The following is a 69,942-nucleotide window of genomic DNA, read 5'->3' as shown; positions in this document are numbered from 1 at the left end:
GTGGTCCTCTGGAGGGACTGGCAAAGACAGGATGTCGGCCCGGGAGTTCCCCGCCCTTTGAAGCCGGTTGCAGTCTGAGGGCTGATACAGCAGGGTCATGGGCTCCCCTCGGGGCTCACGTGGCAGAGGCCAGGCTAACAGTGCTCCGTGCCTCAGTGCTCCCACCTGCAGATGCGGCCAAGGCGTCCTGGGGGCCCGCTTGGTTGGGCCAGCCGGGTGGCTTGGGGCCTGGCTCTGATTACTGCACACAGAGCCGCCTCCGGGCCTGCGGAGAAGCCTCGGCTCTGAGTCCTGACGGAGGAGATAAAAATGATGAAATGTGTGTTCTCTGACACGGAAACCAGACTCCCGTGTTTGAGGTAATTGGAAAAAGCCCTTCCCGCTGTCCTCGGTGAGTGGGTTACAGACCTGCCCCCGGCCTCTGCCCAGCCCACCCCACCTTGGGCAGCCGCTGGGCTAAGCTGGGGTGCAGCCCCCCGGGAAAGCTAGGGAGCTTGGGGGACCGGGGTGGGGGTGCCGGCAGGGCCTGTGGTGGCTTCCAGGGGCCCCCCCGCCGGCCACAGATGTGCCTGCGTGAGCTGCGGGCTGCGGGCGTCCTCCAGCCGCGGGGGCAGTGCTCCCTGTCCTCAGACCTCGGCAGTGCAGGGGGGATGTCGGGTGAAATAGAGGTTAACGTTTTCATGAAACCAGCTGGATTTCCGTTGACTGGAGTGGGATGCCTGTGCTCCGGGCCGCGGCCCCGCCCCCGCACCTCACCTCACCTCCCGGGAGGCCGCTGCCCCCACCCCGCGGGCCCTTCCTCCTCTGATGAGTGAAGGACTCCCCAACGGTCACTTTACAGCCGCACTGTAGTCAGAGCAAGACACAAACCCCCAACTCCCCGTGGTGACAACTTTGCGTGTGTGCCTGTGTGCACGTGTGTGCATGTGTGTGCATGTGTGTGCACGTGTGTGCATGTGCATGTGTTTATCCGGGTGTATGCATGTGTGTTTGTATGTATGCACATGCGCGTTTGTATGTGCGTATGTATTTATCTAGGTGTATATGTGTGTGCTCTTGCCTGGAAAATCCATGGACGGAGGAGCCTGGTAGGCTGCAGGCCATGGGGTTGCTAAGAGTCGGATACAACTGAGTGACTTCACTTTCACTTCTCACTTTCATGCATTGGAGAAGGAAATGGCAACCCACTCCAGTGTTCTTGCCTGGAGAATCCCAGGGATGGGAAGCCTGGTGGGCTGCGGTCTATGGGGTCGCAGAGTCGGACACGACTGAAGTGACTTAGCAGCAGCAGCAGCAGGTGTGTGTGCATGTGTCTTTGTACGCGTGTATGTGCCTGTATGTGTTTTTGTCTGTGTGTATGCGTATGTGTTTGCATGTATGTATATGCTTGGTTTTGTGTGCATGCATGTGTTTGTACATGCATTTGTATCTGTGTATGTGTGTTGTGTGTATTGTGTTTTTGTATGTGTGCACGCATGTGTCTGTGTATTTATATATACATATATGCATGCACGTGCTTGCATGTGTGTGTACGTATGTGTGTCCACGTGTGTATGGCTATGCCTGTGTGTATATGTATGTGTGTTGTATTTTTGTATGTATATGCACGCGTGTAGTATATGTGTGTACACATGTGTATATATGTTCTTGTGTTATGTTTTGTATGTGTGCGTGTGCGTGTGTTTATGTGTGTGTGTGCACATATGTGTGTCTACATGTGTGTGTACGTGTGTGTGTGTCGTCTGGTGGATGAGCCCCCTGTCTTTGGGTCTCAGCCTGTTTCTGTGAACTCTCATCTCCCAGGAGACTCTGGGGTCTGGTATCTGGGGAATCCCTCCAAAAAGATTTATGGATCTTCTTCCCTGGCTGTTCCCTCACCCTAGCAGGCAGCTTGGTGGGGGTTAGATCTGATTCGGTCCAGGAGCTTGGTGAAGGGAGATCTGGGCTGGGGGCTGTAGTGCAGAGGCTGGATGGCACTTTGGACGGCATGAGCTTGCTGGTTACCAGAGCATGTGGCCCAAGGTGACCCCAGGGGTGAGATGCCCAGGAGGAGCTCTGAAGACAGTGAGCCCGGCCCTGGCTCTGTCCACAGACACGGCCACTTGCCTGGCACACGCTCCCTCAACTGAGCCTTCCTGGCTGGCAAGATGGGCTTCTTAACCCCATCTTGTGGGTGAGCGCTGCCCCGTCTCAGACCTACCCGGTCACATTGTGACAGCCGGCCTTGAGTCAGGGGTCTCCAGATCTGGCCTGGGTTCTCCAGGGTCTGGGGAGGAGCTTCGTCCCTGCTTAGTCCACTTAGTCTGGAGAGGCTCGGTCCACTCCCTCAGATGGTCTGGCAGGGGCCGGGTGGCTGTGACCAGTGGTGTGTGGACTCCTGGGCCAAAGAGGACACTGTGGTCCCCATGGCTGGGGGAGCCAGAGCTGTGGACGGCAGAGGCACCTCTTTCGTGGGCACCCTGGTCGTTGGATGACTCGGCCCTGGCCAGCCGGGTGCAGGTTTCACCTGGAGATGCTGAGGATTTGAGCCAGGCAGGTGAAAGGAGCAGGTCCAGGTGGGCTCCCTGGGCCCAGGAGTCCCGGCCAGCCCTCTGCCAAGGGGCACCATGGTGGGGGGACACCAGAGGTGGGCTGGGCCCCACAGAGCTGTTGGGACACAACGGAGGGGGGCTCCAGGAAGTGGGGGGACCCTGCAGATGGTGAAGCGGATGCCGGCCTGAACTCACCCTTCCTCAACCCCCATCCCCACCCCAGCCTGGGGTTGAGGAGAGGACACTGGGCTTAAGTGGCCTGACCTTGCTGCCTGACCTTGGGAGAGGCTCCCAGCCTTCCTGGACCAAGCAGGACTAAGGGTGGGGGTCTGGCTGCCTGCCCTGGCCGTGTTTCCTCCTGGGCCCTGAGCTCCATGGGCCATGTGGCTGGCAGGCAGGCTTGCTTCAGATCCTACCTCTGACCTGCATCCTGGGGAGTGGCTTATGCTCTCTGGAGCCTGAGGTTTCTCATCTGCAGATTGGGTTAAAAAGGCCCACAACACCAGGCCTTGGTGGTGAGCTGACATGATCACAGCAAAGCTCTGCACACCTCGTGGGCGACACAGGGCGCTCCTCTGCCTCTGCCTCTGGGATCCTGAGCTATTAGCTGAAATAACAAGGTGGCCGCCCACAAGGATGGGCTGAGCGCCCACAATAATTAACCGGGCGCCCACGAGGAAGCTCCCCGGCCCACGCTTGCTTGCAGCCCTCCTGCTGAGGCTTCACCCGCCTGCTGAGCCTCCGCGTGAATGCGTCTCTCCAGCTGCAGAGGACCCCCGGCGCCCAGATCCCATCGCCCGCCAGGAGCCCGCTTTTCCAGGGAGAGGCCGCTGTGCCTTTAAGAGGAAGCCCGTTAAGTTAAAGATACAACTTGTCCCTGGTGTGTGCGCCTGGCCTGCCTCGGCAAACACGCGATAAATTACCATTTCCCCGGCCGCCGGCCCCTCGGCTTCCAGACAACCGTGTCTTATTAACATTTACGTTGCATTTTGTGTGGCTAATGTTGTCTTAGAGAAATTAGGGGAGCGTATTAGTGTTTGATTTAGTGGCAGGAACCCTGGTGAGCATGATGCTTTTGTTCAGACATGCGGGGGATAGGGGATGGGGGTCCCTGGCTCCTTCAGGGACCAGGGAAAGGACCGTTAGCTTGGGCTCCTCAGGCCAGACCCAGGCAGGCCGCCCTGGCTGCTGGGGTCAGTGATCTGATGAGATGGCCCCCTGGAGGGCCTGGCACGACCCTGCCATGAGGAAAGGGCTGGCCGGTGAGCAGGTCCCCGGCTCCTGGCTAAGCACCCGCGTCTGCTGTGACTTGGCTGTAGGGCGGACCTGCAGATGGCTCCGCTCTCTGTCTCCGCTTGTCCACGTGCCTGCGTTATTAAGGGGGCCAGGCCAGGAAGCATGAAATTAGTTACGGTCCTGTGCGGACGTGTCCACACTGCCTGTGTGTCTCCTGTGTGCTGGGCACCAGGCCAAGAGAGGTGCATGAGACACAGTCCCGAGTCCCTGGGAACTCCCAGACTTCCGGGGCTGGGGGTGTACCCTGTGGGGCCTGAAGCTTGTGCGATTTGGTGGCAGCGGTGGAGTGTTTAAGGAATAAAACCAAAAATAAAGCTATCACGTCAGTTCCAGGGCCTTGCAAGAGCCTATGTGAGTGAAGGGTCTGCTCTGGGCCTCTTTGAGGGGCCGTCAGAGGGGGAGGGGCCTCCTCTGTCCTGGGATGAGACCTCTGGTTGGCAGGGACAGAAGCACTCACAGTGGGTGGGGCTAAAGTCCCTGGACCAGACCTGGGCTATGAAATCCAAGGGCGGCTGGAGCCCCTGGAATGGGACAGGCAGGAGGGGCGGGGCTTCTGGGGCCACTGGGACCCGAGCCCAAAGTCTGCAGGAAGCACCTGGCCCCTCGCCTCCCAGGCTGGGCTTCGGGTCTCTTCCTAATTTGCTCCAGGTTGTGGCAAACATGTGGCTGGAGGATTCTGGACGTCACACCTTACACCTTTGGTGTAGGAGAGAGACGGGCTTTTCTCTCCCAGCTCCAGTGATCCCAGTGAAGTGTTTTGCTTGTCCCAACTTCAATCAGGTGGCTCTCTCAGGGTTAATCAGCGGGGGCTGGGGTGGTAGGGCCACACCATACTAACAGCAGCTCTCGTAACAGCTGTGGGCGTGGAGAACTGGGAGTAGTTCCTAGAAAGGAGTACCGGGCTAAGAGTGACACCGGTCTCCTCTCTCACTAAGCTCAGAGGAGAGTGTGACTTAGATTTACCTGTAGGAATAACGGGCAGCTTCATAGCGGAGGGGGCATCTGGACAGGGTTGTGCAGTATCAATAGGAGTTCACTAGGCACAGCTGGAAGCTGAGGAGACCCGAGGAGTGGCACGGAGATTCGGAACTGATTGGGAAGAGCAAACTGTTCAACAAGACTGGAGCGTGGATCCTGAGCCACAACGATGGGGTGCAGGTTGGAGAGCCTGGGAAAGAAGCTGGGGGCTGGGCTGAGTGGCCTTGGACTTCAGCCTAGAGATGATGGAGTTCCAGAAGGACTTGAACGGGGTGACAAGATTAGATACTTCTCGTGGCACCGAGGGGGTGGATGGAAGGAGACAGGAGACTCAGAGAGGCGGAGGGTCATGCCCCAGGTGCACTCTAGCTGGAGGGGGCACCAGCATGCCTGGCCTCTGGTCCAGCCGTCGTGCCCCTGAGTCGGGACCTCTGGGTCCCTTCCCCACCCAGGCCAGTGGCCACAGGAGTCCCCCAGCGCTCCCAGAGCCTCACTCTGCTCTCCCAGGCTGCCGTGGTGCCAAGCTTGATGTCTGGCTGGCCGACAGTGACCACGGTTGGCTCTTCTGTGTGCGGGTGTGGTGCTGGGCGCTGTAGCTCACTTGAACCCCACCCTCTGGGCAGGCGCTGCTGTCAGTCCCTTTACAGATGAGTAGATGAACTCAGCTGAAGCCCCTGAGTCTGAGCTCTGACCACAGGCTGGCCCCAGGTGTCCCTAGCAGGGGGCCCCTGATCCTGGCTGCTGGCCAGCAGCCGGGTTCTTGTCCCAGGAGTTTGACCGTGAGCTGAGACCCACGGAGAGGGGTGGGAGGCGGGGTGGGGCCCGCACTGATGCTGAGAGTGGCGGGGAGCCCCAGCCACGGAGGGACAGCCAGGGGCCCCTTCCACGATGTGCAGCCACACGTGGAGTGGCTGTGAGGGGCGCTAGGGGGCCTGGGTAGGCAGGGGTGCTCGGGCGAGGGGCTGGACGCTCCTCCCAAGGGCCCACCCCCTGCCACCCTGCGCCCACAGGCCCCACTGACTGTGGCCGGCGCGAGGAGGGGCTGGGGCTGCCCAGCCCGGGTGCCCATGCTCCCTGCTCCCTGCCCGCCTTCCCACCCAGCGGGCGTGGACAGCGGCTCCTGCTGGCCTGCTGGACGGCATCTCCATTTAGACCGAAACGTGCCGAGCGGTGCTTCCTCGGTCAGTCCATGGGTGGGGCTGTAGGGGACACCGGGGGCCGCGGGGGGCCACCTGCGGGGCGTCAATGAGGCCTGGCTACAGGCTTCCCTGCTGCGTGCTGAACAGGAATGTCCACCCTGTCCCTTCTATGAGGGGGCCCCGTTCCCAGGCCCCCCCAACGCCGGCATGCTGTGGCTCCCCCATGCTCTCACCCATCTTTCCTGCCCAATCAACCTGCTAATCCCAAGCATTACCTAGTGGGGAGCTAACCGAGTTCTGCAGGGCGGGTGGCATAAATTACTGGGCGGCTGTGGCTCCGGCGGGGGCTGTGATTTATTTGCTTTGCGGCGATGTAGTCGCGGCCTTGGCTGTGCGCTGTTTACCGTGTTTGATCGGCTTCCAGCTTGCCTGTCTGGGAGTGTTTGTTGAGATGTTCTTTCGAGCCCGGGTGACTCCCGACACAGGTGGGCATCGATTGGCCTGGAGTCCTGCAGCTCTGCCTCCTCCCTGCCCCCCGCTTGCGACCACTGCCCGGGGCTTGCAGGGCGCATCTCCAGGTGTGGGGGCCTCGGAGGCAAATGGAGCTGCACACTGACCCTGCTGTGGGGCACACACTGGCTGGCAGGCTGCAAGTGCCTCGTGTGAATGCGGTGTGTGTGTGAATGTGTGTGTGGCTGTGGTGTGTGTGATTGTGGTGTGTGTGTGTGAATGCGGTGTGTGTGTGTGAATGCAGTGTGTGTGTGGATGTGGTGTGTGTGTGGCTGTGGTGTGTGTGGATGTGGTGTGTGTGATTGTGGTGTGTGTGTGTGAATGCGGTGTGTGTGTGAATGCGGTGTGTGTGTGGATGTGGCGTGTGTGTGGCTGTGGTGTGTGTGGGTGTGGTGTGTGTGGATGTCGTGTGTGTGACTGTCGTGTGTGTGTGTGAATGTCATGTGTGTGGTGTGTGTTTGTGGATGTGGTGTGTGTGAATGTGCTGTGTGTGTGATTGTGCTGTGTGCACCATGCTGGGACATGTGACGGCTTCGCGGAGACCACTGCAGTGTCAGAGGCGGGCGCACCAGTGGCCACTTATGGAGCAGTTATCGGGTCCCAGGCTTGGGCACAGACCCTTCGCCCAGCTCACTCCCTGAGGGTGCCCAGCCGCCTGAGGTTGGTGTCCCCGTCGGGACACCGAGGCGCAGGTGGCGGATGACTTGCCCTAGGGAGCCTGGGACTCCTGCCGCACCTTCTCTGTCTCTTCCGGTGAGAGGAGCGCGGTCCGATCTTGGGGACCCGCCCTCCCTTTCCTGCCCCTGTGTGTCTGTGCTGATGGAAACACTCGTTCCGAGGAGCTTAATGCGGTTTTTGTTCCTGGCCCAGAGAGATCCGATCACGGTAATTCTGTATTCACTTGCCTCTGTTTATCCCCCAAGCCCGGCCGGCACTGGGAAGCAGATTATCAGCGCCAGGCTTGATAAATTGGACTCAGGGCTGGAATGGAAGAGAAATCCTGTTTTATTATTGCAGACAAAGCTGGTGGGCAGGCAGCGTATGTTGTGTTGGCAGCCCCTCGGTGCTCAGAGCCTCAGAGCAATCAGGGCCTTTCAAGAGGCCCCCCACCTGCACGGGCGGCAGGGACCCCATTAGCCCGGCTGTGGTGGGGGAGGGGTGACAGAGTGTCAGTGGGACGGAGGGGGAAGAGCTGATCAATAATGGGTGATCGATTCGCATCTTTCCCCTCGATTTGACACGGAGCAGGGTGGAGATGAGGCTGTGGAGGGGTGTTGGTCTGATCGGGGCCAGCAGAAGCTCAGAGGGTCTTTCATGTGGTGGAGGGTGGGATGAGGGCTGACGCTGCTTTCTCAGGTGCCTGGTGAGTATCGATCGTATTAGAAATGATAATGAGCCAATTCTTCAGGGCTGGGAGGTCTTAACCATTTCACGGCTTGCTGGGCTGACCCAGGTGGATGCTGGAACCCTCCCTGGGTCTGCAGTTGATATTCTTCGTGTCCTGGGCCGTGGCCTGAGCCCACCCATGGTCCTGGAGATCTGGCCAGAAGGGCCAGGGCCCTGGGCTAGGAGCCTGGTGCCGATGGGCCGGGGTCAGACCCCACGGGGTTGAGCGAGCGCCCCGCGGGTCCCTGGCACTGGCGTGTCTCCCCAGCCCCTGTGAGGTGGGTGAGGGTGACTCTGCCTGTTGTTCCGAGGTCCCCAGCTGTTGAGTGGCTGGGCCTCTGCCTGCCTTTCTTCTCCAGCATGACGCTGCGTGTTGCACCTGCCACTCCCTCCCTCGTGGAGCGCTGACTTTCGTCGGTCACTTAATCCCTCTGAGGCCCACTCTGCTCATCTGTAAAGGGGGGCTGTGACAGACTGGCTGGGAGAATTCAGAGGACGGGGCGAGTGCTTTGTGCACCCTAGTCTCTACCATAAGGCCCGGCCTGAGCTCCGGGGTGGCCCCAGTTACGTGTCTGCCCACGTAGGTGAACACTTCATGTCGAGAAGTCTGCTCCTCCAAGGAGGGGAGAACTGCTGTGCACCTTTCCGAATGGTTCTGAGAACCAGATGAGTCGATGCTGGGCAAGTACCTAGCGTGCTATGTGCTCAGTCGTTAAGCCGTGTCCAACTCTTTGCTACCCCAGGGACTGTAGCCCACTATGCTTCTCTGTCCCTGCCATTTTCCAGGCAAGAATACTGGAGTGGGTTGCCGTTTCCTTCTCCAGGGGATCTTCCAGACCCAGGGGTCAAACCTCCATTTCCTGCATTGACAGGCAGGTTCTTAACCACTGAACTACCTGGGAAGCCCACCTAGCATGCAGCTGGTGCTTAATAAAAGAAGGCTTTCATCCTGCTTTTCACCATCAGCATTGTCACTGTCAACGTCATCATCAGCATCACTGCCGTCGTCACCATTATTAACACCACCACCGCCATCATCGCCATCACCACCATCATCATCATTCCCACCACCACCACCACCACCATCACCGAGGTCATCACCATCACCATCATCACTACCATAATCATCAGCCCCCCATCATCATCGATACCATCACCACCACCACCACCATCATCAACCCCCCCACCATCATCAATACCATCACCATCACCACCAACATCAATACCACCACCACCACCACTGTCATCACCACTGTCGTTGCTGTGCTCACTGTCCTTGTCGTCACGTCATCACTATCGTTGTTGTCATCATCTTGGAAGATAACGCGTTCCAAACAAAGAGGGTGGAGAAAGGAGGCATCGCTGGAGAGATGAGATAGGAGAAGGACGATACTAAGAAACGACCCTATGTCAAAGGAGTGGACGGGGCAGAGGGAGGAAGGAGTGGACAGGGGCAGAGGAGGAAGGAGTGGACAGGGGCAGAGGAGGAGCTGACAGGAGGAAGAGCGCCAGTCCCTGGAGCAATACACTTGCTTTTCTCCTCTCTGTTTTCTTCTCAGGGTTTTCTCTTTAGCATTGGTGTTCAGTGGTTTGACTACGACATGCTTGGTGGTGCGTGTGTTCACCCTGTTGGGAGTTTGCTGAAATTCTCGAAACTGTAACTGACATTTTCTTCAATAGTATTGAAAAGTGTTTTATACTTTCATAATACTTTTTAGGATATTTAACCATCCTATCTTCAAATATCTTTCCCGCCCTTTTCCCCTCTCCTTTCTTTTGAATTCCAGTTACACACACCTCTCAGGCCAGCTCAGCCTCTTGAAGCCCTGTTAAAAAACATGGGTGTTATTCCAGCTACACATGCCTCTCAGGCCAGCTCAGCCCCTTGCTGCTGCTGCTAAGTTGCTTCAGTCGTGTCCGACTCTGTGCGACCCCAGAGACGGCAGCCCACCAGGCTCCCCCATCCCTGGGATTCTCCAGGCAAGAACTCTGGAGTGGGTTGCCATTTCCTTCTCCAATGCATGAAAGTGAAAAGTGAAAGTGAAGTCGCTCAGTCGTGTCTGACTCTTTGAGACCCTATGGACTGCAGCCTACCAGGCTCCTCTGTCCGTGGAATTTTCCAGGCAAGACTACTGGAATGGGGTGCCATTGCCTTCTCCATCAGCCCCTTGAGGCCCTGTTAAAAAACATGGGTGTTATTTTTCGTCAGGTCTGGTGAAGCCACCAGATCGTGCATCACCAGTGAAGAGAGTTCATTCTTCACAGATCCCGGGAGAAGCGGTCACGCTGCTCTGTGGAGGGCCGGACGGGGACGCACCAGGGTTGGTCAGGAGAGAGAGGGCGAGGGGAAAACTGTGGGCCAAGAGCCTGTGCCGCTTCCACTGTCAGGGCAATGTCCAGGGAGCAGGCTTAGCAGCTATGCCATCCTGGGCATAGGGTTGTCCCTACTTGCCTGGCACCTGGCCTCATGTAGGGATGGTCAGGGCAGAAGGAGAATTGGCGAGAGTGTGATGTAACCCAGTGAAGAAAGCGCTTGGCAAGTGGGCTCAGACTGGCTTATTTGTCTATGAAAGATGTGCTGGAGCCATGTGGCGTCTCTAGGAATTGGCTGCCCTGGGCGGGGGTAAGGGTGGGGGGGTGTCTCTCCAGGGTCAGCAAAGCCCCACCTGTCAAAGCATCAGACTAGAAAGAGGTGCTTAATGCAGATACTCTGCACGTTCTAAAATTCTTCCATCTCCTTGTTCTTCAGATTGAATACTTTCTATTGATCCGCCTTTAATCTTCCTGACTCTTTTACAATCTCCAGTCTGTTGTTAAACTTATCCAGTGATCTTTAAAAAAACTCAGTGTTATATTTTTCGGCTCTCGAATGATTGTTCTTGTTTATAATTTCTGTTTTTCTACTGAGGTTCCACAACGAATTTCATAAGATTTTTTATTTAAACCCTGGACGTAGTTATCATATCTGTTTTAAAAGGCGTTTATCTCTTTGTTTGCATAATCAATTTTTTTTTATTACACACTGGACGTTGTAAGAGCCCCTCGAAGAGCCTTAGGCTTGGCGGCCAGGCGGTCACAGGAGGCCTGTCTGGAGATGGGGCGGCAACACCAAGCTCATGGGGAGACCTGGCAAGCTGGAGGCCAGACAGAAGCCGGGCTCAGGGGGCAGCGGGGCGTGCAGCAGGCATACAGAGAATGAAGCCACCCACCGGTCCTGAGGAGGACCACGCGCAGGGGGGCCCTGAGCTGGGCCTGAAGGCTGCAGGGTGAAGGGGGTGGTGAGTGGGGCAGCTTCCACCAGGCTGGGGGCTCCCGTGCAACTCTCAGCACAAGCCCCCCCCCCCCAACCCCCACTCCGAGCTGGCAGCCAGGCGTGCCCTCCCCCAGGAAGAGGATGAAAGACTCTGGGCTCCGGGGCAACCGCAGCGATCAGCTCCTTGTCAGACAAAGAAAGCGCTTCTTAATGTTCCGATTAATTATTGACCAGTGCGCGCGTGCCTGGCTGCTGCTTCCTGTCGGCCGACTCTGGGTCCCGCTGCTGCGGGCGCTGGCGGAGTGGTGGGACCCCCGGGGTGACGGTGACGCCTCATCACTCACCTTCTTGTAGGAGGCGAGCCCGGACAGACAGCGAGGGCGCCCGCCCTGGGGGCTGATGCTGCTCTGGTTCGGCAGGTCCGCACCGCAGCTGCCCCCGGACAGTGCCCGGTGGGCGGGCTGGCGGGGGTCGGGAGGTGGGACCCTCAGCACAGGCCCCGCGCCCCGAACGCCCCGAGGTGCCCCGGGCTGGGACCCGGAGCCACGACTGCGGCGGGTGATTTGCACCTTGAGTGAAGCAGAATAAGCAAATCACAGGGCAAAGTACATTCTTCTTGGCCTTTTATTCTTATTTTATTGTAAAATACAGCACTCATGCCGAAAGGTGCGTAAATCAGAAAGGTACCAAGGATGAGGAACTGAACGGCTGCTCCCCGCCCCCGCCCCCGGCGCCCCGCCCCCGCCCCCGCTCCGGCCCCGCCCCGCGAGCAGACCCCTCGCTGACCACGTGGCCATCACTAAGCCTTCTCCCTCTCTGGTCCCCACCCCAAAGCCAGCAGCCCTCCACAAGCTGGTTAAGCTGTCCCTGGTGGTGAATTTCATATAAACGGAATGAACCGTGATTTCCCCTTTGTTTCTTGTTCCTCCCCTGCCGTTCTGTCGTGACATCCAGCCGTTTTTACAATACTGCGTCTCCCCAGCTCAGTCCGGTGGTCTCTGACTCTGGGTGGAAGCCCCCGGGAAGCCTGGATCTCTACTGACTCCTTGCTCGGATACATCCCAGTCTCCTCCCTCATCCCACTGCTGAGGAAAGCTGTGGTGCTCCTGCGTGGCTTGCCCGACCAGTACCACTAAGGACATTCTTGCCCGTGTCCACTGGGGTGTGTTTTCTGCAGAGAAGAACTGCTGGGTCATAGGGCCAGCCAGTCTTCAACCCGTCTAGAGAATTCCAATCTGTGTTTTTTTTCTTTTACTTTATAGACTTTATTTTTGAGTAGTTTGAGGTTGACGGAAAAATCGAGCGGAAAGCCCAGAGGGTCCTTAGCGACACCCAGCACCTTGCTCTGGCCTGTGCGCTTGTCACGCTTGTTGAACCAGCGTTGGTGGATGGGCACTAGTGGGTGACCATCACTAGGGCCCGTGGCTCACATTAGGGTTCACCCTGTGTTGTACTTCCTGTGCTGTGGACGGACGTGTAGTGTCATAAATCTCTCACTGCAGCATCACCCAGCCTTGTTTCTTTGCCCTAAAATGCCCGCGCTCCACCCACTCCACTTCCCAAAGGGACTGCCCCCCAGACACTGCGGCCAGGGTCAATGGGGGCTCCTGATGTGAGTGCTTGGTATCGTCAGAACTCACAGTTTCTGCCCTTCCGCTGGACTGGCGGCGGAATCTGGGTGCTGTGATCCTGTTCTGGGTTTCCTTGACTGCTGATGGGCCCCGTTTAACGCTGTGTGGGTTTTCCCTTTTGCGAAACTCCTGTTGGAGTCTCTCCTCTGTTTTTAGACCCACACCATCTCTCTTTTTCTTGCTGACGCCTTTCACACATCTTCTGCACGAGGCTTCACGGGCTCATCTTCCCTGTTTCATGGGGGTCTTCGCTCTCATTCCAGGGGCCTCCTCCACCCAAACTTTCTAAGGTTATTTAATGTTGTTGAATTTATTAATCTTTCTTGTTGGTTAAAGCTTTTAGTGTCTTATTTAAAAATTCTTTCCCTGTTCAGGAGTTGTGATGCCATGACCCTGTATTATCCTCCCAAAGTTTGGCATTTCGTCTTTTCCACTTAGGCTCCCTTGGTGGCTCAGATGGTGAAGAATCCACCTGCAATGCAGGAGACCTGGGTTTAATCCCTGGGTTGGGAAGATCCCTTGGAGGAAGGAAATGGCAACCCACTCCAGTCTTCTTGCCTGGAGAATTCCATGGACAGAGGAGCCTGGTGGACTATAGTCCACGGAGTCACAAAGAGTTGGGCACAACAGAGCGACTAACACACATTTGGGTCTGGACATTTTTTTAATATAGTTTTTTTTAATGGATGAATTGTATTTATTTTTAATGTGTATTTATTTATTTATTCTTTGGCTATGCCACAGCATGTGGGATCTTAGTTCCTTGGCCAGGAATCGAACCCATGTCCTGTGCGGTGGGAGTGTGGCATCCCAACCACTGGGCCTCCAGGGAAGTCCCCTGGGTCTGTACACTTACTCAGGGTTGATTTTGTGCATAGTGTGGGGAGAGCCGCAAATTCATTTTTCCTCTGTTCTTGCAAAGACTGTCTGTTCATCCATGCTCTGGGGTCCACCTCGGTACTAGTCAGGTGTTGGTCAACTCCCAGGCCCGCATCTGGGGTCTCTGCGCTGCGCTGTCTGCTTCCCTGTCCTGGCATCACGTTGGTTAGGGCAGGCTCCCCGCGGCTCTCCTCCTCCTCCAGGGCCTCTGGGCTGGTCCAGGCGCTTAGTAATCCCATGGACCTTTTAGTCAGCTTGTCAACTCCCCAGCTCCAGTTTTGTTGGAATCTCACGGAACCAAAACGATCTGGGGAGAAGCGGCACCGTGGCTGTGTCGTGTCTTCCAGCATGTGAACGTGGCTGTCCGTTTGGTGTTCTCAGCCTCCTGTCGTATGACACTTAGCCTTCTTTACCGAAGCCGTGGGTAACCTTGTTAGGAATCCCGCTAGACGGCCAGCCTCCTCTGACGCTCTCGCGTCCCATTTCCACTTTGTCGGTGTCGCCGTGCTGCGTTCTGAGCAGGATCCGCAGGTGGACGGTCTCGCCTCCGCCGTGTAAAGTCTGCCACTGAGCCCGCGCCCCTGGCTTGCATCTGCAGGGACTTTTCAGATGTGCGCATTTTTCATCTGCAGGGACTTTTCAGATGTGCGCATTTTTCATCCGTTTTTCTGAATCTGCTCCGACGTGTGCTTTCGTTTTCAGTCTCCGCAGGGTTTGGTTTTTATCCTTCAGAGGATCATTCCTCCATATTTTGTGTTCGTGACCCCAGAACCCAGACTCTCTGCATGTGTTTCTCTTTTCTGTGTCTTTGCCGCTCCAGACCGTGGAGTTTTATTTACAGTGTGGGGAGGCTGTCCTCGTGTGCTAGAGACTGCTTCTGGAAGAGTCCTGGCAGGAGTCATCTGCACCCTAGAGGGAAGATTCTGCCTTTAGAGATGCTTTTGGCTTACTTTTCCCAGGTGCTGGGCAGGGCGCTCCATCTGTAACTATTCTAGGCAAAATCAAACCCCGATGTTTCCTGGGTGGGGACCTTATCACCAAGTGTGAGCCCAGGCCGGGCTGGCGTGCCTCGGGTGCCCTCGCCCGGAGCCAGGCCTTCGAACTGAGAGGGTGGGGGCTCTGTCAGTCGCTGCCTTCTAGCAGCTCCGGGGTCCTCTGCGCTGGTGTGTCTTTACTGCCTGGCTCTCCAGAAACGCAAGCCCAACGTGCAGCATCTGCTGACCCCCAGGATGTGAATATTCGCACTGCGGCTGATTTCAGGCCGCTGGCAGGCATCACACCTGATGCTGGCACCCACAGTCAGCTCCCGGCAGCGGGAGCGCCTTCTCCGGCTGCCTCCAGGGGCCCGTCAGCGGCCTTTTAAGCAAGAGCAGATCTGACATCCTTCCAGGCTTACCTTGCAGGCCCCCTGCCTCCTCTGAGTTTGGGGCTGGGGATACATTCCTCGTGGTCTGAGTTGTTTTTTTCTGCTTTAAACTACAACCACTCGTATCCAGCCGTTCTAGTTGTCAGGGCTGGTCCGGCTCACCTCGCCTGTTTTTACTGGAAGCAGACGCCCTCTCTTTTCTGTTTTCAGGATAATATCCGGTCACGGTGGGAGAAAGTGGAAAATGCAGGAGGAGGATGCAAAGCGCCCCGCAGGAGGCCGCTGTGGACCCTGTGGGGACTTTTTCTTCTGGCCCAGGGCCTGTGCTGTGTGCAGAGAGGGCCACCTTTGCACAGGGCAGGGCAAGGGCAGGACACAGACGATGCTGACCGCAGGGCTGGCCTTGGCAGAGCCTTCGGCCTCTCTGAGCCTCTGTCCCCTCAGCCGCCAAAGGGACCGTCCCCTGCTTTCCTCAGCTTGCAGAGATAAGCCAGGCCCCGCCTTGGTGTGGCCACTTGCTGCTCAGGGGACATCAGGGGACCAAAGGCTTCCTGCGGGCAAAGCAGATGCGAGCATGGGGTTGTCAGCGGCCGCAGGGACCAGCCTGGCCACCTGGCTGGCAGGGATCAGGCCAGCTGTTGTGCTCTGTGGAATCCTGGGTTTACGGGGAGCCTGAGCCTCAGAAACGCCCAGGAATGCGTTCTTGGCAGCCCAGGAATCGGAAAATGTGTCTCCCAGGACTGCATTCCTTCCCTGGAGCACAGCTGCCCGGCTCGTGTTTTCACCCTTGAGCCATAATTAGTCCTTGTCCCCGACCCCGAATTCCTGGCCGGCCCCAAAATACACTGAGGCTGCTCCTCATGGCAGCCTGTCCCTCCTGCCCTCCTGTGGGCCCGGCAGGTGGCAGAGGGGCCCGGCATGCACAAGGGAGGGCTGGGGAGGGGTCCCACAGACGCTGCGGGGGCTGGAGATCTGCCGACCGAGGCGGTGGGGCAGGCGCTCGGGGCTGGGATGGAGTGGGTGACCGGTGGCCCTCACTCAGCGCGGGAGGTGAGCACACCACCGGGGCAGGGGAACATGCTCCGGTACTCCCACCCAGGACGGCTGCCAGGGCCTGGGGCAGAGGAGGCCACGGGAAACATTATCCACCCCCCCCCACCCCTGGACCGGTCAGCTGTCTTCCTCCTGAGCTGGGGGGCGGGAGGGAGCAGGAGATGGGGGTGGAGGGACCCACAGGGGTCCCTGGCACACACAGGCTTGCCCGCTGCCAGCAGGTGAGGGCTCTGGCCAGCACCAGGCTCTGCCAATTCCCTGCTGTCCACACTCACCCTCCCCTTGGTGGGCAGAGGCCAGAAAGATAGGGGATGTGCCCCCTGAGCCTCTGCCCTTCCTGGCCTGGCTGGGCTCTGTCCCCAACAGCTGCCCCAGTGTCCCTGTCCCCTCTGCTCCCGGAGGAGGTGACCGGGCCTGCAGGTTTAAGCCCCTTGGCCCAGACCTGGGTCTCCACAGAGGCTGGGGTGGGGGTCAGGGCAGGTAATCACCCCCTCCCTCCTGTGCCTGAGCAATGAATGGCTGGAGCCTGGCCCGAGCCCTGGCCCAGGTCCGGCCCGGGCGTGTTACCCTGCTCAGCAGTGTGAGCACCCCAGGCTCTTGGCATCTGACCAGCCACGTGGTGAGTGCTGACCCTGGACGGAGAGATGAAAGGAAAAGCCTACTTCGGGGGGAGACCGAGGCTCTGGGGGTCAGTGAGTGGGGCTCGGGCTCCTGGCTGGGCCCCCAGCGCCTCTGAGGTCACAGGTCATGGGAGCAGCAGGACACATAGGGCACCAGGCCCCCTTTTGTCCTTGTCGGCCTCGCTGTCGAGGGCAAGGGGCCCTGGTCCCGCCAGGAGGGGCGGGCTATGAGCAGATCCCCAGGCCGTGGAGGCCTCCGCAGGGAGCCCATGCGGGACCGACCCGAGGCTCACGCCCTGGGGCAGTTGCAGGCCCTCGGATCCCTCCGGACACCGGAGTAGATGGTTGAACGCGATGGCTCGCAGTGTCAACACGCCAGCAGGATGTCTCAGCCAGTCTGGGGGGGCCCCGGGGGTGGGGACACAGTGAAGGCGCGTCCCTGCCTGCGCGCCTCTCCCAGGCTGGCTGCTGGCCTGGATTTGCTGCTGGGACCTCAACCTGGGCCAGGACTTTATCCTAAGGCAGAGGCACCCCTGATCACAGCCGTGAGCCGGCTCAGAGGCCGCTGGGGCCGGCATGGGAAGCAGATGGGATGGCGCGTGTGGGAGAACGCCTAGTACGGTCCCCTCCTCCAGGGGACCTGCCTTCTGCCTTCCCGCGCCTGTGCCTGCTAGGGGGCTCCCGGGACACGGGAAACCGCCCAGGGGGAGCCCGCCTGGCTCTCTGCAGTGTGCGGGGTGCCGGCCCGGCCAGAATCAGGAGGCTGGCACTCCGCAGGGCCCCAGCTGTGCGTGAGTGTGTGTGTGTGTGTGACCCAGGAGGGGCCAGGGCTTTGAGGGTCCATTCCTCTCTGGGACCCTGCTGAGCAGGAATTTGGATGAGCTGTGGCCCCACTGGGGAGCAGTGGTGGGGGGCTCTGGGAGCCCAGAGGACCTGGGAGGGGGCTGTTCTGGCCCCTGCAGTCGCCCTGAGGAAGGCTGGGGGCTCCGGGACACAGAGCTGAGGGTGGAGAACGGGAGGCCCTTGAGGAGCTGACGGGCAGCACCATGCTGGGATGGGTGGGTGAGAGGCCACAGTGGCCCCGCTGTGGCCGGGGCTGGACGCGTGGATGGTTCCCCCCGGGGGCGCTGCTGGGCGGGGCAGCAGGGTTCCTGGGAGCTTCTTTGGCCATCTCTGGGCACCTCGCGGGGTCCGTCTCCCCAGGGCCCCTCCTGGCCGGGCAGCCGGGTGGGGCAGCGGGATGGGCTGGACCCTGTAGGGCACGGTGCCTCCAGAAGCTCCAGCTTCAGCCCCAGGACTCCTCCGAGCTGCCACCCGCCCTCCCAGCCCTCCCGACCAGGGTCTGAAGGGAGAGCGAATTGCTGCAGCCTGGTCTGTGGGTAATCTGCTCCTTTGTGGAAGTGCTGTGGCTCTTAAAAGCCCCGGTGAATGCCCTTAAGGGAACGCGACAACGCTGACGGGGAAAATCGATAGCCCCGTTCTCCTCCCAGGTCTGCGTTTGCGCAAGCGCGTGCGGCGCGGGGCAGTGTGGATGTCCCGGAAGTCTTCCGCTCAGTCCGCCGCTGGACGCAGCTCGGCCCGCGGGCTGGACGCAGCTCGGCCCGCGGGCTGGAGGGTCGGTCCCACGGAGCGCGCCGAGGCCCAGGGGACAGCGGGCCTGGGGTGCCCTTCCCTGCGGCCCCTGGTTGGGGCAGACCCGGGGGCGCCCGTCCCTCTGCCCACTTAGGTTCTTTCTGCTCTGTGATAACGCCCTCCCCCGATGGATGAGAAAACCAGCTGGAAGCTCAGGTGAGGCTGGGTCCTCCTGGCCAACGTGGGGTGGGCATGGGGGCTGGGGGCTGATCTGGCCACCCTGCGGGGACTCCTGCCTTCCGGGGGGACGTGGGCCCAGCTCGCCCACCCCAACCTCACCACCCCAACCTTGTGAGTGGAGGGACTCTGAGGAGAAGCTGTTAAAATCTCAAACTGCCTTCTCATCAGCTCCCAAGTGATAATCAGACTAAATGGTGATCTAAGTTTTCTAAGAGCAAATTAAATATACATAAAAGCAGACTTAGATGATTTATAAAGTTTCTGAAGCAGAAGAGAATCAGTTATGTGCTCGAGAGTTGTTTCAGGGAATTTGTGCTGTGGGCCACCCCCCACCCCCGCCGCCGTCAGGCGGAAGGAGATGGGGGGCAGCCCTTCCTCCTCCTCCCTTCAGCTCGGTGGTCCCTTGCCTGGGGATGTGCTTCGTTGGGGGTGCTTTGTCTGCCCTCTGGACAGCGGCGCCTGGAGACAGCGGAGAAGGTCCTGGCCTCCGGGGCTTCTGCCCTGCCTCCAGGGTGCTCCGGGAGTGATGGACAGCTGAGAGGAGCCAGGGAGGGTGTGTGCTTCCTCCTGCGGGGCTGATGCTGTAGCTGCCAGGCGAAGGCCCCAGGCCCGAGACATCTCTAGGACCCCGGTGCCAAGCCCCCGGGGCTCTGCTGTTGCACGCACGTTTCAGTGGGGGGACCGAGGCTCAGCGGTGGGAAGGGACCTGCTCCCGTGGGAGACCAGTAAGACAGGGACCGGCCCAGCGCCGGGGCCCACCTCCTCTCCCCAGGCCTCCAGGGCTTAGGGAGCCACTTGCTAAGGGGCCGGTGAGCTGGGCATGGGGGAGCAGGGTGTGAGGTGTCTGGAACCTGCAGGGGAGTGGCCGGGGGGTAAGGCCTGGAGCGGGTCACAGGGTAGGGGCAGTGAGGGGGGGTATGAAGCAGTGGGCCTGGTGGGGGCACGGGTTCCCTGCCTGCACAGTGGGTCCTGGGTGACGCTGTCTGTAGTGGCCTCTCAGGCCAGGAGACCGAGGGCTGGGCTGACCCGAGGGCTTGTCTGCAGGGGCTGCTGAGGACACCTGCGGCCATGGCGAACCTGAGATGGGCCAGAGGGGAGTGTCGTGGGGCAGGTGACGGCACTGGCGAAGGTGGGGGACGGAATGGTGGAGGGGCAAGGGGGCCAGGATGGGGGAGGGGGCAAGGGGGCAAGGGTGGGGGAGTGGCTGGGGGAGGCCCCATCAGTGGGCAGAGGGGACTCCATGCTGGGTGAAGGTTAGACCGGGTGTCCTGACGTCGGTGGGCAGAGGGTACCCTGCTCTGGGGGAAGGTTAGACCCGGTGTCCTGACATCGGTAGGCAGAGAGGACCCTGCTCTGGGTGAGAGTTAGACCGGGTGTCCCGAGGGGCCTGCCGGCCGTGACTGTCACTTGGCAGCTCATCCGTCCGTCCACCACCTGTCACGAGCCATCACTCATCGTCCCTCCACCATCCGTCTGTCCATCCATTCACCCACCCACCTTTCCCTTTTCTCCTTCAGTCCTTCTCCCCTTTTCCTGCTTTTCCCCAAGTTCACTACAGCCTCTGCGAATATTCTCCCCACTCTGACGGGGGATGGCGTGTCTGTAGCTGAGAAGCCCCCTCCTCATGCCTCATCTCACCACCCAGAACAGCTGGCCCCCGGCCCTGCAGGCTCAGGCCTGCTGACTCCTGGCATGAGAGCTGGGCTGCGGGCAGAGGCTCTCCCCAGCCCCCTTGAGGTCTTGCCGAGGGAGGCAGGCAGCCCCTGTCCAACCCTGACTGGCCCCTTAGCTGCTGGGTTGGCCTGGTGGCTCACGTCGGAGAGCCGAGATGCGGCCAGGGCCGTGATGAAACCCCGCTGGCAAGGGCGGCCCTGCTCACGGCTCCGTGGGTGGCTAGCAGGCGGGTGGGCTGCAGCCGGGGCCTTCCTGGCTTCCCCTTGGAATGCTGGTCCCTGAGGTCGAGGGTGATGTGCGCACGAGCTCCCGGGGACCTTGGGGTCGGTTCTCAGGACCCGCTTAGGACCAGAAGTGCCTTTTAGAGCCAGTTCTGGGCCCAAGTGGCCCCCGAGGCTCAGTCAGAGCTCAGGATTCATGGGTAGCACAGACCCCCGGCCCCCGCGAGAGCTGCTGCTCCCGCTCTGGGCTGAGCCCAGAGCCCCGAGCAGGGGCCTCCGGAGACCACCGATCCCTCCCATAGTGTTGCAGCAGAGCAGGGAGGCCGGCTGAACGATCACCTCTGGGGGACAGGCTCATGGCACACAAGCAGGTTCCCGCCCTGGGCCCCCATTCTTCCCCCTGAGCCCTGCAGACCTGCTCAGGAGGGCTGGTGTGTGCTCAGTCACCTGTCCCGTCTGCCTGTTTGCGACTCCCTGGACTGTAGCCCGCCAGGATCCTCTGTCCATGGGATTCTCCAGGCAAGAATACTGGAGTGGGTTGCCATTTCCTCCTCCAGGGGATCTTCCCTACCCAGGGATCAAACGAACTCTTGTCTCCTGTATTGCAGGTGGATTCTTTACCACTGAGCTCCCACTTCAGAGGGGCCGGGGGGGGGGATGTCAAACATCAGCTGTCAAAGGAAGATGTTCAGGGGTCCCTCTACCAGCTGCTAACTGGGAGAACTGGCAAAATGGGGCACTTCCCTGAGCCTCAGTTTTTCCACTCAAAAACTGGGCACAGTTGGGTTACTGGGAGGAGGCAGCCTGGCTGTCTGGAGTAGGTCCGGCATAGAGCGCCTGTGGGCAGTATCCTCTCCTCTCCCACAGCTGGGCCCCCGAAGCCTACTGCTTCTGTGCATCCAGCCTCCCCACAGCCTCAGCTGGCCCCCTTCCCCCACTCAGGCCAGGCCCTTTGCTGCCAACAAACCTGGTGGGCACCCCCATCTCTCCGTAGGCCCGGCTGCGGTGGATGCCCTGGGGTCCGGCCCCACTCTGATTGAGGGTGGCGGAGCAGGCTGCCCCATTGGCTTCTACTGGGGCCTCACCCTAGGGCTGCAGACTCAGAGTCTGCAGGGCTCTGGAGCCGGACAGGGTGGGTGGTGGCGGGGAGCTGGGACCTCTCAGAGGGCGAGCCAGCCATCGCTGGGCACCAGCTGATGCCTCCATGATGGCCCCTGCAGCTGGAGCTTCCAATATTTCCAGAAAGCCAGAAATCTGGGCTTTGATCTGAAATCTGTTTATAAATGTCAACCATGAGCGAATGTGTGTAAACCCAGTGCAATGGAGATGGATACGTAAGGAAACACAGGAGGGGTTGAGGTTGGAGCCCAGGATGGGGGGAAGGGGAGGGGGTGGTGGGAAGCTTACAGGGCTGCCTGGAGATGGAAGGGCGTTCGGCACCTTCGCTCCCAGCAGAGCTGTGAGTGTGTGAGCCTGAGCAACGGTGTGTCTAAGTCCTTGTTAACACCCTGCCCTGCCCTTCCGACTTGTGGTTCAGGGGCCCTGCAGGAATCAGCTGTGTCCTGTCTGTGGAGCGGCCACCATGGAGGAGCGTGGCCAGGCCCCCTCAAGTTCACCCGGCGTGCTGTGGGGGCCGGGGGCTCCCAGGGGGAGGTCTGCAGGGCTGTTAGGGTCACCAAGCCTGGGCAGGGGCTCCAGATGCCGGCTCCACGCATCCAATTTCAGACTTAATCCTGGCAGTCCCCCGGGACCGAGGGAACCGTGATCATCAGCGTTGGGGAGTGGACGGCAGCCCCTGGTGTGTGTCTGCTCATCACGCTGCCGGCTTAGAAGGCTGGGGCCTCGCGGGACTCTGAACAGCCCTCCAAAGAGGTGGCAGGGGGTGGGGCCAATGCGTGCTGTCTCTTTCTGCGGGATACACTTGGATGCCCGGGTGTGCTGGTGGAGGGGTGTGTGTCCATGTGTGTTTCTGAAGGCGTGTCTGTGCCCGTTTCTGTGTGTGTGTCACGAGAGTTGATGCCTTTGCAGAGTTGTCAGCAGAGGGCAGGGTGCATGGAGGCCAGCCCAAGGTCTTGGCAACTTCAGCCTGACATGGGCGAGAGTGGAGATTGGCCTGGGAGGCCTGGGAGAGGGTCCAGAGGGTTGGAGCTGAGGGATCCCTGGGCACGGAAGCCCTCCTCATTGGTGTGGGTGGGGAAACTGAGGCAGAGTCAGAGGCTGGGAGACAGGAGGAGGAGGGGCGTGATGAGAGCCAGGATGGGTGGAGGGGACTACGGGCCTGGCTTACCTTCCTATAAAAAGCCACGAAACCTGCCCAAGCCAGCCGTGGAGGAGAGGGCTCCGGGCTGGGGCGCTCCTGGCGCCCCACCCGCACCACCTCAGTGCCCGCCCCGCCTCTAAGATATGGGTGCTCAGCACACTATTAGCCCCAGGCAGCTGCCGTTCCCCGCTCAATCTGCTAAATTTATGCTTCTGGGAAGACGCACACCCTCAGCCAGAGCTGAGTGGGATTCATACGAAGGTGGGAGAAAGCCCGCTTCCTTCACGTCAACGTGTCAGAGGCTGAGAGCATCAGCTTCGCCCTCTCTGACAGCTCGGTCCCCAGACGCCCAGCCTGGCTGTGCCCGAGACTCCGTATGGCCGGAGACCGCCTGGGCTGTAGGCAGCCCCTGCCTTTACGATAGCGTGAAGTGAGCACAGCGCCATCGCTCTCATCTCAGTGCACGACTGCGCAGTGGCCGTCTGAGGACGTTCACAGCGCTGTGTACCTGTCACACCATCTGCACCTGCATCTTCGTCGTCTCCAGCAACTCCGCCCCTTAACCGCTAACCCCTCCCCTCCCCCAGCCCCCGCCCTCACCCTTCTCCTTTTTGTCTCCGTGAAACTGACTGCTCTTGGTACTTCATTTGCGCGTGACTGCGGAACTATATCGTGTCCTCCCTTCTGCGACAGGCCTGACTTGGCGTCGCGTCATCCAGGTTTCTCCTCGTTGGAGCAGGTGTCAGAGCCTCGCTCCTTATTATGGCTCGATCCTGTTCCACTGTATGGATGGACCACAGTTTGCTTATCGATTTACCCAGCCACGGACACTTGGGTTGCTTCCGCTTTTGGCTGTTGTGAGTGACGAACGTGGGTGTGTGAACACTGGTGCCAGTCTGTGCCCTCTTTTGAGTGGTCACCCAGGAGCGGAGAGGCTGGTAATTCTGTGCTCACCCTTCTGGGGAAGCGCCACGCCGGTTCACAGCCCCGCCCACAGCCGGTTCACAGCCCCGCCCACAGCCGGTTCACAGCCCCGCCCACAGCCGGTTCACAGCCCCGCCCGCAGTGCACAGGCTTCCGTTGCTCCACAACCTGGCCAGCCCTGGTTGTTTTCTCTTTCTCTGGTAGTGGCCAAACTAGTGGGTGTGCGGCGACGTCTCAGTGTGCTTTAGACTCGCGTTTCCCTGATGGCTGGTGATGCTGAGCGTCCTCTCCTGGGCTCGTTGGCCACCACTGGGGAAATGTCTATTCAAACGCTTTGCCCATTTTTGCACTGGGACCTGCAATCTTTTTGAAGCCTGTCTCCCTAAGTCACAGAGGTTAACACTGCTGCCAGGCTGGGTCTCGATGGTCTGAATTTGAACTGTGGGAGCCCGGAGCCCGTCATGCTGGAGGACTCTGGGGTGGGGGCTCTGGGAGGCTGAGAGGATGAGGACAGGAATCCTCTCGGGGGGACAGTGCCAGGAGATGGGGTGCTGAATGATGGTAGAGCCCCCCGATTGCAGGTGCTGGGGGCGCAGTATGGGCAGAGGAATCTCCTGATGGAAGAGAGTGAGGACCCAGGGTGTACATGCTGAGTGGGGGCCTTTGGGGACAGTCTTCCTGGTGCTGGCTTATTCTCCTGCCAGGCCGGGGGCTTATGTCACATTTGTCCTGCCAACTGTTCACTCAGCAAACACTCCTGGGCACTGTGTGCCAGGGCATGTGGTGCCCAGTGGTAACCAGGCAACTGGGTTTCTCTCCTGACACAGCCCACAGTTCTTTTTTAAAAAAACTTCTTATTTTATTTTAAAAAATCTTTTGGCCATGCCACACAGCATGTGGGATCTTAGTTCCTTGAACAGAGATCGAACCCATGCCTCCTACATTAGGGGCAGGAGTCTTAACCACTGGACCACCAGGGGAGTCCCAGGGCACAGTTTTGAGCTGTGCCACCCAATTTTTGTGAGTACTCAGTTCAGTTCAGTTCAGTCGCTCACTCCTGTCCGACTCTGCGACCGCATGAATCGCAGCACTCCAGTCCTCCCTGCCTATCACCAACTCCTGGAGTTCACTCAAACTCATGTCCATCAAGTCGGTGATGCCATCCAGTCATTTCATCCTCTGTCGTCCCCTTCTCCTCCTGCCCCCAATGCCTTCCAGCATCAGGGTGTTTTCCAATGAGTCAACTCTTCGCATGAGGTGGCCAAAGTACTGGAGTTTCAGCTTCAGCATCAGTCCCTCCAATGAACACCTAGGACTGATCTCCTTCAGGATGGACTGGTTGGATCTCCTTGCAGTCCAAGGGACTCTCAAGAGTCTTCTCCAACACCATAGTTCAAAAGTATCAATTCTTTGGCGCTCAGGTTTCTTCACAGTCCAACTCTCACATCCATACATGACCACTGGAAAAACCATAGCCTTGTCTAAACGGACCTTTGTTGGCAAAGTAATGTCTCTGCTTTTGAATATGCTACCTAGATTGCTCATAACTTTCCTTCCAAGGAGTAAGCATCTTTTAATTTCATGGCTGCAGTCATCATCTGCAGTGATTTTGGGCCCCCCCAAAATAAAGTCTGCCACTGTTTCCACTGTTTCCCCACCTGTTTGCCATGAAGTGATGGGACCAGATGCCATGATCTTCGTTTTCTGAATGTTGAGCTTTAAGCCAACTTTTTCATTCTCCACTTTCACTGTCATCAAGAGGCTTTTTAGTTCCTCTTCACTTTCTGCCATAAGGGTGGTGTCATCTGCATATCTGAGGTTATTGATATTTCTCTCGGCAATCTTGATTCCAGCTTGTGCTTCTTCCAGTCCAGCGTTTCTCATGATGTACTCTGCATACAAGTTAAATAAGCAGGGTGGCAATATACCACCTTGATGTACTCCTTTTCCTATTTGGAACCAGTCTGTTGTTCCATGTCCAGTTCTAACTGTTGCTTCCTGACCTGCATATAGCTTTCTCAAGAGGCAGGTCAGGTGGTCTGGTATTCCCAGCTCTTTCAGAATTTTCCACAGTTGATTGTGATCCACACAGTCAAAGGCTTTGGCATAGTCAATAAAGCAGAAATAGATGTTTTTCTGGAAGTCTCTTGCTTTTTTGATGATCCAGCGGATGTTGGCAATTTGATCTCTGGTTCCTCTGCCTTTTCTAAAACTAACTTGAATATCTGGAAGTTCATGGTTCGCGTATTGCTGAAGCCTGGCTTGGAGAATTTTGAGCATTACTTTACTAACGTGTGAGATGCGTGCAATTGTGCGGTAGTTTGAGCATTCTTTGGCATTGCCTTTCTTTGGGGTTGGAATGAAAACTGCCCTTTTCCAGTCCTGTGGCCACTGCTGAGTTTTCCAAATTTGCTGACATATTGAGTGCAGCACTTTCACAGCATCATCTTTCAGGATTTGAAATAGCTCAACTGGAATTCCATCACCTCCACTAGCTTTGTTCATAGTGATGCTTTCTAAGGCCCACTTGACTTCACATTCCAGGATGTCTGGCTCTAGGTGAGTGATCACACCATCATGATTATCTGTGTTGTGAAGATCTTTTTTGTACAGTTCTTCTGTGTATTCTTGCCATCTCTTCTTAATATCTTCTGCTTCTGTTAGGTCCATACCATTTCTGTCCTTTATCAAGCCCATCTTTGCATGAAATGTTCCCTTGGTATCTCTAATTTTCTTGAAGAGATCTCTAGTCTTTCCCATTCTGTTGTTTTCCTCTATTTCTTTGCATTGATCGCCGAGGAAGGCTTTCTTATCTCTTCTTGCTATTTTTTGGAACTCTGCATTCAGATGCTTATATCTTTCCTTTTCTCCTTTGCTTTTTGCTTCTCTTCTTTTCACAGCTATTTGTAAGGCCTCCTCAGCCAGCCATTTTGCTTTTTTGTATTTCTTTTCCATGGGGATGGTCTTGATCCCTGTCTCCTGTACAATGTCACGAACCTCAGTCCATAGTTCATCAGGCACTCTGTCTATCAGATCTAGTCCCTTAAATCTATTTCTCACTTCCACTGTATAATCATAAGGGATTTGATTTAGGTCATACCTGAATGGTCTAGGTATTTGCTCCAAAGGTAGTCAAATAAGATCTCGCTAGCTTAGTTCTCTGGACAAGGCAATGGCACCCCACTCCAGTACTCTTGCCTGGAAAATCCCATGGGTGGAGGAGCCTGGTAGGCTGCAGTCCATGGGGTTGCTAAGAGTCGGACACGACTGAGCGACTTCACTTTCACTTTGAATGGTCTAGTGGTTTTCCCTACTTTCTTCAATTTAAGTCTGAATTTTGCAATAAGGAGTTCATGATCTGAGCCACAGTCAGCTCCCGGTCTTGTTTTTGCTGACTGTATAGAGCTTCTCCATCTTTGGCTGCAAAGAATATAATCAATCTGATTTCGGTGTTGACCATCTGGCGATGTCCATGTGTAGAGTCTTCTCTTGTGTTGTTGGAAAAGGGTGTTTGCTATGACCAGTGTGTTCTCTTGGAAAAACTCTATTAGCCTTTGCCCTGCTTCATTCTGTACTCCAAGGCCAAATTTGCCTGTTACTCCAGGTGCTTCTTGACTTCCCACTTTTGCATTCCAGTCCCCTATAATGAAAAGGACATATTTTTTTGGTGTTAATTCTAAAAGGTCTTGTAGGTCTTCATAGAACTGTTCAACTTCAGCTTCTTCAGCATTACTGATTGGATTACCATGATATTGAATGGTTTGCCTTGGAAACGAACAGAGATCATTTTGTTGTTTTTGAGATTGCATGCAAGTACTGCATTTCGGACTCCTTTGTTGACCATGATGGCTACTCCATTTCTTCTGAGGGATTCCTTCCCACAGTAGTAGATATAATGGTCATCTGAGTTAAATTCACCCATTCCAGTCCATTTCAGTTCACTGATTCCTAGAATGTCAATGTTCACTCTTGCCATCTCCTGTTTGACCACTTCCAGTTTGCCTTGATTCATGGACCTGACGTTCCAGATTCTTATGCAGTATTGCTCTTTGCAGCATCGGGCCTTGCTTCGATTGCCAGTCACATCCACAACTGGGTATTGCTTTTGTTTGGGCTCCATCCCTTTGTGAGTACTAGTCACTTCTAACTAATCCAATTCAAGGCAATAAAATAAAATGGGGCTTCTTCTAGCCAAGATGGAGTGCTATGGACCATATTCATCTTCCCACCTGACATAAGCTAGAAGTAGACAGAAATATATTTAAAAGCCCATTCTCAAGATGAGGGACATCAGGCAGTGGAGTAGGGTTAGAGGCTGAGAACCCTCCCTGAGTCGGGAGGGAGCGCTGACGTGGGCGACCCTCCCTGATTCTGGAGCAGGAGCTGATGCGGGAACCAGGGAGCTGAAAATGTGGGAGGAACGAGCAGCACACGGGAGCCCTGGGCTCGCAGAGGGCCCTGCTCAGGGCTCTGCTGACTCTGCTGAGGGTTTATCGGCACATGTGAGTCAGGGAAATGCTTGAGGTAGGAAAGGATTTGGGGTAATCCTGGTGTTCAGGGGTGGTGTCTGTCCCACAGTCATCTAGAAAAGTTCAGGACTCCTGGGCCTGAGGCAGAGGCCTTCCAAGGGCCTTATGTCTGCGGCCGGTGACCCAGACTTAAAGCCTGTTCCACTTCTGCCTAGAAAGCCTTTAAAGCAATGCCCCAAGGGATCGAACTCTTTCCACATCTCAGAAAGAGCTCAAGAACCCAGTAACCGACCAGGTAAAACTCACAATGTCTGGAATCCCATAAAAAACACAAACATGCACAGGAGTTGGAAAATGCAATGCAAAATGAGGAGATAAATCATCAAAACCAAACCAGCACTGACACAGATGTTAGGATGAGCAGAGAGAAGCGTTAAAACAGTTATTACAACTGGATTCCATATGTTCAAAGAGTTAAGCAGAGATATGGAAGATGTTAAAAAAACAACTCAGACCAAACTTCTAGAGATAAAAACTCCAGTGCCTAAAATTAAAAACTCAGGGTTTATAATTGATGATGGATTAGATATTTCAGGAGAAATGATTAGCAAAGTTGGAGATAAAACCATAGAAATTATCTGAATTGAAACATAGAAAAACATTAATTTAAAAATAAATAGAGTGTCAGTGAATATTGAGAAAGCTGCAAGTTGCTTAATATGCTTAATTAGAGTATCTGAAGGAGGGAGAGGGGTGGGACAGAAAAATACTGGAAGAAATAACGGCCAAATGTTTATCATGGATGAGGAAAATGTACATATCCAAGAAGCTCAAGGAAGTCCCAGCAGGAGAAACATAAAAAAAAACACACCAAAGTGCACCTCCATCAAATTGCTGAAAGGCAGTGATAAAGACAAAAATCTAAAAGCAGCCGGAAAGTAAAAGAGAAGATTCATACTGTGGGAGCAAAGTAAGGATGGCGGCGGATGGAAAATGCGGAGCAGATTGTGGAGCAACATCATCCAAGTCCTCAACAGAAAAGAATCAGTCAACGTAGAATTCTATACCCGGTACAATGTCTTTCTAAGACAAAGCAAAAAAAGGCAGCTACAAACATACAAAGGCTGAAAGGACTCACCAGAAGACCTGCGGTACAAGAAGTGGTAAAGGAGGTCCTTCATGGAGAAAGAAGATGGTACTGGGTGGGCATCTGGAGCCATATTCAGTGGTGGGAAGTACTGAAGCCAGCACTTTTATACGTAAACATGAGATGCATTATTACTGTTCAACTGCATTTAACAGGTAACTGTTTAAACAAAGATGGTCATAGTGCAACATGGAGTTTATGACACGTGCTAAGTCCCTTCAGTCGTGTCCGACTCTTTGCGACCCCATGGACTGTAGCCTGTCATGGGATCCTCTGTCCATGGGATTCTTCGGGCAAGAAGATTGGAGTGGGTTGCCATGCCCCCTCCTCTAGGGGATCTTCCCGACTCGGGGATCAATCCTGCATCTCTTGTGTCTCTTGAATTGGCAGGTAGGTTCTTTACCACTAGCACCACCTGGGAAGCCCATTCATGACCTACAATTAAGTAAAATGTATAAAACAGCAACATAAAGTTTTGAAGGGAATAAGTGAAAATCTTCTATTTTAACGTTATTATATTGTACATGAAGTGCTATAACATCGCTTGACGTGGACTGTGATAAGCTAAATATGCTTCCTATAAACGTTAAAACAATCAACAAGCTACACATCTAGGAACCATAGCTAATTAGCCAACAAAAAGATAAAATCATAAAACATATTGAATTAATCCCAATGAAGGCAGAAAAAAATGAAAAGGAGAAAAACAGATGGAACAAATAGAAAACAACAAGATAACGGACTTCAACCTACCAATAGAACATTAAATGTAAATGGTCTAAATAGCCCAAGCGAGATACAGATTGACAGATTGGGTAGAAAAGCAAGATCCAGCTATACTTTGTCTGTAAGAAACACACTTTAAATATAAAGATACAAATAAGTTAAAAGTAAAAGAATTGGAGGGGACAACCCTGGTGGTACAGGGGATAAGAGTCTGCTCTCCAAAACAGGGCACATGGTCTTGATCCCTGGTTTAGGAAGATGCCCCATGCCGTGGAGCAACCAGGCCCTTGTGCCATAACTGCCGAGCCTGCAGCCTCTGGCCCGTGAGAGCCGCAGTTACCGAGGCCACGTGCTGCAGTGAAAAGTAGCCCCCACTTTCTGTAGCTAGAGAAAGCCCGCACAAAGCAGTGAAGACCCAGCACGGCCAAAAGGTAAACTGAATAAATACTTAAAGAAAAGAATTGGAAAAAAAATCCTATGCTAACACTAATCACAAGACGTCTGTAGTGGCTGTATTAATGCCAGACAAGACAGCTTTCAGAGCACAGAATACTGCCGGGGATGAAGAAAAGTGTTTCGTGATGATAAAGGGGTCAATTCATGGAGAGGACGTAATAATCCTAGATGTTTATGCAACAAATAAGAGAGCTTCAAAATACACAGGGCAGAAACTAACAGAACCAAGAGGAGAATTAGAAAAAGTCCACAATTAAAGCCAGAATCGTAATATCTCTTTTTAAATAATTGTCACAAGTCAGTAATCAGTAAGGCTATCAAAGACTTAGAAGTCAGACTCAACTGACTTTCACGAAACCCTCGCCCCCGACAAGAGAATGGCCATGCGTTTCATGCACGTATGGAGCATTTACTAGGATGGATTGTATTCCAGGCCACAACACAAACTCCCAGAATATGAAAGGAACCAAGTCATAAAAAGTGTGTTGTCAGACTATAGTAGGATTAAATGAGAAATGGAGGATTTCTGGAAACCCCCAGATTTGGAAACTAACACATTTCTTAATAACCCATGGGCCAAAGAAGAAACCAGAAGGGAAGCTGAAAAGTATTTTGAACTGAATCAAAATGAAAACTGCAAATCCCACAGAAAATGTGTGGATTTGGCTAAGTCACTCCTCAGGGGGACATCATTTATAGCATCGAATGCCTATATTAGAAAGGAAAAAAGATTTCAAATCAATGACTTCAGTGTCCACCTTCAGAACCTAGAAAAACGGGAACAAATGAATCCCAAAGTAAGAAGCAGAAAAGCCGTAATAAAGATTAGAGTGAAAAATCAATGAACCAGTAAACAGAAAAACAATAAGAATCAGTGAAACCAAAGCTGGTTCTCCGAGAGGATCAATAACAGCAATAACCCGTTAGCTTGCCGGATCAAGAGAAAAAGGGGGAAAACAAATTACCAGTATCAGGAATGAAAGAGGTGACATCAGAACCGATTCCACTGATATAAAAAGCACAAGGAATGCTAGGAAGAACTTTATATCAATAAATTCAACTACTTGGCGACTTCCTTGGTGGCCCAGTGGTTAAGACTTCACTTTCCAATGTAGAGGGTGTGAGTTTGATCCCGGTCCAGAGCTAAGATCCCATGTGCCTCACAGCCGAAAAACCAAAACATGAAATAGAAGCAATGTTTCACGTAACCAGTAAAACCAAAGATAAAACCGATAAAACCAAAAAATTTATTGAATGTAACCAATTCAATGGTCCACATAAAAAAAAGTTTAAAAAAAATCAGTGACTTAAAGGAAATGTATAAAATGTGTAAAATTGTACATGAAGTGCTATGACATCGCTTAAGTGGACTGTGATCAGTTACATATGCTTCCTGTAAACCTTAAAACAATCGATAAACCACACATCAAGGAACCGTAGCTAATCAGCCGGCAAAAAGATAAAGAAAATGGACAGATTCCTTGAAAGACAAAAATTACCAGCGCAGGATGAAACAGATGGCCAGGTAGCCTTGTATCTATGAAAGAAATACAGTTTGTACTTAGACGCCTTCCTACCTGAAAGACCCAGGTGGCTTCCCTGAAGAATGCTACTATGCTTAAGGAAAAGACACCACCACCAACCAATAATGGTTAATAGCACGCAGCACCGGTCAGGATGCCCAGCCTGGTTAGCTGTCACAGGGACGAAGTTAGAACCATGGTGGTAGGTGCCCCCCGCCTATCAGAGCAGCAACACTGCAAGGCTGGCGAAACGAACAACAAGTAAAAAGACTGGCCGCGCCCCGGGTCCGAGAGGCGGGGGCGGGGCTGGGGCGCTCAGACCTGCTGCGGGCAACGTAAGGGGAGCGACCACCTTGGGGAGCAAGCTGACAGCTTCGTTTCAGATTAGTTTATGTATTTTAATTGGAGGCTAGTTACTTTACAATATAGTGGTGGTTTTTGCCATGCATTCACATGAATCAGCCATGGGTGTACATGTGTCCCCCATCCTGAACCCCCCTCCCCTCTCCCTCCCCACACCATCCCTCAGGGTGGTCCCAGAGCACCGGCTTTGAGTGCCCTGTTTCATGCATCAAACTTGGACTGGTCATCTATCTTACATATGGCAACGTACATGTTTCAATGCTATTCTCTCAAATCATCCCACCCTGGCTTTCTCCCAGAGTCCAAAAAGTCTGTTCTTTACATCTGTGTCTCTTTCGCTGTCTCGCATATAGGGTCGTCGTTACCATCTTTCTAAACTGCATATACATGCATTAATATACTGTGTTGTGTTTTTCTTTCTGACTGACTTCACTCTGTGTAATAGGCTCCAAGCTGACATCTTTTTAAACATTGTATGGACACCTGCTGTGTGATCCAGACGTTCCTCTGCGAGGGGAAGGGCCCACGTACATGGAGCTGGGCCTGGAGGTGCATCACGGCCTTAACAGCCCGGAGCCAACACAGCCCCGACGTCCATCAGCCGAGTGCACAGATGAGCCTGGCGTGTCCAAACGTGGACACCTCTCACTGAAAAACAGCACACTGCACATGAGTATCTGAATGCTGAATGAAGGAAGCAGATAAAATGTAAGTGATGAGTCTGCAAAGAATGCATAGAATGTTCCAGAAAGTGCAAACTTGAGAGTCCCTTGGACAGCAAGGAGATCAAACCAGTCAATCCTAAAGGAGACCAACCTTGAATACTCTTTGGAAGGACTGATAACGAAAGGACTGATTACTTTGGCCACTGATAACGAAAAGCCGACTCATTGGAAAAGCCCCTGATGCTGGGAAAGACTGAGGGCGGGAGGAGAAGGGGACGACAGAGGATGAGATGGTTGGATGGCATCACCAACTCAATGGACATGAGTTTGAGCAAACTTTGGGAGCTGGTGAAGGACAGGGAGGCCTGGTGTGCTGCAGTCCACGGGGTCACAAAGAGTCAGATGCGACTTAGCAACTAAACAGCGATTCTTAATGACAGAATACGGATCAGAACCGCCCGGCGGCTGAGGCCAGGCGCAGAGGGCGAGTGGGCTGGTGACCGCGCGGCTCCCAGTTGTCACGTGCTGGGCCTGGATGGTTTTGCTGTGCACACTCAGGTCAGGTCAGGTCAGTTCAGGCGCTCAGTCGTGTCCGACTCTTTGGACCCCATGGGCTGCAGCACGCCAGGCCTCCCTGTCCATCACCAACTCCCGGAGTCCACCCAAACCCATGTCCATCGAGTCAGTGATGCCATCCAACCATCTCATCCTCTGTCGTCCCCTTCTCCTCCTGCCCTCAATCTTTCCCAGCATCAGGGTCTTTTGAAATGAGTCAGCTCTTCGCATCAGGTGGCCAAAGCATTGGAGTTTCAGCTTCAGCATCAGCCCTTCCAGTGAACACCCAGGCCTGATTTCCCTTGGGATGCTCGGGTCAGTACCTCTCAAACTGTTGACCACAAACATGCATGGTTTACTCGTGTCGGTCTACAGCAATAAACCGACTAAATCAAGTACAGTCTTAAAATCCAGCCCTGTGGTTGGAACAGCCCCCTGTCCAGACCTCAGTGGCCCCGTCGGCCAGTGGCCCCACGCTGGACGGGGCGAGTGAGGAGTGCCTTGAGGAGATGTGTGGGAGACAGTGCCTTAGAGGGAGCGAGGCACGCTGAGCGGGCTGTGGCCAGTGGCTCCATTCCCCCATGGACGTGAACCACCTGGGGGACAGCTGTGGGGGTGACCAGGTCCTGGGGGCCCCTGGTTGGGGGCGGGCCCTTTCTCACCCAGTCAGGGCAGAGGTGTGGTGGCCGCCCTGCAGGGTGGTCCTGATGCCAGGTTCTCGTGGTGGTGGGGGGGGGCTCGGGGTGTGGGGGTGGGGGCAGGGATGCTGTCCAGGAGGGAGGCCTTGGTGAGCTCCGGTCGCGGGTGGGGGGCCTGTGTTGAGCGAGCAACAGCCTCAGTCCCACGGGCTGTCGCTGGTCCCTTGCTGCTTATCTTTGGGGAGTGGGGGATGGAGCGGCCCCACCGCTGCAGGTGGGGTTACAGGCAGTGGGGGCAGGTCTCCATGCCTCCCTGACCCTGGCCCAGCGGAGCTGCAGGCAGCACACAGGGGGCCCAGGTGGGTTCAAGCTCTGGGCAGAGCCCCCTGCTCTGAGCTCCTACCTTCTCCCTCCAGCCTGGGGATTCTGCCACTGATGGGGGGACCCCCGGCTGGGACTCTGGAGCCTGACTTCCTGCCTCCCACCACCATGTCCCTGAGTGGAGGGGCCGGTTCAGGGTCAGGTGCCAGCTCAGGGTGGCACAGTTTAGTCTCACGGCCCCCGCGTGGGGACAGTGAGGCTGGGAGCCAGCCTGAAGGTAGGGGCACAGCCAGCCCTGGGGGTGATGCTGCCCCCCAGGCCGGGGGGCGGGTGCCGGAGGCAGGGACAGTGCGGGGTGGGTGGTCAAGGCTTGTGCGTGGCTGGGCAGGCGGGGGCTGGTGGCGTCCACTCGGGCTGGCGCCTGGCCTTCACTCGTCCCACGCCTGGTAGCACTGGTGGCCTTTCCTTGCTTTGTCCCATCTGTCCCTCGGGTGAAATTGAGCAAACCCATAAAAGCCAAATGGACCTGATTGCAGAGGACGGTCCACGGCCCAGGTGCGCGTCGGGACTCGTGAAGCTGAGTTGATAAAAACGTAATAAGTTCCAGCGGAAGATGTATTTCATGACAGGTACGGCGGGGCCGTGGACTATGCCTACAATTAATTAACCTCCACGCCGTTCATTAAGCTCTGGTATTTATGAGCTTGGCACCACATGATCGGGCAAAGCCACGGGGCGGGGGGCGGGGGCAAGGGGGGCAGACCCGATGAGAACCAACGAGCGGACTGTCGGCCGAGGGGTCCCTGAGGCCGGCCCCCGGCACTGGCGTCTGCGGGGGGCTCGCCCGCTCCGGACCCGAGTGGCCACCGTGGAGCAGCCGCCGCTCCTCCCGGCTCATTCCTTGTGTGGTTGGAAATAATCGTGCTTGTGGTTTGCACAGAAACCCTGCCCCGCATTGATTTTTCAATTACGGCGGGAAGAAAACAAGCGAGACGGAAAGAGAGGGCCTAGCGCGGGTGGCCGCGGCGTTACAGCTGGTGACTCCCATGCAGGGAGCCCGGTGGGCCAGGGACCTTGAGCCGGTCAGCACCTCGGGGACTCTGAGCTACAGGTGCCCTCAGATGTCCCGGCCTGTCCACCCGAGGAAACGGATCCTGGGTGGGGGAGGGCCTCACCCGCGGGCGGAGGCCAGGTGGACTGGGCGCCCCAGCCCTGGAGTCCTGGGGGGGGGTGGTGCCCAGGGAAGCAGCCCAGCGCTGCCCAGGACCCTCGGGCCAGGGAGGGGTCAGTGCTCTGCTGTGGTATGAGCGCATGAGGGCAGGACAAGCTGGAACCTTCCGGCGGGTGGGGGGTTCCATGTAGCCCTGTGGGAGTGTGCAGCTAGCTAAGGATGCTGGGACTGGCACCCTCTGCAAACCATCCCCAGTACCCCGCCCGCATGAGCACCCACCCTTGGGTGACATCACCGTGGGCCTCTCCACGCTACGCCCCTTTAGAGTCTCCATCTTGGCCAGAGTGCTGTCCTTGGCTCCTCCCAGAGCCCCCCACCTTGTCCTGTCTACCCCTCCCCATTTGGCTTCTTGTTTCCAATCTGGCCAGCATCACCAGGCTGTTGGGGGGATGGGTGTGGTCTGGGGTGCAGGGCTGGCTCTCTCTGCCTCCTTGGCCCCGGGGCGGCGAGCCCACAGTGGGAGCAGGGGAGCTTTAAAGTCGGTTCATGATTAGGGCGCCCGGCAGCCCTGGCCAATGGGCAGAGGGGAGGGGGCTCTGGGCAGGTGGGTCTTGGGGGTCCTAGGACCCCGCAGGGGGTGCTGAAGCTGGAGTTGGGTGTCACACCAGAGGGGTGCCTGCAGGTGTCTGGCACCTCTTTGCTCTGCCTCCTCGTCCCGTCCCGGAGCCTGGGACCCTGAGCCTGGGTGGGGGTGACAGTGCCGTGACGAGTAAACCTGGGTGCTGGTGGCAAATCGAGGGCCCCAGGCCCCCTGGCTGGCTCGGAGGCAGGCCCAACCAGGGCTCTGAGCCACAGGAGCTGAGCTGAGTGCAGAGCAGCCCAGGGGGCTTCCTGGAGGTGGGGCCGGCTCTCAGCGCCTCCACCGCAGCCCGGAGCTCAGGATGACATCTCGCAGTGCCGTGCGTGATGCTGGGGTGGGAGTGGGGTGGCGATGGGGCCAGCAAGCTCTTTGCAAGCAGACACTCTTTTGGAGGCTCAGGCACAGCCTAGACTGGGCTTTAATTGAAAAATCAAACTCGTATTTTCTCCAAAAGAGCCCCGCTCATTTCTAAGCCCCCAGGAAGCTTTACAGACTGTGTTTCCCCGCGTTCTTCTTTTTGAAAGAAGCGGAAACCACACAAAACAGAGCACAGAGCACCTCTTGGCGGCAGCCTCTGTTGCAAGGAACTTTTTGGAGTCCCCTGAGATGGAGGTGACATGTCTGGGGGCCCAGCGCTCTCCTGGATCTGACAGGTGCAAGCCCTGCAGAGGTGAGGACTCAGGGTAGGAGAATGGACCAGGAGCCGGGACTTGGGGAGCCCGTGGGCCTACCCAGGTGTCGAACATCTGGCTTTCTGGTGGCACGGGGGAAGGAGGGGCCAGGGCCTCCGTGGCTCGTCCCGAGAACCGTTCACCGCCTCCTACTCCGCAGTCCACAGCGCCTCACCTCCTCCGGAGCGGGAGGTGGATACAGGGTCCGGGCCCGGCCTGGCGTGTTTGTGTGAACACCACTGTGAGTGTGTATGCACAGGGCCAACTGGGGGTGATTGTCAGGGTGGGCGCCATTTCTCGATGACCATGGGGAGCTGATGGTGGACGCTGTCTGGGGACAGGAAGGGGCAGGTGTTTCTCAGGTTGTGGTCATGCAGTTTCTCCAGCTCCTTCTCCGGCCGCGGGAGGACTGAATGGTGGCTCCTTCCTGTGTCCGGGGGGCCCCATGTGGGTGGGGTGTGGGGGTGTGGGGGCTGCACGCCCCGGATGGGCATCTGCCGGGTCCCCACTGCTCAGCCCCTGCGCACGGACTGCACGGGGCTCCTGACCTGGGTGTGGGTGCCGAGATCCTCCTACAGCCCAGGACCTGGGGTCCCCAAGAGGAGGTGGCTGGGTCCCACGGCCTCGCGGAATTCCCTGGGGGCTCTACCCGCTGAGTGTGTCTCTGTGCAGGTCTGTGAGCCCGGTGGGGTTGGGGAGGGTGTCTGGGAGGCAGAGCTGGACCTGACCCTGTCGGGGAGGGAACGCCTTGTTCAGGCCACGAGCACGGGGCATTGGAAGCCAAGGGGTTTCTCTGGCTGTGAGGAGAGCCCATGGCTTGGATCCTGTTTTCCTGGCAGGACCACCACTTCTGAGATCCCTGTTTCTTGTTTCTGTTTGGGGTTCAGTCTCAGGGAGGCCTAGAGGAGTGAGTGTGGGGTGTCTGGACTCGGCGGTGTGAGGGGGAGGTGGGCAAAGGGATCCTGGCTTGTCCACCCCACAGGGGACAGAGAGCAAAGCTGGCCGGAGGGACAGGGCCTCTGAGGGACTTGGCCCCAACGTGGGAGGGTGGGGGGGCACGGTGAGACCCCATCTCTGGGAGGGACCCTCCTGCGTGGGCCTGAGCCCTGACCCTGGGGGGCTGCGACCCCCCTGACCTGTCCTGACTGGGTGAAAGAAAGGGTCGGGGTGTCCTCAGGGGCCATGGGGGCCACCCACCGGCTCTGAGCCTACCTTGGCTGGGCAGATGGCCTGCAGACGGCCGCGGGCCCCTGCCCGCTCGGGGGTGGGCTCTGTCTCAGAGCGGGTTCCGGGGGTGAGGCCCACTGCCGGCCCTGCCTGTCGAGGAGGCTGCCTGGGCCCTCCCTGTTCAGAGTGCTTTCCCCGCCAGGCCAAGGGCTCGGTCTCGCGAGCCCCCTTCCTTCCGCCGGGACCCCTGATGGAGGGGCTGCAGCCGTTGCGGCTCAAAGGCCTTCTTGTGGACGGCAGCCTCTTCTGGCCCAGGACTCTCGAGAGCACCGGCCCTTCCTGTTGGCCTCCTCTCTCCCTGGGGGCTTTCCAGCCGAGGCCTGAAGGGTTCTGAGCAGCCCCTTCCTCTGTGTCTCGGGAGAGGCCGGTCAGCTGCCCGGACTCCCGCCGCTCAGCCCCCTCTACAGGGGCCAGCGGGAGAGAAGGGGGCCCCTTGTAAAGGGAGGCTGGGGCACTGGGCCATCAGGGTATGGGGTCCAGCCCTGCCCAGCAGCGGGCTGCCCCGTGCCCAGGGGCCACAGGCCCGGCCAGGCGGGGGTAGGTGCGGGGAGGGGCCAGGGGAACCCCGTCTGGACTAGCGCCTTCCCTTGGGCCCATCTGTCCACTCCCCTCTGGCACAGGCCCAGAGAGGGCAGGGGTGCGCCCGGGATCACACAGCAGCGGTCAGAGCCCTGAGGCCCCCCACAGCGGGCAGGGGCGGGAGGGCAGAGTCTGAGGGCGGAGGTCAGAGTGCTCAGGGGCAGCGCCTGCCCGCCCAGCTCATAAATCACCACGCAGGTAAAGGGTTTCATTTTCTCTCGTTGGCTCGTTCTGTGTGCTTGCTGCCTCATAAATCTGCTGGTTATGACTCTCTCTTCGGCACTTTTGCGATGGCCGATAATGGCTGAGGAAGGGGCAGGCTGGATGGATCCCGGAGCAGGTTTTAAACAAACACGCGCATCGGAGCCGTAAATAACTCTAAGCAGAGGCGGGAGTGGACACCACCTCACAGCTACTGGGTGGGGGGGTACCACCGCCTGTGGGCAGCGCCCGGGGCTCCCCACCCCGAGGGGATCAGGGCCCAGGGTGGGGAGGGGGCTCCTTCCTGAGTCTCTCAGTCACGAGGAGCAGAGACCCACCGGGGCAAACGTGCAATGCGTGTGTGCGCGTGTGCCGTGTGTCTCCATCTGGGGCGCCCGGTCGCCCCTGGGGCTCTGTGCCCTCCGTAGGATGAGCCCTTGTTCAGTGGCTGAGGGGCCAGGACCAGAGCCCAGCCTGTTCAGCCCCCACCCCGCACCTCCAGGGCAGCCCCCTGTGGCCTGGACCCCCGGGCCAGCCGCCTGCTAACAGAGATCTCCCCAGCTCTGATGTCCCGGCCCCTCCAGGCCAGTTGGGGGGCAGAGCCCACAGAGAACCCTGGGCTCAGAGTGGTGGTCCACGAGGGTGCGGGGGTGGGGGCTGGGGGGGCTGGGCTGTGGCCAGGGGAACAGGGCGTGGGGCTGGCCCCCTGAGCAGAGCCTCCCTCTGCCCTGGGCAGGGGGCTGGGGGCTCCTTTCCCCCAAGACCATCCTCTCCTCAAACAAAGAAGACTCAAGGGAGGGGCATCCCCACGCACACACCCCCCCCCCACACACACCCATGCAGAAAGTCCCCCGAACAACAGCCCTTGGTTCATGTGAATCCGCCAGACCCTCAAACACAGCCCAGGACCTCAGCGCCCACCGGGCACCCGGTGACCCCGTGCCCGCTGCTGCTCATTTTCTGCTAAAACTTGCTCTGCCAACCAGGGGGATGGAGCAGCTCCTCATAAAGCCATAAGCGTAATTGATATTCTCAGCATTTCGAGAAAAAATACGAGTATTAAAGATATACAGTACACCCCATAAAATTCTCTCATATTTCTTCTTTATAGTGGGCTCTAAAATTGGCAAAATAAATTCCCGAAGACCCATTATACTTAACGCAGAGTGTGTTGTGGAGGTGGGGGTGGGGCTGGGGGGCTGGGCGGTGGGTGGTGGGCTTCTCGTCGGGGCGGCCTCAGGCCCGCCGGGCCGCGCGCTGCTCTCCTGGAAACCTGGTTAATGTGGGAATGGTGATCGCCTTGCCACAGTCTCTGGCCACGGCCGAGCGCCGGGCACGTCCATCTCAGCGCTGGGGGATTTCCATCTTTCTCCAAGAAAAGAGAACGCCTTACGAGGCACCTCTGTGCTGTTCTGCCACGTCTGTGACTCCGTGGGCACCGAGGTTGGGGCCAGCGTGGCCAGCCCAGAGCTCTGCACTCTCTCCTCTTGGCCAGGCCAGTGATCTGCCTGCCTCAGGCTCCCTGCTGGGTCCTGTGGGTTTAACTCAGAGGGGAGGAGACAGCCTGCGACTCAAATGCATGCTTTTCTACATTACTACCTTCCTCCTTCATGAGACGAAAGCTCCCAAGAGCAGGGACCACATTTTGTTTTAAACTTGAAAAAAAATGTTTATTGGGGGATAGTTGATTTTCAATGTTGTGTTGTTTCAGATACACAGTGAAATAAGTCATATGCATACAGTGAGTGAGTGAAATCGCTCAGTCGTGTCCACCTCTTTGTGACCCCATGGACTGAGCGACTAAACACACGCATGCACACGCACACGCACATGCACACACACACGCACACACACACGCAGACACACACACATGCACGCACACACGCACACACACGCACACACGCACACACACGCCCGCTCGTTTTTAGATTCTTTCCCCATATAGGCCGTTACAGAGCACTGAGTCGAGCTCCCTGTGCTGTGTGCTGGGGTCTTGTTAGTTTATCTGTTTTATACGCTTGTTTGTGTTTCATGGCTCTGTCGTGTCCGACTCTTGGTGACCCCATGGACTGTAGCCCTCCAGGCCAGGCTCTGAACATGGGATCTTCCAGCAAGAACGCTGGGCTGGGTTGCCATCTCCTCCTCCCTTTTTACATACAGTAGCGTCTATATGTCAACCCCAATCTCCCGACTTACCCGTCCCCAGCCCCACGCCCTGGTAACCATGAGTTTGCTTTCTATGTCCATGACTCTACTTCTCTGTAAATAAATTTATGTGTACTCCTTTTTTAGATTCCACGTAGAAGCGGTATCATACGCTATTTATCTTTTTGCGCCTGACTTCACTCAGTATGACAGTCTCTAAGTCCATCCTGTTTTAAACTTTAAAACCAGCTTTACTGAGGCATAATTTACTTGCAATGAAACGCATGCCTCTTGTAAGAAGTAAAAAAGTAGACTTAATTCTTTTAGAGCAGGTTGAGATTTACAGAAAAATCGTGACGCTAGTCCGGAGTTCTCATATACCCCAAGTTCCCCTCTTATCAACCTCTCGCGTTAGGACGGCGTGTCTCATGCAGTGACTGACCTGGTGTCCTGCATTATTACCAAGGAGACCTGACTGCTAAGCGGCGTCTGTGCGCCATCCAGGCTTCCCTAGTTGCTACCTGGTGTCCTTTTTCTGCTCCAGGCCGCCGAGTCATCCCCCTTCCTCAGGCGGCTCTCGGTCGGGTCAGTTCCTCGGGATTCCCTTGTTTCCGACGATCCTGACAGTTTTGAGGTGAACTGGTCAGGTGTTTGGTATGCCGTCCCTCAACTGGAATCTGTCTGTGTTTTTCTCACGATTACACCGGGGTCCAGGCGGACGACGCGGAGATAAGCCCAGCTTCACACGATCTCAGAGGCACACACTCTGGATGTCGTGTCTCTCAGCTGACGCTGGTCTAGACTCTGGCTGAGGCACGGTGAGTTGGATTTCTCTGCTGTAGTCTGGCTGCTCCCCCACACCCCCAGTTTCCCACACTGTCCTTTTTGGGACGAGGTCACCCTGCAGCTCAGAGCCGGGGACTGGGAAGTCCGCCTCCGCCTCCGTGAGAGCAGAGCATCTGCATAAATTATTGGGAATTCTGCAGGGAAATTTGTCTCTTCTCCCCACTTAGTTACCCGTTTCCCTTTCTTATATCAGTACAGACCCCTGGATGTTTGTTTTATGCTTTGGATCAGAATCCTGAGCTGTTTGTTTTACTGCTCAAACTGTTCCAGTCTTGGCCACTGGGAGCCCTTCAGGTGGATCCCATGTCTGGGACATGCTTGTGGCTTGCTGACCCTTTCTGACTTTCTGGTATGACAGGAAGCTGCAGGTTCTCTGAATTTTCTCTGCTCCGGCCCTAGGATCACTCATTTCTCCAGGTAGCCCTGGTATTGCTGGAGAATACTGTTAGAAACCAATATCTGGGCCCTGGTCGGGGGCTGCTTGCTGCCGCCGGGGTGTTGCTGCTTCTCAGCCCTCTTGGCTGACACGGCCAGGGAACACGTGTGTGCTAACTGGTGTGGTGGTTTAGCTGCTGAGTTGTGTCGGACTCTTTTGTGACACCATGGACTGTAGCCTGCCAGGCTCCTCTGTCCACGGGATCCTCCAGGCAAGAATACCAGAGTGTGTTGCCATTTCCTTTTCCAGGGGATCATCCTGACCCAGGGATCAAACCCGCGTTTCTTGCATTGGCAGGCGGATTCTTTCCCACTGAGCCACCAGGGAAGCCCACTAACCGGTGTCCACACACTCACATCACATACACGACGCACGTCTCTATGTGCTGGTGATGAGGGCTCTCCAGAGACACGGACAAGGGGCATGTGTGCCCCCAGGGAGGTTTTCTATGGGGACTTGGCTCCTGTGATGATGGAGGCTGAGAAGTCCAACGAGCTGCCGTCGCAGACTGGGGACCCAGGAAGCAGGTGGTGTGAGTCACCCCAAGTCAGGAGGCCTGAGGACCCGGGGACAGGAGATGGGATGACACCAGCTTAATGCCAAGGCAGGTGCAGAAGGGCAAATCCCACCTTCCTCCACCTTCTGTTCTATTCAGACCCTCAGTGGATGGATGAGCCCCACCCGCCCCGGGGAGGTACCCGCCCTGGGGAAACCCACCCACCCTGGGGGGGCACCCGCTCTGTGGAAACCCACCCACAGTGGAGGGGCACCCACCCTGGCGAGGCCCACCCACCCTGGGGAGCCCCACCCGCATTGGGGGGGGCACCCCGTTACTGAGACCACCTGTTTCACTGCTGAGCTCACCAGAAACCCCCTTACACACACCCAGAAACTGCTTAACCTGGGCACCCATGGCCAGTCGGGTGGACACACAAAACCACCCATCCCCCAGCTGTATCTCTGCTAAGCTAAGCTGAGTTCCTGCAGGGTCTCCACCTCAAATCCATCACCACGTGCTCATCCCAGCCTCCTCCCCATGCTCGACTGTGACCTCCCATGCCAGTAGCCGAGCCCAGCCCTGCCATGGACCTCACCGTTCATTTCCAGGGTGGATATACAGCGGTATCCGAGTCGTCCAGCTGTCCTCCCAGGGAGACAGAGCGGGGAATTGACCAGGGCACGGTGTTTCGAGCAGCTCTCCTTGTCTGTAACCTCACAGACTCCTCTCCTTTCTGAAATCACTGAGATCAGCACTGTCCCTAGCTCCTTCAGTGAGGCTGTTTCAGACATTTTTTATTAGAGTCGGGTTCTTTTGTTCCAGTCTGCACGTCTTCTCAGGAACCCCTAGCCTTATTTGCATACGTTAAGACCACACATTTGCATAAAGCTGTTTGTTGTGGCGAATGCACAGGGTCTTGTGTCTGTCCTTCTGGCCTCATGCAGAATTCTTTCACTGCCCTAAAAATCCTTGCGCTTCACCTGGGCACCCTCTGCCCTCTGCCCTGCGACCCCTGGCAACCACAGACCTGTGTCCTGTCTCTGGTTTTGCCGCTTCTGGAACGTCATGGAGTTGGAATCCTGCAGCACCAAGTCTTTTCAGATTGGCTCCTCTCCCCTAGCCATACGCATTTGAGGTTCATCCATGTCTTTCTGTGGCTTGACAGCTCATTAATGTTTATCCCTGAATAATACTCCACTGTATGGATGTACCAGGGTTTGTTTATTCGTCACCTATGGGAGGACATCTTGATTGCCTCTGGTTTTTGGCACTCCTGAGTAAAGCTGCTATAAACATTTGCATGCGGGCATTGTGTGGACATAAGTTTTCAAGTCAGTTGGGTAAACGCCTAGCCATTCAACTGCTGGTTCATATGGTGGGACTATGTTTAGCACTGAGGGAACCTGCCAGACTGTCTCCCACAGTCAGTACCAATCTGCGTTCCCACCAGTGAGGGACGAAGATTGCTCCGCGTTCTTGAGAGCAATTGGTGTTATCGACTTGGGGGGATTTGGCCCTTCTTGTAGGCATGCAGTTGTTCTTCCCTGGTTTAATTTGCATTTCCCTGATGATCAATGGCATTAGTATCTTTTCATATGTGTACTTACCATTTGTTTATATTTATATATATTTTTTTACCGAGGTGTCTGTTCTGACCTTTGTTTTATTTTGATTATTTTATTTATTTATTTTTGGTTTTGGTTACGCCATGGGACACGTGAGATCCTAGTTCCCCAACCAGGGATGGACCATTGGAACTGCAGAGTCTTAACCACTGGATCGCCAGAGAAGTCCCAGAACTTTTCCTTATTTTAAAATCAGCTGTTTTTGTTTCCTGTTAAGTCTTAAGAGATCTTTGTGTATTTTGAAGTCCTTTATCTGACATGTGCTTTGCAAAGGTTTTTTCCCTGCCTGTGGCTTGTCTTTTCATTCTCTTAACAGTGTCTTTTGTTTTTCATTTGAAAAAGTCTAACAGCAATTTTTCTTTCATAGATTGTGCTTTTGGTGTTGTAACAAAAAATTGCTCGTCAAACCCAATATCACACAGGTCCTGAGTTTTTTTTCTCCTAGAAGCTTTATAGTTTTGAGGTTTACATATAAGTAAATTTGAGGTAATTTTTGCAAAAAGTGTCCTTGATCTGTGTTTTGATTCACTTTGTAAAATTTGGAATATGATGTCCAATTGTTGCAGACTATTTGTTGAAAATGGTCTGCAACATGTTTCTCCGTTGAATTGCCTTTCCATTTTTAAAGAATTTTTTCTTTTTAATGTGGACCACCTTTAAAGTCTTTATTGAGTTCGTTACGGTGATGCTTCTGTTTTTTTGTTTTCGTTTTTTGAGCTTGAGGCGTGTGAGACCTTCGCTTGTGGCCAGGGCTTGAACCCGCACCCCCTGCGTTAGAAGATGAAGTCCTAACCGCTGGGCCCCTGGGGGAGCCCCTGCCTTTGCTTCTTTGTCAGAGATGAGTTGACACTATTTGCACAGGTCCACTATCAGGCTTTCTAAGATGTTCTGGTGATTTTTTTTTTTTGTCCATCCTTTTACCAATACCACTCTCTGGGTTTCTGCAGCCTGATAAGAAGCTTGGAAATCGGACAGTGTGAGTCCTCCAGCTTGGTGCTGTAGAATGTGCTGGATATCCTGGGACTTCTGACTTTCTGTATAAACTTTTCAGAATCTGTTTGTCGACAGCTACTAAATGGTTTGCTGGGATTTTGATTGGAATCCACTGACTGGATAGAGTATATTTGGAAGAAGTCATATTTTATCAATAACTCAAGTCTTCCTATCCATGATCATGGAATAATATCTCTCTCCATTTACTTACAGCTTCTTTGATCTCTTTCTTCAGAGTTTTGTAGTTTTTAGCTTATAGATCCTGTGCATACTTTGTTAGGTTTATGCCAAAGTATTTCAATCTGGGATGGGGGAATCTCTTGCAACTGGCATTGTTTTCTAAATTTCAAATTCCAGGGACTTCCCTGGCGGTCCAGAGGTTAAGGCTTCACCTTCCAGCACAGGGGGCCGGGGTTTGACCCCTGGGTCGCGGAGCTGAGATCCCACATTTGTGCGTGCTTAGTCGCTAAGTGTCTCTTTTGCGTCCCCGTGGACTGTAGCCCGGCAGGCTCCTCTGTCCATGGGATTCTCCAGGCAAGAATGCTGGAGTGGGTTGCTGTGTCCTTCTCCAGGGCATTTCCTGACCCAGGAGTTGAACCTGAGTCTCCTGCATGGGCAGGCGGATTCTTCACCACTGTGCCACCTGGGAAGCCCGTGTCCCACATTCCTTGGGGCCAAAAAAATAAAAAAATATAAAGCAGAAGCAATATTGTAACAGATTCAATAAAGACTTTAAGAATGATCCACATTTTTAAAAATCTTAAAAAAACAAAACAAGAAAACAAATTCCAATTGTTCATTGCTGATTTATAGGAAAGCATTGACTTTCATATATTAACCTTGCATCTGGTGACCTTGTTAAACTCGATCATCAGTTCCAGGAGAGAGTGAAGCAGACAGATGGGTGGGTAGATTTATTTATATACATATGTATAAAGAGATTGATTTTTGAACGTAGAAATATGCCTGACCATGGCATATAATTATTTTTATATATTGTTGGATTCAATTTAATGGTATTTTGTCAATGAATTTTGCATCTACATTCATAAGAGTCATTGGTTTGTAGTTTCCTTTTAATGTCTTTGTTTTAGTATCAGGGTAATGCTAGCCTTACAGAGCAAATTAGAAAGTGTTCGCTTTACTTCTATTTTCCATGAGAAAGTGTTGAGAACTGGTATCTTTCAGTTCTTAAATGTTCGGTGGAATTGACCAGTGACGTCATCTGGGTTTTTAGTGATTACTTCTTTTTCCACTTCCTTTAATAGACACAGGTTTGTTCAGTTGACGTTTTTATCCTTATGTGAGTTTTGGCAGTTTGTTTCTTTTAAGTAATTGGCCCATCTCATTATGCTTTCAAATATTCTTTTATGATTCATTTAATGTCATGGGCCAGTGGCGATGCCACCATCTTCATTTCTGGTATCAGCAATTTGTCATCTTTTTTTTGGTTAGCCTGGCTAGAGATCAATCAATCCTCTTTCTGAAGATCAGGCTTTTGGTTTCGGTGATTCCCCTATCGCTTTCTCATTTTCAATGTCGCTGATTTCTGCTCTCGTTTTTATGATTTCCTCTACTTGCTTTGGTCTTAAATTGCTCTTCTGTCTCCAGCTTCCTAACACAAAAGCACACGTTTATTTTAGATTTCTCCTTTTCTGACACATACAGTTAATGCCACAGAGTTCCCTCTGAGCACTGCCTTCACTGCATCCTGCAAGTTTTGAGAATTTTTTTTTTTTTTTCATTCAGTCCAAAATATTTTTAAAAATTTCTCCCAACACTGCTTCTTAGGTCCCTGTGTTAATTAGGCATGTGTTGTTTAACTTTCAAATATTTGGGGATTTTCCAGCTTCTCTGTTCTATTATTATTTTTAATTTAACTGTTGTGGTCTGAGAATATCATTTGTATGATTCCTGTTCTTTAGACGTAAGAGTTGATTTAAGACATCATGACAGTTTCAGGTGCGTAACACAGGGATTCGGTCACACTTAGACCTGTGTCCTCAGATGCTCAGATGTGTCTGACTCCTTGCGACCCCCTGGACCATAGTGTCAAGCTCCTCTGTTCATGGGATTTCCCAGGCAAGAATACCGGAGTGGGCTGCCATTTCCAGGGACTCTTCCCAACCCAGGGATTATGCCCAGGTGTCTTGTGTCTCCTGTATTGGCAGGTGGATTCTTTGCCAATGCACCATCTGGGGAGCCCCCCTTTCCCCTATGGGTTATTTTTAAAGTATTGAATAGAATTCCCTGTGCTATACAGTAGGTCCTTGCTGGTTATCTATTTCACGTATGGCTGTTGCTTAGTTGCTAAGTTGTGTCCGACTCTTTTCGACCCCATGGACTGTGTAGCCTGCCAGGCTCCTCTGTCCAGGGGATTTCCCAGGCACGAATACTGGAGTGGGTTCCCATTCCCTTCTTCGGGGATCTTCCCAACCCAAGGATCAAACCCACGTCTTCTGCATTGCAGGCAGATTCTTTACCGCTGAGCCACCTGGGAAGCCCATTTTATGAATAATGAATAGTGTGTGTATGTTAATCCAAAACTCTTAATTTCTATTCTTTTAAATCTGTTACGGTGTCTTCTGGCCCAGATGGATGTGAGGAGGATGTGCACTCTACTGTTGCGTGGAATGTTCCAGACATGTCCTTGGAGAAAGTCAACTGATGGTCTTCATGTTGAACTGTACCCTCCCTGGCTTCCTGACTGCTTGTCCATCAGTTACCAGAAGAGGGCTGTTCAAGTCTCAGAGGTGAACCTGCGCTTGCCCATTTCCCCTCGCCATCCTGCTGGTCTCTGCTCACCTCGGCTCTTTGATGCTCTATGGTTTGGGAGGCAGGGAAGGCTCTTCCAAGGCTGAGACTGTAGAAGTTATAGGGAAGTTCCACTCACTCGGCCGCTGCTCCGTCCCAGCTACCAGCAAATCCCTCTCTTAGTGGTGGGCCACCTGTGAGGAACAGTGGGCAGGGAGGAGTCTGCCTGTAGAGCTGAGTTATTCCTCCCAGCAGTCTCCGCCCCCTGCCCCCCATAGAGGGTTAGTGTTGTCTCCTTCTGAGTGTCCCGGCCATCTCTCCAGCCTGAATCCTCATGTATGGAAAAGGCAGTCGGCAGGTAGCTTGGGTGAGAAATAACCTTCTCTGCGAGCCGTAAGGGTCTGAGGTCACTGCTATCCCAGCTGGCACAGACTGGCGCCTTGATTCGGGCACTGCACCCACAAACCCCAAAGCTGTGGCGTTGGCTCTGGGGCTGGTGGGGCTGTGTGAAACCTTGCCCAGACTGGTTCCGCGAGGCCCCGGAAAGCAGAGGTGGAGGCTGTGGACATAGGCCCAGAGGTTTGCGGACCAAGTGAGACCACAGGGCCTTGATGGCTGCAAGGGCTGCGGGTCCTCAGGCGGCAGGAAGCAGAGGGCAGGCAGGTGGAAGCTGGTTTGCGAGCAGTGTGGAAAGGACGGGCCCACCTCGCTTTGCTGCTCTCCGCAGCTGCTGCGTTCTCTGCAGATTGGGGGTTTTTGACCTCGCTTTGCTGCTCTCCGCAGCTGCTGCGTTCTCTGCAGACTGGGGGGCTTTGGCCACAGCGCGTTGCTCAAGTCCGTCTGTGCCGCCTTTTCCTTAGCATTTGCTCACTTTGTGTCCCCGCATCTCAGTTTTAAATTCCTGCAGCGTTCCAAACGCCCTTCAACGTTTTCCTATTTATTACCATGCTCAGTGATCTTTGATGTTTCTATTAACACTACGATTCACCGAAGGCTCAGACGGTGGTTAGCATCTTTTAGCAATAAAATATTTTAAATTAAGGCACATACGTTGCTTTTTAGAAAGAATGCTATCTCACACTTAATAGAACACAGTGTAGCACAAGCATAAATTTATAGGCACAGGGAAACCAAAAAATTCATGGGACTCGGTTTACTGCGGCATTTGCTTTATTGGGATGTCTGGCACCGAACCTGCAGTGTCTCGGACGTCTGCCTGTGCTCCTTCCCTCTGGCTAACACAACATAAACTAGAGATGTTTCACTTAACAAAGGCCAGTCAGACTCAGCCCGCTGGCAAAGACCAGACGGACAGGATGGCCACCAGGGCTTCAGTCGTTAATACAATCGTGGGGCAGGCTAAGGAGACAGCCATTGTTTCCCCATCTATTTGCCACGAAGTGATGGGGAAACAATGGAAACAGTGACAGACTTTATTTTCTTGGGCTCCAAAATCTCTGTGGATGGTGACTGCAGCCATGAAATTAAAAGACGCTTGCTCCTTGGAAGAAAAGCTATGACCAACCTAGAGAGCATATTAAAAAGCAGAAACATTACTTTACTGACAAAGATCCGTATAATCAAAGCTACAGTTTTTCCAGTAGTCATGTATGGATGTGAGCCTTGGATCATAAAGAAGGCTAACCACCAGAGAATTGATGCTTTCTAACTGTGGTGCTGGAGAAGACTCTTGAGAGTCACTTGGACTGCAAGATAAAACCAGTCAATCCTAAAGGAAATCAACCCTGAATATTCCTTGGAAGGACTGATGCTGAAGCTGAGTCTCCAATACTTTGGCCACCTGATGCGAACAGCTAACTCACTGTAAAAGACCCTGATGCTGGGAAAGATAGAAGGCAGGTGGAGAAGGGGATGACAGAGGATGAGATGGTTGGGTGGTATCACTGAGTCAATGGACATGAGTTTGAGCAAACTCTGGGACATGGCGAAGGACAGGGAAGCCTGATGTGCTGCAGTCCGAGGGGGTCACTGAGTCGGACACAACTGAGTGACTGAACAACAGGACAGCCCAGTAGATCTTTTTTGAGGGTGGAAATTTGTAGGAAGAGAGATTGAGGTCCCCACTCTCCTGAGGGAGCCCAATAAGATCGAGGTGACCATTAGCAAGTCTGGAGAGGGGGCACATCCCCAGAAACACCGTGGGCTGGGCAACTGGCCAAGTGGCCTGGAATCAAAGAGCCACAGAGCTGGCAAAATGCCGCGGAGGCTGTTTGGCCAGCTTAGATTCACGGCGCCTGCAAAGGTGTGAGCCTCTGGGCCTCTGACCTCCTGTGGGCGGGATGCAGGATGCATTTTCAGACATGGTCCAGAGGGTGATGGAAAACAAGAGGCTTCTTGGACTGGGAACCTTATGCCACCTTGAGTAGGACTCTGGGGCCATTTCCAGTGTCATGCAAGTGGAGAGGAAGGCAAACATTGTGGCCACCGGGGCGGGTGGCTGTCCTGTATCACCGACGTCTACTCCTCCCCTCCGAAGAGGGTTGTCCCCCTCTTCAGTCATATCAGACTTTTCCAGACAGACGTAGCAGAGGGGGCGTGCCACACCCGAGAGAAACTTTAGGGGCGCTGTGCAGTTCTCCAGTCTCTCTTCTTTGGCCCTGAGAATGACCTGAGAAGGTCTGCATCCTCAGCCTGTGTCCCTCGAGAAAGAAAGCATGCAGGGCTTACCCGGCTCATCACCTGCACGTGACGCGAGCGAGAGATCCAGCTCTGTGCGCGAGCCCTGCGCGAGCCCGTGGGCCCGGGGACGTTTGTTACCGCGGCATGGTCTAGCATGAGCTGACTGATACCCACCGAGTCCTTACCCATCTCTTGGACCTCACCACTGACCTCCAGGTTGACAAGCGCTGTGGGGCTTCTCCTCTTCACCCTGCTCCCTGGCCCTGCATGTACTGTCGGCAACCCCACGCTGCTGCCTCCCCATCTGACATATTTGAAGCCAGGGGAGAAAGGAGGGGCGAGCAGGAGCCAGAGAAGACCCCTGCCGTGGACAGACCCCTGGGCAGAGAGGTGCTTGGCCCAGCAATAGACGTGGGCGGTGCTTCTGGGACCCCAGGCATTCTTGGTGCCCACATCCTTTTAGCATTAATGAATTCTTCTAAAATCTTCAGTTACTAGTTTTCTGTTCCAATTTGAATATGCATCTTTTAAAAGACTTTACAAATTTTGAGGGCTTCAGGCATACTATTTTGATCCTCCAGCTACGAGAGCAATTGGAGAATCATGTAGATTAAGGACAGTTACTCTGGGAGGAGAAGGAAGCAGGAGATCAAACACGTATCTGTACAAATAAATTCAGTGCAATCCACAATTAAGCAGCATTTGACATTTAAAAAATATTTGATCCATGTTTTGGCTTCCAGAACCGCTTAAGGGAGATGAGATGTGTAAATTACATTCAAATCAGGATTAAATATAGTTCTCAGAGGAAGACTGTATGATTTAAGTTGCCTAATTATTTGGGGGAAAATCTGTTCTCCAATAATTAGGAGAATGAGGGTGCTTGGTTTGTTGGAGAGAGAGACAGAGTCAGAGAGATGAGAAATGAGTATTCCTGGCCTTGAGGCTGGCGGTGCAGTCTCGGGAAGGGTCGTGTCTGGGGTAGTCCCAGGCTGGGACTGGGGTCTACAATGGGGCAGGGCAGGAGTGGTGCTCAGAATCACAGCAGCGTGGGGGCAGGGGCGTGGAGCCAGGAGCCCAGTGGCCCTGCCAAGTGGGGAGCAGGCGCCAGCTCCTCCTGGCAGGGCCGGCCAGCATATGAGAGCACCCAGGCAGTGGCCAGACGCCACGGGAGGGAATTTGGCAGCGCTGAAAGCCAGCGATCCGTTAATTAGGTGATATTTCTTAAAAGTCACGTCGGGGGAGGGGTGTAGACGGCAGGCAGCCTTCAGGAAAATATCCAAACCGTAGCAGGGCCTTCTAGGATGAAGAAATGGTGGGGATGGAGAACACGGAGCTAGGCGGCTTCAGTTGAGGGGGCCTCCGGGCCCCTGTTGACAGGAGGCGTGTGGCCCTGGGCCGCTGCAGAGGGCTCTGACCCCTTGCTTCCTCATCTGTAAGGTGGGAGCATTATCCACGTCTCTCCAGTCAGCACTGAGGGTTAGGTGTGGACGGCACGCAGCGTGGGAGTCAGAGTCTGGAGGCAGACCCCCGGCCTGGGGTCTCTGCTGTGTGACCTTCACAAGCTGCTTACCCTCTCTGAGTCTCAGTTCACCACCTGGAGAGCGGAGGTGGTACCTGCAGCCACCTCTCAGGCTGCTGGGACTGCTTCCACCAGACACTCCCCCTCTCCCGGGGCTCGCGCTGTGTCTGGCACACGCCAGGCGCTCTGCTCCGGCATCTCACAAATATTTACCGTGCACCTGTGACATTCCAGGAGACGATCCCGGTGCCAGGCGTCCTCAGGGAACGGCGGAGGAGACTCCTGTCTCGTTCCTGTGCGGGGGTCACAGTGCAAGGAGGAAGCGGAAAGTGGTGTGGGTTCTCGAAACAAAGGGTCCCGGGAGGGCCCGAGGGAGTCTGGGTGGGAGGGCTGCCTGCAGGTTGGGGGTCTGCGGGAGCCTCTTGGGGTGAGAAGGAGCCGTTCCGAGGGTGCGGGTGGGCTCGGGGCTGCGGGGGCCGCGGTGCAGTCTGTGCTGTGTGGGGCCCCCTGTCCCCCCAGAACTGGACAGAACACAGGCCTGAGGGTGGGGGCCCTGGCTGGGGGCTCAGGCCTTAGGACACCGTGCCTCCTCTGCAGGCAAGGGTACAGTGTCTGGGCCAGGCCTGGTGCCGTGATGCCCACAGGGGAGCAGAGGTCGGCCGGCCCCAGGCACCTGCCTGTGGTTCCTGGAGAAGAGACTCGAAGCCCCCCATGCCCCCCTCGACATGGTTGCCCCTCTGGGACCCTCGCGTTCAGATAGGATTCCTGTCCCACCCGACGCTGCCTCCCGGGGGCTCTGAAAGGGTGGTGGTCCGGGTCGCCCCAGGCAGGGTGTGTGTGGGTGCAGTATCCCGCCCCCAGGCCTGCTTTGGAGCCGCTGCTGCTGGTGGGCTTTCTCGGGAGGAAGAGGTCAGTGTGAGCTTCTGGGCATGGAGGGGGGCTGCCCTGGCCCCCCTCACAGAGGCCCTGAGGCTGAACTATGAGGCTGGGTGGGGGCCCGGTCCTCTGTCTCAGACCCCGCCGGGCACAGAGGCTGGGGGCAGCCCCTGTCCCAAGTTCTCCCTGGTCACATGTCCAGAGGGTCAGCAGACAGATGTCCCCGGGACTTGGGACGCCTCACCGGTCCTCCTGGTGCCTGTGGTCAAGGCCCTGGGGTCCCTGCGGGGCTCCTGTGGGAAGGAGCTGGCGGGGCAGCCATCCTCCACTCTGCTGAGGGGTAGGGAGGAGCCTGCCAGCGTCCACGGTGACGGGAACGAGAGCCTGACGCCCAGGCCGGGCTTGGTGGGCCTGTGTGTCCGTGACCCAGGCCGCGCCCCACGGGGCACCTCTGGGAGGGAGGCCAGGCACCGGGCCGCTTCCTGGGAGCCCTGATCCCGGACAGGACTCGACCGGGGCCTCGGGGACAGCTTGGGGTGGGCCCCCGGCTTGCTCAGTTTCCATGGCTCTGTCTGTCTGCCCTCTGGGGGGCCGGCTTGCACTCAGATCATCTCCGCCAGCACCACGGAAACCCCTACTCACCTTCCAGTCTGGGCTGGAGTGGGGATGCGACTCTTCCTGCCACCTCATGGGTTGTGGGTCCTCTCAGGGACAGTCAGCTATGGCCACAGGGGCATGTGTGTGCCAAGGCCCACAGCCCCAGGACGGCGAGACTGGCTGTGAGCAGGGGCACTATGAGTGTGTGTGAGGTGCAAGCCTCCCAGATGCCCTGTTGCACACCAGGGGCGGTGGGCATAGGTCTCCTACTGCAGCCGATGTCCAGGCTGGCCTGGCGGCCCAGGTCTGGGCGCAGAGCAGGTCCGGGGCCCTGGCTGGGAACACGCTCATTCTCAGTTCAGTGCCCTTCGAGGACTTCCAGAAACCCCTGATCCGTCTTTGTGCCGGTTCTGCAGCTGAGTGTCGGCCGCACACCTGCGCTTCCTGAGCCCCGGAAAAGGCAGAAAAGGCGCCGGAGGTAACCTTGGCATCGGGCCCTCCCCAGTGCCCCCTCCCCATTCACAGGGGAGACGGGTGGGCGGGGAGCCCGCAGCCAGCTGGCACAGGTCACATTGTTCTGTGGAGCGCCTGGGCTTGTAAACCCCGGATGGTAATTGAATCTGGGCAGGAGTCCTTGACAGGGGTCGTTAAGCGCACATGGCTTTGCGGCTCTCGGTCCCCAGCTCCTCTCCAGGAAAGCCAGCGCTGCGCTTCCCCCGGGACAGTGCGGGGTCTGGGGAACGGAACCTGGGCTCTCTCCGTGCATGGGTGGTCACTGGGCTGGGGAGCCCGCCTGGTACTGGCAGGGGGGTGCCCGGGTGGCTCGGACCCTGTGCCCACCTGGTGCCCCGGTGAGCGAGGAGGGAGGGTTGTCCAGCCCCAGATCTTTCCGAATGCAGCAAGGATGGGGGTCTGGCGAGGACAGCGGAGGCCTCTGGGCGGGGGGACAGGCCTGCACTGCGGCTGGAGGGCCGGGCGGTCTACTGCCCCCCGAGACCACGGTGATGAGGGCAGCGCCGGCAAGAGGGCTCCCACCGGGCCCAGGGAGGTTGGGAGACATCCCCCGGGGGCCCAGCGCGCCCGTGGAGGTCCTGGGCAGGAACCTAGGCAGCCGGGATGACAGGAAGGCAGGCATGCTTGCCTTGAGGACCAGTCGCCGGTGTCCCGCACGGGGCTTCTACTTCTGTGACTGGTCGCCAGTGTCCCGCACAGGGCGTCTGCTTCTGTGACCATGCATCTATGGCCCAGCATCCCGGCCAAGCCGTTGAGGGGGATGTGCTCGGCCCACCGGGCTGGGATGGCGGGTTGGGGGGCTGGTGACTTGTTTAGTGTTGCCAAAGGTGATGAGTTAGAAGCTAATTAAAAAAGCTATCTGCAGAGCCACGCAATAAAAGAAGCATAAAATTCCAATCTCATTTGTTCCACTCGGCTTCCCCGGGTGCAGGACGCCCGCATGCGAGCCCCAGGTCTGCGGGCAGCTCGGCAGGCAGGGGCCCAGAAGCCCGAGGCGGGCCTTCCTTGGGCTTCCGCCAGGCAGGTCACTCACGTGGCCACCTCGCTGGCTGGGGGGGAGAGAGTCCTAATGAGCGGGGCAGGGGCTGACGGGCTGGGCTGTTGGTGGTGGTGGCTGCGGGGGCCCCAGGGATGCCCAGGGGGCTTCGTGGCGGGGGAGTGGGCAGGTGCTTCGTTCAGAGTGAGACCAAGGCCCATGTTTTGCTAATGGGGCTTTGCTAGCCTGCGGGCAGGTGCTATGGCTGAGGCTGCAGTGTCCTGCCTGATGGGCTGGGGTGGAGGTAGACCCCCAACCCCGGGCGGGGGAAGGGCTGGGCTCACCCTGCCTGATGGACTGGGGTGGAGGTAGACCCCCAACCCCGGGGCAGGGGAAGGGCTGGGCTCACCCAAGAAGGGGCGGTGGCTTACCCCCACTGGGCTGAGAAGCGTGGCCCTGGCCTTGTCGGCATTCGCTGTACCTGCATATGCCTCTACTGTGCCTACTGCGTGTGGCTCTGTGCAGCCTCCTCTCCCCGCCTGGGGAGACCTCCTGGGAGGAGGGGTCTGAGGTGGGAACGCCTGCATTTGCCCATGTCAGCTGTGGTCATCCTCTGGACTGGGCCAGGCTGTGTGCCTGCAGCTGAGGAGCTGAGAGCAGCCCCCTTCATGTGGGTCCCAGCGGAATGTGGCGCAGGGTTCAGGGGGTGCCTTTGGGGAAACCGCTTTAGCATCAGAAGGATAGGCCCTGCCCTCTGGGCTCAGACGCGGGCTTGGTCCTGGCTCTTCCCTCTGTTGGCTGCGGGCCTCGGTTTCTTCACCTGCAGAATGGGTTACCAGGGCCACAGCTTCAGTGGGCCATGGGGAGGGCGCAGTGAACCAGTCACCTGCCTGGCACCGAGCATGGGCTCCCTGAGTGCCTTGGGAGCTGGGGCCTGTCCCTTTACTGCAGGTCACAGCGCCTGTGTCCTGGGGGCTGTGAGCCCTAACCACTCCAACAGGACGTGGGTGCTCAGAGAAGTGGGCCCCAGGGCCATTTGCCCTGTGGCCACAGGACATGAGGAGCCCCAGCCTGGCCATGTCCCTGTAAGGCGATGCAGGCTGCAAGGATCCCCCAAGCAGGACGGGAGGACAGCCAGGGGCTGATGGGACATCTCCCAGGTGCTCTTGAGCAGCTGGGGGCCGCGGTAGAGTTGAGGGTGGTCCTGGGTCAGTTGACACCTGGCCTTAGCTTCACCCACTCACAGGCATGATGCATCTGCTGGTCACCCCGGTATGGGGGCAGCCAGTCACACTGGGAGGCAGGAGAACCCAGCAACTCCTGAACACAGGAGCCTGGGACCCCAGACTGCTCTGCGGCTCCGGAGGCCTCGGTGGGGATGTGAGCAGTCGCTGGTGTCTGGGGCTCACTTGGGCCCACTGTCCAGCTGATAACATCCCTCGTCGGCAGTAGCTCGGGCTCTGTCTCGGATAACAGAGATGGTGCGTGCCGGCCGAGACTGCAAGCTGCAGTCTGACCCCATCTCAGCATGGAGGCCGGGCTTCCTGAGGCTGGCGGCCTGTGTCGGGTGCGTGGGGGTCACTGCCCGTCAGGCCCAGCCCGCGCCTTTGTCTCCGGGATGGGAGGCCTGAATGTTCCTCATTCGACCAAACTGTCCAGACACGAGGGGGTGGGGGCAGAGAAGCGACACGCTTGGAAGGGTCCTTCCACACGGTAGGCATCCTGGAGGGGCAGGCTGGCCCCCTCTGTCTGTCCCCAGACTACTGGAGACGCAGCCCGGGGCAGGTCTGTGGGGTGGGCCCTGGAGGAAGGCTGCTGTCACCTCGGGGTCTGTGGCCAGTGTGTGGGGGAGCGGTGGAGGCAGGGGCTGTCAGGAGAGCAGAAGGCGTCTCCCTAGACGGACACGGAGGTGCCCGTGCGTGTCACAGCATCGCTGCTGGTGGGATGGTTTCAGAGGAGCTTCCCGGGAAGGGGGCCACTGTTACTCGTGTGGTGACTCGGGGCCCCAGGTCCTTCCAGCCTCGGCTCTGCCAGGCCGAGGGCCTCACTTCTGCCCATGGAGGGAAGGGGAAGTGTCGGGAGCCCCTGAAAATGCACTCCAGGCGCAGAGAGGCAGGTCATGAGGCAGGACGTGCAGCTGGAAGCAGGGGCCCTGGGCTCTTGGGGGGTAGTCTCCTCCTTAGGGACACCCATGGACAGGTGACCGGGATGGGAGGAGGGCAGCACCCCAGTTTGTGCAGAGTGTGGCCCAACCCCCTGCACCCCCCACCCCCGCCCCACCCGCCATGCACGTGCCAGCACATAGAGAATGTTCCGGAACAGCACGCACCCAATAGAGAATGGCAGTCACCCCGGGGAGGCCACTCGAATGGGAGGAGGTCACTCAGACTGACCCCTGTGCCTGTGCAGTTTGAATTTCCACAAGTGATTTGCATAATTAACGAACTAAAGTGGAGAGGATTCAATCACTGAACTGCGATGCAGCTTCAGGGCCATGCTGGGGGCGCTGGTCCGTCGGCCTCCTGGGCCACCTCTCGGCCCCCAGGCTGGGAACGGTCCTCACAGATGTATTGTGATGATGCAGCATGGATTTTACAAAATTTGGAAATTCCAAACATGCCCAAGGAGAAGGCACTGCCTTTGTTACCCCGTCCTGGGGCCGCTGGCCGTGAACACTCGGGGTCGGAGGTTCGGGGGTGTTTTCCATACACTCGGTTGAGATCGAGTCCCACACACCGTTTTTCAAATTGTGATCTTTTTTGAGAACAAGTATCTGCTGCAAACAGTCTAACGCCTGTACAGATGCTCCACTGATGTGACCACCTGTCCCTGGGTGGCCGTCTCTGGTGCCTCCAGGCCTCCCCAGCTATGACAGCTGTCGTCTGCCACCTCCTCAAGCATGGGTCCCAGTCTCTCCCCTCACAGCCACCTCCTCCCGGCACTGCTTCCCTAGATGCCCCAAGCCCATTCCCACACCTCAGGACCTTTGCACATCGCAGGAATACTGGTGTGTCCCCCTCCACCCCCCACCGCCACCGAATACTGTCATAATTGATCTATCACTTCGTTGGGGTCTCTGTCAGTTATCATTTCATCAGAGCATCCTCCTGACCCCAGCCTGTCCAGACGCACACCTTGTCCTACCCTAACCAGGTCAAGTCCCGTTCCTCCAGCCCCATTTTCGTCTTCATAGCTCTTCTCACCCTGCTGTTTCCCTTGCTCCCTGCTGGAACTCAGGTCCCGAGTGTCTGACCCCTGCGTGCTATTCACGCAGACAGCAGTGCGCCAGAAATGCTGGTTCAGTGGGATCCCTGCTGGGAGCTCCCCCACACCTGCATCCTTGGAAGTAGGGCTGGGCCCCAGTGGCACACACGAGCCCCAGGGCAGGCGCTCCCTGCCCTCTCACCCGCGCCCTTCCCCCAGCAGCGACCAGCGCAGGGGAGAAGGGGGTGTCTACGCCTTCTTCATCTTTGTTGCCAGCTTGCTGAGCGATTGCTTCTTGTCCTGGGATTCGTCTGGCTAGATGCGATTGTGCGTTTTCCACGCTTTGTGGTCATTTGTCCTTCTTTGGTGAATTGCCACTCTGAGCTCTTTGCCCGTCTCTGCCCAGAGGCCGATTTGTCCTCATTGATTCCTGGTTCCTAGCCCAGTGTGTGAGCTGTGGTTGCTGTGTCTGGAGGTTTGTGGGGTGTGTGAGCAGATTCGGGGCATTCAAGAGGAGGCGGTCCTGGGACTACAGGCAGGAGCAGGGATCTTCCAGGTTGAGTCAGATGTTTGGGGGATGTCCAGGTGACGGCCTGCGTGAGGTGGGGGCTCGAGTTTTGGAGGGTCAGCGGAGGGGCTGCCAGGCCTCCCTGAGAGGCAGATGGGCAGGGCAGGAGGCTGTCTCTGCAGTGCCCTGGGAGCCCAGCCACCCCCTCTTTGAAGCGGTCTCGGAACAGCCCCGTGGCCCCTCTGCCTGGGTGGCTGGCGTGCCTGCGGCTGCCAGGGGACCGCTCTGCCCGCACACACATCACTTCTTTCCTAATCGGCACCCAACCTCCTGTGGTTCCCTAATCGCCCGGCTGCTTTAATTACTGATAATTGGTGTTTACCCAAGGCCTTTACAAACAGTTCCCGCTGAGCTTGGCTTCCTCATGCAGGCAGACCATGCGGGAGAGGCCCTGGCTTCCAGCTGCCCCTTTGGCCCATGGTCATCCCACTCTCCAGGCATCGCCGCAGGGACCCCCTGGGCCACGGGAGTGCCGAACCCCTGTCCGTGCAGAATCCTCCAGGGGGCCCCTCCCTCCTTGTCTGCAGAGCCTGGCTGGCTGGGGACTGGCAGCACCTGCCTGACCTGGACTAAGTAAGTCTCAGTGCCTCCCAAGCACTTCGTGAGCTGGCTCTGTCCAGGCCCCGCCCTCTCCAGGCCCCTCCCTCTCCAGGCCCCTTCTCTCCAGGCCCCGCCCTGTCCCCAGGCTCTGTCCTCTCCAGGCCCCGCCCTCTCCAGTCCCCACCCTCTACAGGCCCCGGCTCTACAGGCCCCGCCCTGCCCCCCTGCTCTGCCCTCCATACCTGCACCGGTCAGGGACCCCAGAGTGTTAACAGAGCCGGTCACACGGCTGTTCCCTCTCCCACCATGGGATGAGGGGCCCTCCTGCTGCTGGTCTTGGGGTCTTTGAGTATCCTTTGGGTGATGGGTCCTGGGGAGGAGGAGGCAGGAAGGAACAGAAGGACACGGGGTTGGGGAGGGGTCTAGGGCTTCTGAGTCCAGGAGGCACCCCAGCCGCCCTCTGCAGCCTCGCCCTCCCACGTCCTGCCCTCCAGCGTGCAGAGGGCGAACTGCTTCTGGAGTCTTCTCTGAGGGGCGAGCCATGTTCTGCCCTGGCTGCCGCTGCTCTGTGGGGAGCCTTCCTGACAAGCCGGGATGTCCCAGGGATTCCAGGCGAGTCTCTGGCAGGGAGATTTCTGGCCTGGCCTCTCCCGTCCCCCAGGCGCAAGGCCCCTGGTGTGGCCACGCCCTTTCCCAGGGGTCCCAGGACAGGGAGCTCCTAGCTGGGTGCCTCCAGGACCTGGGTGCCATGTCATCACTGTGGCCTGATGTCCTGGGCCAGCTCAGGGCCTTCGAGGGGCGAGCCCAGCTCTCTGAGTCTGCGGGCAGGGGTGACCTGGCCGGCTGTTGCACCGGCCACCCCGCTGGAGTAAGACACTCCACATGTGCGATGTCAGCAGATGTTGACACCACTTGAAGTCCCTTCTCGGGCTTCCTCAGAGCCACTCCGGGAGGGGTCTGTTGGGTTGGGATGGGGCCCTGCAGTCAGAGAGGGGAAGGGATCTCCCTGCCCTTCCCCCGGGTGGGGAACTGGGGCATCAGATGTTGGGGCCCAGGAGAAGCATCTGACATTCCCACAGCCTCTCCTATGATCTGCTGTCTCTTTCTGAAAACGGGATTTTGTTCTAGCCAGCATCTGTGGTTTTTGATGGATTCTGAAACATTTAATAAATATTTGGCTTTGCATTTCAAAATGTTCTGTGTTCTTTTTCGTTTTCCTTATGGAAAGAGACTGGGAAATGATTACCTCAACTTCCGGGATCCTGCAAGCCAGGGCAGGCAGGGTAGGTGTCTCGGACCCCTTGCCCCCGAACTGCCCAGTTGCCTGGTTCAGGGGTGAAGGCTCCAGCCCAGAGCTGCTGATTCAGTTTCCTGAGGCTTGGAGGGGAATGGGGTCTGTGGTGCGGGGATTGTTTAATGCTGCTTTTTCCCTTGAAAAATGAACCAGTGCAGGGATGTGGTGAAGAGAGAAATGGGGGGTTTAGGAGGGAGGGGACATATGCCTATGGCCGATTCATGTTGATGCATGGCAAGAGCCCTCACAATATTGTAAGGTAGTTATCTTCCAATTAAAATGAAAAAAATGAACCCAGTGTTTTGTGTTGATTTTTTTAGCAGAGAGTGAGCTGGGAGGGGTCTTGGAGCGTGGGAAATCCCAGCCTGGGGGCAGGGCAGGCGAGGCCAGGTCTCTCTGAGCCCCCCCACCTTTGTCCAGGGGCTCTTCTGGGACCAGTGGTTAGGTCCGAGAAGCCCAGGACCCAGGTCTGCATCTTGAGCCTCTTTTTCTTGCCTCTAAATGGCTCACGGAACAGCTGGGCACTGCAGGGTCCAGTGTTTTGCGTGTGGACCTGGCAAAGCCAGCTGCTGGGGAGCAGTGGCCGCTGTCGCCTCCCTGGGTGACCCTGAGCCGGGCAGTGGCCCCTACAGTCACTGTCTGGCTCCAGGCACCGAGGGACAGAGGAAGGTCCTGGCCATGGTCCCTCCCAGCCTGGGGGTCTCAGCCCTCTCTTCCTGAACCCCCCTTTAAGGCAAAGGCACCCCCACAGGGCACCACAAAGTGCCCTGGTGTCCCAGGAGAGGCATGGGGCAGCTGGGCAGGCTGGTCCTGTGAGAAGGCCCCCCCTCAACAGCCATGTCCCTGCGGGTCCCTGGACAGAGCCTGCCTCGCGCCCCAGAGCTAGGCGGGGCACGAGGTTAGCAGAGAAGGTCGCAGAAGCGCCCTGCTAAGTCTGGTCACCAGGAGCGTGGGGCGTTTTCAGGGGGCTTGGAAAGTTGTGGGGGGGCACTCTGTCATTGTCCAGCACCCAGTGTCTCACCAGGGGCCGACCTGAGGTTGGAGGGAGGAAAATGGGGGCACCGGCTTCCCCCAGGAAGCCTGCAGTTGTCCCGGGGAGCATTAGAGAAAAGTCTGCTCTGACTGGGGTGCCTGGGACATAGCACTGGGGACACGTTACTTGCGGGGGGCGGTCGGGGCAGCTTACGAAGCTGCGTGTTTCTGGGCCAGAAGCGGAGGTGTCCATACGGTTAAATATGTGTCGATCTGACTGGGCCACGGGGTCCCCAGGTGTTTGCTTAGTGATCGGACTGTCTGGATGAGATGAACATTTAGCTCATGGACAGGGCAGAGCGGCGGGCCCCGCCCAGTGTGGGTGGGCCTTGTCCCATCAGTCCAAGGCCTGACTAGCTCAAGGAGGCTGACCATCCCCCAGGTAAGGGGAAGTCCGTCCTGCCTGGCTGCCTGTGAACTGGGACGGTGGCTTTTCCTCCTCCTTTGAACTTGAACTGAAACACTGGCTTTCCTGACTGCAGGCGGAGGGACTGCTCTGCCTCCAAAGTTAAGCCAGCTCCTTATTATAAATCTCTTTGAATATGTATATATCTCCACCCATCGCATTGGTTTTGTTTCTCTGGGGAACCCTAAAACAGGTAAGAAACTCTGGGCTCTGAGTCCGAGCCGAGGATTACTCTAATGGAAACGTAGGGTCTGGGGTGCAGGAGGTGACTCCCCCCAGCTTCCCCCCTGGTCCACAACAGGTGGAGATGTGCCCGGCTCCCAAACTGGACTGTGAGAGACACCGGCTAGCGGAGTGCCTGCCCCTGATGGAGCTGGGGCGGGGTGACAGGTGGGGACAGGTGTTTGGAGGTCATCCAAGCAAACTTCCAGGAGAGGCTGTCCCTGGAGCCCAAGGACTGCGATGAGAAGGAGGGCTGGTCTGAGACGGCCCTGGGGTGGGCAGACCCCCACTCCAAATCAAGGGAGCTCACAGCTCCCAGGCAGCGCTGGGAGGGAGGGAGGAGCCCCGTCTCGGGAAATGGGGCGAGCAGAGAGCCTGCTACTGGGGGACACATGGTGAGTTGCACCCAGAGGGGTCCTTCCCAGGCCTCCGTGGTCACTTCGGGACCCCGAAGCAGGCAGAGCCGGGCTCAGCAAGGCCTCACATGGGCAGACCCAGCCTCTAGAGGTCCAGGTCCTAAGGGACAGGGCCTCCCTGCACCAGGTGGCTAACGACCGGCCCAGCAGGATGCGGTCCTGGCCTGTCTTGTAAATCTCGCCATTTACAGCTATTGATGGCGGCGTGCTCGGGGCAGCCCCGCATGATGAATTGGCAGAACGCCGACCACGCTGTCCGACAAGCGATTGTTGCAGCGAAAATGAGAAATAACGATCAGGGCCAGAAGCAGATTATTAAGAAAGACTTCCAGCAACTTCGCAGGCTGTCTTAGCTGCTCTAATAATCAGGGCCTCACCAAGAGACACGTGCTTCCGGCGGCAGTATTTTTTTCCGACAAGACGGGCCGGCCGTGTGGTTTACACGGACATGCCTGTGGAAGGGCGGGAGCTGGGCAGGGGCCCCGGTCAGGCGTTGGCTTGATTCTTCCTGACCATGCTCACAGCCCAGGCGTGTGGGTAGGGTGCACGCCGCAGGGGGTCACTGAGTTCGGCTTTTGGGGGAGTCCCTGAACCCCGGTGGGCTTGGAGAAGTGGGGCCATCTGTATGGTCAAGCCCCGGGAGAGGAGGTCATTCCTAGAGCTGGCGTCCACTTGCCCCGGGGCCCCCAGGTCCAGCATTTTCTGTCTTCTCTCTTTCACTAAGATGGAAAGAGAGCAGGCATCAGTGGGGATGAAGCCTCTGGACCCCAGGCTGCAGACAGACAGCAGTGATGGGGTTGCGGTTGGGGGGGGGCGCCCTGCTGGTCCCTGGGGAGGCCATGTGGGGATGGGCTAACGGGGAAAAGAATCTGGACCAAATGAGTGAATGAATGTATACAGGAAGGAGCCATCTGGACTAAATGAGTGAAGTACAGGAAGGAGCCAGGGGAAGACCCCCAGACACATGGCCAGCCCCCTTCCTTCCTCCCATCCTCCCCATGTTCCTGGAGCCCCAGGAAGGGTTGAGCCCGCAGCTGTGGGTCCTACCAGGGATGCTTGACGCCTGAGAACCACTTGCTGTTGAAGGGCTCCAAGGCCAGGGAGGGTGTCTGCAGGAGAGGCCTGGGCAGTGGTCCCCTGGTGGCCCCTGGACTGAGGCAGGGGCACAGACGGGTCACTGCAGCCCTGGCTCTGGGTCGTTCACGCCTGGGGACTGAGACACGGCCAGGGGAGGGTTAAAGCAGCAAGCAGGCTCGTCCAGCCCTGTTAAGAAAATGATGATCTGCCGCTTGACGTCATTTTAATTCCATTTCAAGGGCATTTAATCTCGTTTGCCGATGACTGATCCTTGGCTGCCGATGGATTAGCTCATGGCCCCTCCTCCAAGGGCAACTGGACCCCTGCAGCCGAGACACGGCGCCATCACGTCCTGCTGCACCCCGAGTGGGCGGGGGCGGTGAGGACCTGACCCGCGGCCTGGCATTTGCTCAGCCCTTGGAAGTTTCCAGAAGGGTGCTGGCCGGCTGTTTCTCCCCAGCCTCACCCTGGTGGGTGGAAGGTGCTCATTCCTCAGGTTCAGGGTTGAGTGTTGACAGGTGCTGGTGTCCAGGATGCGGCCCTTGCAGGCAAGGGTGGAGACAGCCCTCCAGACAGGGCTCCTTTGTTTTGGGGAAACTGTTACAGTGCCTGAGGTCTTTCCCTCCGTCCAGGCCTCCCCAGAGGCAGAGGCAGGCAAGTCACAGCGCCAGGAGGTCCCAGGCCCAGCGAGGAGCTGGGGGGACATGACCTCCGGGAACCTTGCCCTGCTCCCTCGGCATCTGGTTTTCCTCCCGCTGGTCACTCCGCATGTCACAGAAGCTTCTTCAGATTGCTCTAACGGCTCACCCTAGCCAGGACACAGCTGCGCTTTGGGGACCTGAGGCGGGGCTGTGTCCAAGCTTACAGGCGGTGGCATCTATGTGAGGACCACAGGCCCTGCGGTGCAGGGGCCCAGGGCTTTCCCACATGGTCTGGCAGAGGCCCAGGGCCCCAGCACCCAGCCCAGGCCTTGTTCCCACCCGGATGAGCCTCTTGAGATCTGCACACTTGGGGGTGTGAGTGGGGGGCACGGCATTGGACCTGGGGACTGAAGGACACTGGTTCCCCAGGCTGGAGATGTTCGGACGTGGGGTTATGCTGAGAATGATGGATTGTAACATTTCAGACCCCAAAGCATGGTCGATGTGGATGGCATGGGGTTGACCTCCAGCTTCTGGGCACCCTGGTGATGCCCGTCTGGGCTCAACGGCCCCTTCCTTGACATCAGCTCAGGGATGTGAGGCCTGAACCAGTTTGCTCGGATGCTTGGGATAGTGGCACCAGCGGGGTTCGCCCTCAGCCGGTGGGGTGTGACCGGGCCTGGGAGCTCGTGCTTCACCGCTGCTGTGGCCAAGGTCTACTCAGAGCGGCCCCCACCTGAGGCTGACACCAGTCCACGTGTCTGTCCACCCACCCACTAGCTCTTCCTCCCATCCATCCATCCAACATTTATTTGGATCCTGCTGCATTCTGACCAGCATCTATAGCACCCTGGGCTGTGACAGAGGGTAGTTTAGGGGTGGGCATGGAGTGGGCAGCTTTGAGGAGGCCCCTGGACCCAGAGAACTAATAACAATATTCTTTTCAAATAAATCCAATCATGACGTGTCATTTACCTGACATGCCAATCTTTTATGACTTTTCAGGTGAGTCAGATTTACAAAGTAAAAAATAATCCTCTGCCAGAATCTTTATTTGAGTCTGGAAAGTAGAGATTATGCAGCTCTAGGAATTTCTTAGGAGGTTCTTTGGAAGTTCTGACAACCAGAACTGGCTCCCCAGAGATGGTCGGTGGCAGGAGAGATGGGAACTCCATACTCACAAGAAATAAAAAAAAAAACAAAAAAACCCACAAAAATCTTGTGAATCAGAACAGGCGTCCTGGTCCCAGAGGTGTGCTATGCCAAGTAACAGAGTATAGAGCTCAGAGTGCCCTGCTGCCTTCCTCACTCAGACCACCTTTCAGCTGTGTGACTTCGGGCAAGTGACTTGACCTCTCTGAGCCTCAGCTGTCTTTTTGGCAAAGAGGGATGCTAATTCTAGCTTGCAGGTGGCCAAGCCCAACAGGTGCTTCTACAGTGTAGCCTTGAGAGGCCCTCAGTCACCTGTTCCCTACTCTGGGGTTGCTCCTCCTGCGGGTGTCCCAGGAGACCCACCATCCCTCAGGGGCCCCAGGTCCTTTGGGCTCAGGCCAGGAGCTGGCTCCCTCCTTATTGGATTATCTCATTTGCAAACAATAAATGTCAACACCAGGAGACCTTGTCAGACTTCCCTTCCCGGATGCAAATGTAGCCTTTATCTGACTGTGCCCTTTATTAAAACAACCACCGAGCCACGGCGGATAAACAAGACAATTAAATGTAAATGAGGTCATCTCCCTCCTCCCGTCGCATTCAGGAGGCGCCCGGGCCCTGGCCAGGCGCTGGCGGGAAGCCGGAAGAGGCCGAATCCGAATCCGATTACAACTCAACCGAGAGGCAACGGTGACCTTTCGCTTTTAACGACTGACCCAGCGCCCGAGCGAGTGTGACAGCTGGGACCAGCCCGCTCTGATTTTTACTGCGATTGCATTTAAAGAGTGAAGATTTACTGTCTCCCTGTAATGAGCCGGTGCTGACTGCACCATGAGGAGCCCGTGTGCTCGGTGGCCCGCGGTCCCCTCACCCTCTGCTCAGCGACGGCGCGTCTGCAGGCCTGGACGGGGCGCCACCCGTGGCGGGGACCCAGCGAGGCGCCACTGGTGTCACACAGGCAGGAGGAACGCTGAAGGCCGTGGGCAGGACCAAGGGATCGCGGGGTCCTGGGGGGAAGGGCCGGGAGTGTGCGTGGCGCGGAGGTGCGTCCTGAGACCCTGCGGGGCCGAGAGGACCAGCGGCTGCGGACTGACCCCGGCACCTCCCGGGCGGGAGGACGGACGCCACTGAAGTCACTACGTGGGGGGGAGTACGGCAGGGGAGAGACCACCGCCCCTTCTGTCTCTGCTGCTCCTACGGCCACTACTGTTCCTACCCCGAGCACCTGGGCAGAGGCCGAGGTCTGAGCGCGCCGGCTGGGGGCGAGGGCGAGTGCGAGCTGGTGCCCGGAGCGGCGTGCGTGCTCGTGCCCGGCCGCGGAGCCCGGCCCTGCAGGCCTGCGCGCGGCGTGGGGCTCCCACGCCTCCAGCGCGCTCGCCCGGAGCCGCGGTGGAGCTTTAGCGACTGGGACAGAGCACTCTGTCTAGGAAGCTTCTTCTGGCTTTTGTGAGGCAGAGAGGAGCCCAGTGCGGGCAGGCGATGGCAGGTCCCTGGGGGGTGGGGGTACCCACAGACATCCTGGTCTCGCTCCTTGCCTCCCTCTTCCGACTCTGTCCCAGTCGAGAGCCGTCGCCCCGGCCGGTCGGGCAGGCCCAGGACAAGCACTGGTTAGCACACTGGTGCTCTGGACGCAGACGCCCAGGCGCTAACCCCGGCTCCGCGTCGGGCCAGCTGTGTGACGTCAGGCGCGTCCCTTAACCTCTTTGGGCTTCCGTTTAGGCGTCTGTAAAGTGAGCGCTGTGCAAGGCCCTCAGGAGCTTGGTTCAAGGGTGTGTGCGCTACAGCTCGAGGACAGGGCCAGCCGGCACACGGCAAGGGTTGGCATTTCTATTACATTACAGCAGACAAATGGGCCAGGATTCCAGTAACTGACATTAAATTGCAGTCAATTAAGCCTTTCCCGAGCTCCAGAAACACTCCAGCAGCACCAGGGAGAAGCAGTTACATGTACTGTCAGGTGCTGCTAACAAGGAAGTGGAAGCTGGGCTTTCTGGAACATCCTGTGCCCACCCCGCCACCACCGAAGCCCCGCCGCCAGCTTTCCCACTGCCGTGGCCCAGTGGTCACGTTGCTGGTCAGATCATGAGCCCTGCAGGCTGGCTGTGCTTCATCCCATCCCTGGCCCCGATGGAAAACGGCCAGCCCCGGCTGGGCCCAAGGGGCCAGGAGGGTGGGCAGATGGGGCCAGGCTGTATGTGGGGCGAGGCTGCAGGACGTACAGGGGGTGTTGCTGCCAGACCTTGGCCGGTGAGTGCTGGGCTGGGAAAACCCATGGGGTGTGGGAGGGGAGCTGCTGGCCCAGGACCAGGGGAGGGGGAGCAGGACTTCTGAGCCGGGCCCGGTGGGCTCTCTGCCTCCCTGGGAAATACTCGCCCTTCTGCGCTCGCTGCCCGGACACTAACACTAATTTGCAGGAACGCAATTTCACATCAGACTTCGGGCTGCAGCTCTAGACTGCAGGCCAGCCCAGTGCGGGACATGTGGATGCCAGTCAGCCTGCCCCGCACAGCTGCGCCCTGAGCTGGGAGAGCATGTAGTCCAAATACCTGTCAGGAACTAAAAGGGGGCAAGGAGACCTTCCCAGAGACCCCCTCCCCGCCCCAGAGGATCAGTCTCTGAGAGCGGCCACAGAGCAGGACCGCAGGCCAGTGGGCTTACACACAGAAGCTGTTCTCTGGGTTCTGGAGTGGGGCCCACAGTCAGGGTATCATGGCACCGTCCTTCTGAAGGCCTGGGGGGAGTCTGTGCATCTTTCCCAGCTCCCTGCGGCAGCCTCAGAGACCCCTGGGCATGTGGGTCCACCACTCGGGTCCCTGCCTCTGTCTCCACACGGCTCTCCCTGTCTGGATCCAGATTTACCCTTCTTACAAGGACACGGCCATCCTGGATTAGCGCCCACTCTAATGATATCATTTTAACTCAGTCACCTCTTCTCCAAATGCAGTCACCTAACAGTGTATTAAAAAGCAGAGACATCACTTTGCCAACAAAGTTCCCTATAGCCAAAGCTCTGGTTTTTCCAGTTCAGTTCAGTCGCTCAGTCATGTCTGACTCTTTGCGACCCCATGGACTGCAGCACACCAGGCCTCCCTGTCCATCACCAACTCCCGGAGTTTACTCAAATTCATGTCCATTGAGTTGGTGATGCCATACCAACCATCTCATCCTCTGTCGTCCCCTTCTCCTCCTGCCTTCGATCTTTCCCAGCATCAGGGTCTTTTCCAATGAGTCAGTTTTTCGCCTCAGGTGGCCAAAGTATTGGAGCCTCAGCAGCAGTTCTTCCAAAGAATATTTAGGACTGATTTCCTTTAGGATGGACTGGTTGGATCTCCTTGCTGTCCAAGGGACTCTCAAGAGTCTTCTCCAACACCACAGTTGGAAAGCATCAATTCTTTGGCGTTCAGCCTTCTTGATGGTCCAACTCTCACATCTGTACATGACTACTGGAAAAACCATAGCTTTGATTATGGGGACCTTTGTCAGTAAAGTAATGTCTCTGCTTTTAAATAAGCTGTCTAGGTTGGTCATAACTCTTCTTCCAAGGAGCAAGTGGCTTTTAATTTTATGGCTGCAGTCACCATTTGCAATGATTTTGGAGCCCCTCAAAATAAAGTCTGTCACTGTTTCCACTGCTTCCCCATCTATTGTACAGATGTGAGAGTTGGACCATAAAGAAGGCTGAGCACCGAAAAATTGATACTTTCGAACTGTGGTGTTGGAGAAGACTCTTGAGAGTCCCTTGGACAGTAAGGAGATCAAATCAGTCAACCCCCCTGAATATTCATTGGAAGAACTGATGCTGAAGCTGAAGCTCCAATACTTGGGCCACCTGATGTGAAGAGCTGACCCACTGGAAGAGACCCTGATGCTGGGAAAAATTGAGGGCAGGAGAAGAAGGGGACAACAGAGGATGAGATGGTTGGATGGCATCACTGACTCAATGGACATGAGTTTGAGCAAATTCTGGGAGATGGTGAAGGACAGGGATGTCTGGTGTGCTGCAGTCCATGGGGTCGCAAAGAGTCAGATGTAACTCAGTGATTGAACGATAATAACTGTGGCCCCAGCAGCAGGGGGTGAGGG

General features: G+C 56.5%; 1 long non-coding RNA gene across 2 annotated transcripts; it reads left to right on the top strand.

Annotated features, from left to right (window-relative positions):
• The first annotated feature begins 18,168 nt into the window (after positions 1-18,168).
• LOC147348876 (uncharacterized) lies at positions 18,169-51,634 on the top strand. 2 transcript variants are annotated; one of them, XR_015150251.1, is made up of 3 exons: positions 18,169-18,430; positions 32,663-32,925; positions 48,024-51,634. It is a non-coding gene; the product is annotated as an uncharacterized LOC147348876 (long non-coding RNA). The 2 variants fall into 2 exon arrangements; XR_015150250.1 differs by lacking the exon at positions 48,024-51,634 and adding an exon at positions 33,633-33,832.
• Positions 51,635-69,942: the final 18,308 nt, after the last annotated feature.

This window comes from Bos grunniens, chromosome 21, assembly GCF_055505025.1.
Source record: "Bos grunniens cultivar Pamir isolate PY7600 chromosome 21, Bosgru_T2T1.0, whole genome shotgun sequence".
Classification (NCBI taxonomy): domain Eukaryota; kingdom Metazoa; phylum Chordata; class Mammalia; order Artiodactyla; family Bovidae; genus Bos; species Bos grunniens.
The sequence above is the reverse complement of the archived record's forward strand: the minus strand, read 5'-3'. Positions and strand labels throughout refer to the sequence as shown.